Consider the following 72,089-nt stretch of genomic DNA (forward strand, 5'->3'; position numbering starts at 1 on the left):
AACGAACACGGAACAATCGTATCTCAGACGACAATCGTCATTCATGTCATATCTTATCAGCTTTGTCACATATTGTGGATCTAATAATTGGAAATATCAGATGGAAATATTATAAATTGTGTTCAGTACACGTCCTAGAGTCTTATACGCTTATACGCTATAATGGTTCAATTTATCGAATCAGAACGTGGATATATACTATTAGTATTAGACGATTTTAAATTTTCTAAAGTATTTGTAAAACGTTTTTCAAGCGAATGTTTCTTTACCTGTATTGTTATTATTATTATTTTTTTTTTTTTTTTTTTTTTGACAGAAATTACATATCCCTTATTTTACCTGTAGTTCATTCTGGGCGGAATTTACATGCATCCGCTTCAAAGACGGTCATCGACCGTTTCCCTGCACGTACGGCTATCGATCGAAATATCAAAAAAGATTGAGTAGAAAAAACGACATTATTAAAATAGATTTTGTTCATTTATTATTGATACGATAAAGATACATGGTAAGAATTTATATCAGACCAAGCACGTTGCTCGAATGTCATATTATTCTGGGATCAATGTTTTTGAGAAATACCCAAGTGGTCCTTTTAGTATAGGGACCTTACGGTATATTATACTCAGGGTCTCGCAAACGCTAACTAAGACGGCCCTGAGTAAACGTATATCTAACGATAATCTAGTATTGATTGAAATACAATTATTATAATTTTATTAGTTTACGCTCCTACATGCATGCGTTGTATACATACATTTCATATGGACATGTACCTAATTGAATGATCTCTATAGATGTATATATACATATCCTTATATGTATAAAATAACAGGTATTTTTTATATTCCAATTTTGTGACGACACTATTTAACGTTTTTCCAATTTTTTTCACAGAATTATTCCAAATATATTTTTGAGTGTCACACCACGTCGCCCGATTTTTAATTTTTTTGTTCGGAAGAAAGGTAGATGGGAAATTGGAAAAATGTTAAATGTTAAATTAAATGTTAATATCTACAAAAAATCGGAATATAAAAATAAAATCACCCTCTTCTTCCCCTCATAAGAAAAAAATTAAAAATCAGGTGACGTGGTGAAACTCAGAATAGTATTAAGCACAACTCTGTGAAAAAAGTTAAATAGTGTCATCAAAAAATAAAAATAAAAACGGCCGGTTCTTTTATATATATTGTATTATAGAATCATTTTTAATAATATTATGTGTATAAAATCATTAAAATAATTTGGAAATATTATCATTATTATTATTTTTTTTATAATTTATCATTCAGTTACTGCTACTACTTAGAACTTGATTAAATTAAATAAAATAAATTGTTTTCTTCTTTAAAAGACAATATGTGATGATTTAAGAATTTCATTTAGAGAAAGCAAAAAACTACACACGGGCAAAGCCGGGTAATTCAGCTGGTATTTATATATAAATACATATCAATTAATAAATATAAAAACACATTTTTATAATGCATCATTAGAAAAGTCAAATATCCAAACATGCCATGTACTCAAAATTTGGATAAATAACCAAAACAAAAATCGATTTTTTATCATATAATATAATAAAATTAATATCAAATATAAATTTGAATACCATTTAAATAATTAATGTATTCAATCAATAGTATCGACAGGACTCTGAAAATTTGAGTTTAGATGTGCAGTTTGTGTGGGTAAGGAAATAAAGCTAAAATGTAACTTTTATAGTATGCGTGTGAAATGTAATATAAAATATAAAATTGTTAGTTTCTTTTAACGCTTAGCGAAACGAGGATCGATTTGATTCCACGAAGATGTGAGTTATTACTTTTTTTCTTTTTCGAGCCTATCTAATCGGCCGTCACGCAGTGCCTTGTTCTCGGACTTATCGGCTTCGTTGTTGTCGCCGATACCGTAGCCAGTCGGTACGCAAAAAAAAAAAAAAAGGGCGGAAAGGACGAAATATAAAGAAATTGTCGATTCCGAGTATCACGATAAACAGCAAGAATAATGTGCATCTCGTACGACGTACATGACAATACAATATTATATTATTTATTTTTTTTTTTTGAACCTGTACAGAATCAAAAGGTATTTTCGAAAAAGGTTCAAAATACTGCGTAGTAAAAATATAATAGTAAGCATTAACAATAATACAACCATCGGTTTTTACGAGATACAGTACATGTCTAAAACGTGATCTTTGAATAGTTTCTTACGGTTCTGTAGAGATAACCATAAGAAAAATAATAATACTCTTACAATATGGGTGTCTAGAATGTGTGTGTGTGATCGTGTTTGTGTGTCTGTGATTGTATGTATAAAAAGGTTTTTATGATATTTTGAACCTTTATCTCTGGAGAACCGTACATTAACGGACCACTTAGTTTAAAAATATTTATTTTTTCGGAGGAAACAACAGATTCATTTTTGTATCCGCATATTTTTTCGGGCGGAATTTACATTACCTCCTTTGAAGCACTGTAAGGTATCTTATCCGCTCATACACACAAACTAAACACTATTCACAGACCACCTGTTATGCATGTGCTGTACCCTGGAAAAAAAAAGATAAATGTATTTTAAGTACGGCTTACTACTATTATATTTATTTTTCATACAATTATAAATATTTTTCTAAATCTCTTTCGGTCAAAATCAATTATAAGTTCAAAAGAAAAAATATAGGCTCGGTACACACGTAAAAATGAAAATCTTGCATTTAATGTTAAAAATTACAGCGGTCAATGTCGTGTGTTTTGTTTACAAAATCTTTTACATCTTTCACATTAATTAAAGCAATCATTGAAAAAAATATCAAATAAGCGAAATATTTTTAAATTAAAAATACATAGGGGCTTATTTTGAAGTTTCGCCTCGGCGCAATATTCGGTTGCTACGGCACTGTATATACCGGAGCCGGATTTAACCATTGTGCCGCTTTAAGCACTAAACAAATTGTCGCCTTTCAATATAAATATTTTTCTAGTCTAAAAAATGTTATTAAAGCATACTGTTAAAACACCACAACAGTTTGAATTTTCACGCTATAGCATGTTGTACATTGTGCCATGAACAGTGGCGTGCCGTATATAGGTATAAATGACGCCCAGGCATCAAGTTAAAAAGAGGTGGATGGTTGTTGGATAATAATATGTATATAATATACGTATAATAATAATATGAATTTAAATATGGGTGGGCGGGTGGTAAACTAGACTTTGCAATTGGCATCAAAAACATTTTTATCTCGGCACGCCACTGGCCATGAATGTCTCGAACTTACGATAATTTTCATGACACTCCCCTCCCCCCCCTCTGACATAGTTCTAATGACTGGTCTGCAACTCGGCCTTTGCGGTTTCTGTCTTTTACGTGCACTCGCCCGCAATACACTTTCTATCTCCACGTATTCTTCTCGCGTTGGTCGCCACGCGGAATATGTGTGTCGTTCGAGGTTTTCGCCGGCTATCGACCATATTTTCCTGGGACGGATCGTCATCGTCATCGTGGTGTAGCTGTGTGGTGTTGCGCCATTGTCCGCAAGGACGTGCGAGGGGGTGGGCAATAGGGGCAGTTGCCCAGGGCCCCGCGTCTTAAATTATAATTAATTCCCAGTGGTTCTGATTTAACTGAACTTTATAATATAAATAAATAAATATTTTATTAATATAAATTATAAGACCCAACATTTATTTTTCCCAGGGCATGGCAAACTAGCACAAAAAATATTGTATAATATAATATAATTAATTTTAAATATAAATTTGAATGCCATTTAAATAATTAATGTATTCAATTAATAGTATCGACAGCACTCTGAAAATTTGAGTTTAGATGTGCAGTTTGTGTGGGTAAGGAAATAAAGCTAAAATGTAACTTTTATAGTATGTGTGTGAAATGTAATATATAATTTAAAATTGTTATATTATTTTGACGCTAAGCGAAACGAGGGTCAAATTGATTCCACGAAGATGTGTGTTAGTATTTTTTTCTTTTTCTAGCCTGTCTAACCAGCCGGCATACAATGCCTTGTTCTCGGGCGTATCTGCTTCGTTGTTGCCACCGATTCCATAGCCGTTCGGTCCACAAAAAAAAATAAAAAGGGCGGAAAGGACGAAATATAAAGAAATTGTCGATTCAGCGTGTCATGATAAACAGCAAGAATAATGTGCATCTCGTACGACGTACATGACAATACAACATTTTATTATTTTTTTTCTTTTGAACCTGTACACAATCAAAAGGTATTTTCGAAAAAGGTTCAAAATACTGCGTAGTAAAAATATAATAGTTAGCAATAACAATAATACAACCGTCGGTTTTTACGGGATAAATTACATGTCTAAAACGTGCTCTTCGAATAGTTTCTTACGGTTCTGTAGAGATACCGACAGAATAAAAATAATCCTCTTACAATATGGGTGTCTAGTTTGTGTGTGTAAGAACGTGTTTGTGTGTCTGTGATTGTATGTGTAAAGAGGTTTTTATGATATTTTGAACCTTTTTGAAGCCCGATAGTATAAGATTAATTCGATATTTAGTTTATATTTATCGTCACGAAATGTATCGACAAAGCATCTGTTATTGTTAAAAATAATTTTTTATTGTTCCATTTTTACAAATTTGTTGATTACAAACGTGTTCGATTATAATTTATAATTATTAATTAGTCCCTGACCCATAGTAGTGAGAAGCTATTACTAACTCATCATTTTAATGTGCTCTAGACGTCTCCTATAATATCTTAACAGTTTCAGAAACAGTATGTAAATTATAGGTAGATGAAAAGGTACGAAGCAGTTATTTATCTTCTGTGAATTGCACACCTACTCACATATGTGTCATGCAAGACAAAGAGAATAGGCGGTACTAGACTCTATTGGTGGGGGGGGGGCAGGAAATACTTTAAGTAAAATATTAACACTATTTTGTCTAAATCTTTAAACTTGCAATACTATAAAAAAAGTATTTTATTGATAACTATTTTAACTTATTTCAAATAAGATTATTTTGTAAAATGAATAATACACTTACAAAAACCTAAATTTATATTATTTTATCTTATAAAATTTTAAAATAATAACTTACCGTAATTTACCTGTGATGGTTCTCATAGTCGGACCCAGAGTGATACATTTGAGTGTACCCTGTCATTTTTTGGTTATTTTTTCAAAATATGAAGGGAAGGTTATAAACACATACGTGTAGACCGTGTTATGATTTAAATTCTAAAAATAAAGGCTTCGTTAATGATGTAAAGTAACGATTGGTAAAATATACGAATAATTATTACGAGTATTTCAGACTTATTTCGAACACTTACAATATTACTTAAAAAAAACTATAATTTAATTATTGTGTATGCACATATATTCTCAACTGTAATTATTCAATTTTTTTATTCGCATTATTCACATTAGGGTGTGTCAAGCCACACCCGGCACACCTCGTAGAGCCGCCTATGATGGTTCTTGTATGAAAAACTCGTATAAAGTTTTTATTTTTTTTCTTTGGTTTGTGTTCATAATTTTTATTATAATTAATATTATCCAAAAAACTCAAGAACACTAAATAAAATACACACTTCAAATCAAAGTATAAAAATATAAAAAACGTTTGTGTTACAGACAATAATAAAGTAATAATAATGGTTCATGATTTGTCAATGATAAAAATAAATTATAATAATATTGAAAATGTTGACGCAAAAAATCTTGTCAGCATATTTATATGAATGGTTCCCACGGTTGTAGATAATAATATTATTACTTACAACCATGCAGTCTCTAAATAAGCATGTAATGTGAGAGATTACCAACCAATATTTGAAATGTATAGGGAGAGTAAGAACTAGCAGCGGGGACAGCTACCTACTTTGCTTCTCCCGTAGTACCGCCTATGACAAAGAGTATCACTTGATTTACGAGTTATTTGAAATATTCAATTATTTAATATTTAATCAACCATTTATTTAAATCAAGTCACACAGCTAAAGTAAATTTTATAACAAATTACCGGTAACAAATAATAACTGGAAAACCCTATCATTCTATGGTTAGTGTTTCGTTTACCATAAACTACAGGAGCAATATTTATAGTCTACTAAAATTGGATAAATCATTTGAAACATATTGTACTTTGAGTTCGCCGTGTTAGACGTTAGGATGTGCGAATGAACAACTGTTATGGTACATCGCTTGTGATCGACGTGGGTGAGGGACCATCTGTATAAACAATAATCGGCTACCTATCGTTGTTTAGCACGTTTAGAGCCGCGCTACACTGGAGCAGTTTTGACACGCGATGAAAACGCACACATGCAATGGATCGTGACAGATTAAATCGTTTTTGACGCGCGATACGGCGTGCCACCGTTTTATTCTACGTTTCTGCGTTTTCGATGCGTAGTGCTTACGCGTTTTCACCGCACAGCAAACCCGTTGAACTATTTCATGACCTTAAAAGTTATATAAGTTTTAAGGAAATTATGAGAGCGATTGTAATATTTACAAGGTATCTTGTTATTAAAAACATCTATACAATTGAGACATTTGACATTTATTTTTATAATTATATTATAATAAATAATAGTTAATATTACGTGATAATACTTTTTATATTTTTTATTTGCCCTGACCAAATAATAGTGTCTCGTTTCACCTATGTGTGTGTGTGTATAATATAATCATACATTTTTACTCGCAGCAAAGATGACATTGAACATTTTTACTGCGTTGTGTAAACTGATTGTTCATCGAAAATCCCAGGCGAAGCAGAGTTTAGAAAAAGTTGCCTATGTTCAAATAAATATTGTTTGAGTTTTTTTTTTTTAGATGTATTTCTTATTTTATTATATATTCATCGAATATTCTCGGTACATGTCCATGACTCATTGGAGACGCTGTCAAATTAACAGCTGAATATATTTTTTTAATAGCATCAAATCAATTCTCTTTCCAGGGGTTAATCGAATATAAAAATAATAGTGTCAAAAACTACTATCCATTTGTAAACCGTATCGTACATATATTTTTATATCGGTACACTTTTCCACTTAAATATTCGTCTGCCGTGATAATTAGACCAGACGAAGGTTACGACGCCACACATTATCTGTAGCTACCCGTACCTGTCACGGGTGTCTCGACTATTTAATGTGAGTTACGTGATTGGATAGGCATCTAAAGACGCCTGAATGGTCAACGATTTACGTAGGAATGTTTTCATCATAATCATTAGAGAAAATAATATGGTGCATTTAGGGATACAAAAAAAAAAAATCATATTGCACAGCATATTTTAATAGATTCATTAAATAACACCTACATAAAAAAAAAGCCTTTCGTATACTTCATGTAATATTTCATAAAAATGAATTCAAATATTTTAGAATAAATTACACTTAATCTGAGCAACATGAATCAAATTACGGACCCTTATTAAAATACTCTTACAAATAAATCGTAAAGCCCCGGTTACAATTATCGGGGAATGCCCAGGTACACCCGACATCCACCTTGTGTATATCTATGAATACTTTAATCATTGATTAAATATACAATATATTGTAAATACAATATATTATACAATGTATAATGATTATTAATTATTAATCAATGCTTTAATAGTATTATAATGCAACTGAGTATACTGGTAACTGGGTACATCCTCTTTAGAGAATGGCCCACAACAAAGAAAAAAGATTGGAAAAATTATTTTTATTGATGTCCAATGACTTATCCCACAAATTAGGTCGTTTTTCAATAATTGAAATAAAAAATTCTATTGATTCATTGAAATCGTCTTCCATTTTCCGTCTTCCAAATGACACGTCGAACACTCAACTACTAGCCTTTGAGAAAACATTGAAAACTTATTCTAGATACTGGAAAATTTTGTTCGAGTGAACGTCACAATGTAAAGGTAATTACTACTTTATTACGAGTTCGTTAAAATACATTCGATATTTATCGTATCGTAGTGACAAGTTCGTACGGTATTCGAGAAAAAAAATTCATGAATACAGTATTTTACCGCACGGACTTTGAGTGAACGTGCAAATTTAACACCCGTTGCCACTGCTATATTCGATTAAATCCTGTATACGATATACGAAAAAACTAATTTTATAATAGTTTGGACGATTTATTTAGTTAATTTTATTTTCCGAGACGGACGATAACAATAATAATAACAACGGCGAGTTATTTGATTTCAATTTAATTATTATTTATTACGTACCTATCAAAATCTAGTAAGTATTATTAGTACATGTATTTAATTAAGATAGAGGCTTATAAAAATCTAAAGACCTGTAAATACTAATAACAAAGTGTTATTACATTTTATAAATCAAAAGAGTTGTAGTTCTAATGCCATCTACGCGTAGAAGCGTCACGATATTTTCGCCGCGGCATCGCGATTGAACCTCCAAAATCACGAGTGTCGTTGAACGTGTTAAATAAAGCAAAGTTCTGTTACTAATCTATAAGTAACTACATAATATATTTATATCATACTTTAAACGTTTAAGGCGCGTACACGCGAGAGCAATTTGTGCATCCCACAGGGTGAGCATGCGTGAGCATTCGGATAAATGTTCGACGCATATTATGGATCGAACCAAATTTACCCATTTGCAATTATTTCAAACGTCCCAAATAGGTATATAAAATATAAGTACCTACATATCAGATAACAATAACAATTTTATACAAATGATAAAATATTTTTCGTAAGCGTTTGACGCACAACATAAAATAACAATAACTATCCACGCAGTGACTTGAATGCGCTCGGTTTTCGTCCGAGCGTGTACCGACAATGGGCGGCTCGAAATAAAACCTATTCGGCGAACGAAAGGATACGAATGCTTGCGAACACGCCTACACGATCGAACAATGAGTCAAACATGATCAAGCGCGAGCATTCGTCACTTTTGTTCGTTCGTGTACTTAAAACTGCTTAGTTAATATAATGAGTCATTCTTTTCAAAGTACAAAAAAAAAAAAAATACCCTTACAAATAATGAAAAAAAATAACCAAAATAAAGTTTAACTATTATTATATTTTATAATTTGGTGGGCGACGAACGGCGAGTCCAGAAAATATTACTAAAAACAAAATTAATAATTGTTTTATATAAATATATATAATATATTAATAACGGTTATAATTTAATACATAGTATTACTATTATTAAACTGATATAGAAAAGACCAAACAATTTTGAAACGAAATTACGAATAGCGGTATTAGTATCGTTAAGCCTTATCAAGTATGTACGGAAAGGAAATCTCATAATTTCATGAACATTTAATTTTTACTTTCTATATAATATCATCATGGAAATTTGATAAAATGTTTTAAATAGATATACAAGTTATGAAGTGGTGGTATAAGAAATATTTTTCGACGGATATTCATCGGATGCAGAGTAATAGTATTCGTCGTGGATAGTGCACGTATAATACATGCCCCCAGTGAAAATATTGGGGTGTTCTCCCGTCATTGTGTACGCTTCCCTCTTGGTGGTCTTTACCTTAAATATATAATATTTTATAACCTGACACATGGGCCGTGTGGCCAAATGGATAAGGCGTCGGACTTCGGATCCGAAGATTGCAGGTTCGATCCCTGTCACGGTCGTAGTTTACAATACATTTTTGTTTTTATTTGTAAAAATAAATATTAGGTATAGTTATTTTTACCGACATTATTTAATTTTTTCCCTACCAACAATCAAAGTTATATAGTTACTAATTTTTTTTTTATACTAGTTTAATAAATAATTATATATGTATATAATACTAAATAAAAAGTCTATTTGATCTATAAAATTAGTTTTATTGTGTGCAACATCACAGAATTTTGTATTCGTTCTAATTTGGAAGACCCGTCTATTTATTTATACATAATTATATTTTATGTGGAGTGTACGCCTCTTGTCAAAATTCTTACCAGGCACAACGTATTGCACTCGTTGAATTGGTTCAATGGTTTCATAATCTGTATCTGAATTCGATGTAAATTAATATACATTTTCTTTATTATTTCATCATCATGTATATCCAAAGTCAATAAAATCGTGACTTTTGAATTTTTTGACCAAATACGCGAGTGACCTGGCGATAAGACTCTCGGAGTTTTCGACATCGATGGCACAAAGAATAATACTAAACACGATTAATTGTCAGAAGTTTGTATTTTCTGGATATGGTGGACGTAACATAAAAGGACGTTTATGTCGTGGTCAAAACGTTCGACCACCAGCATCGCCGGAAATAAAGTACCTAAGAAGTACCCGAACAAAAAAAAATATCTGAGAAAAAAGTATTATATTATAAAAGTAAATATTAATAATAAAAATATAATCAAAAGTTTGTTTTATTAGTTTGATGTAACGACGAGCGATAAGCGCAAATAATAGGTTGATAATTTAGAATAGAGGTGCTATTAATTTATTAGCCAAAAACAGTTCATTTATTTTGATACTGACATAATGAATATTGACATAATGATATATCAAAACATATGAACAAACAATAAGTGTTCTACTACAACACTGTGTATTAAAATAAATAATTTTGATTTATTTTATTGTATACTTATAACAAAAAATATTATTATACTTATTACTAAATAGTGTTTGGATTTTTCTTCTTACATAATAAATATACAATAATGTTACGAGCAAGGCCGTATCTAGACATTTTTTTCGGGAGGAATCCAAAACATGTACATTTTAATATTATTGAATTTAGATTTTAACTTTTGATATTTGTTTAAACATATACAGAACAAGATTTAATCTTCTTTTATTAAAATTAATATCATATTTTCATATGATATTATGATATAAAATTATAAGCAGTCAATGATTAATTGTAATTTTTGACTGAAAATATTTATGTTGGTATTAAAAATATAGTATTTAAACATTCGTAAAACATTGAAGAAATTTCGGATGAGGGGGTCCAGGCACCCTGGAATCCCCTCCAGATACGACCTTGGTTACGAGTGTCATATGTGTATACAAATAATCGAATGGAGCCACCGATGACCGCTGACAATATCGGCGGTGTTAGCGCATGTGGATTTCGACCCGAGATTACGAAAAAAAAAAAAAAAAAAACACGGAACAGTCACGTGTTTGCCTACAACAGTTAACCACATGCGTCGTTGTTGATGACTGTAATACATTCTTTCCAAGATAATAAAGATTTGATGCACATTCCTATGATAATGGTATACATATCAAGTCAACTAATGTATTCGAAATATATTAGAGAAAGTTTTGTTCGTCTGCTTTGCAGTGAAACTACTTATTGAATTCTCATATTAATGAGTGTTTTCTTATATTCGATACCTATCTAAATGCATTAAAATAGTTTCATTTTATAAATATATATATATATATATATATATATATATATATATATATATCAAAATGTGAGTGCGATCATTAATGATTCATACTACTGAACGTTAAAATTTCGTAGTATTTCTTAATATAATAATTTATTTTTACGTACCAGGTACGAATCTTTGTAGAATGTGAAACGGCGTATTGCGCGTCAAAAATTCCCTAATCTATCACGATCCATGTGTGCGTTTTCATTGCGCGTCAAAACTGCTCCAGTACGGCGCGGCCCTAAACGTGCTAAACAACGATAGGTAGCCGATTGTTGTTTATCTGAGTCAGGTGGTCCCTCACCCATGCTGATCACAATTGATGATACCATTACGGTTATTCATTCGTACACCCTAACGTCTAACACGGTAAACTTAAAGTACAAAGTGTTTCAAAACGATTTATCCGATTTTGGTAGACTATTAATATTGTTCCTGCAGTTTGCGGTAAACGAAGCACGAACTATCGAATGATAGGGCTATCCAGTTTTTACTGTTTACCGGTAATTTTTATATAAAATGCACTTTAGCCGAGTGACGTAATTTAATTAATTGCTATCAAAATTTCGACCGAGTAACAAAAAATGTTTTGTGAAAGAAAGCTTGAGTTTTGTACAACTATTTTTGATAAGGGTGAAGAGATAAAAAAGTTTTTTTACAGCTTCGTTTTTATTTTAAATATTAGGCCTTAAACTTAATGATATAGACACATTGAATGTTTGTATATATGATACATAAAAATTAATTTAACTGACTAACTTGTAAAACTTGTACCCTTTTATAAGCTTATTACTAGTATTTAATTAAAATTTGCTTATATATATATTTTTATATTCATTTAAAGCAATGGTTCCCAAAAGTGGTGGACTTTAGATACTGAACGGGGGAATATAATTTTGATGATATAACGAGAATTTTATTTGTTCTGCGAGCATTAATCCCATTTGTATCGACGTATCTCTGTAAGTCAGGCTTTTCCACGCTTTTGCAAATTAAAAGGCAAGCAAAAAAAATCGTTTGGATATGGAAAATTATATGTGTTGACGTTATCAAATATATCCCCACGGATTATGGACTTAGTAAAAAAAAAAAAAAACAAATTCAAATTTCACATAGAATTAATTTTACCATCATATTTAATTATTATTTATAAAATTGTATTTAAAAATTTATTAGTTATAAAGTTGATTTGTATTTTATTTTTAAAATAATGATAAAAAAAATTTCATTAATCGTATAACATAATATTATAATATAAATATATATAGTTATTTTGCAAAATTTTCTTTGTGTGGCTTACTAAAAAAAGGTCATCTTATTTATAATTTAAGGGAAGAGGGCATGAGACTTTTGAAAATGTACAAGGGAAGAATGGAATAAAAAAGATTGGGAACCTCTGATTTAAAGTAATGAGATTACAGTGTTAATCGTGGTGGCGGAACAAATAATTCAAGCGAGTCGGTTTTGTGTTGTCAAAAGTCATGTTTCATAATAATTTTTTTCGTATTGTTACTTTGCGCTGAAAATAATTACGAGTAACGAGTAATTTAAATATTATTACTTGGCTTAGGGACTTATAGCTCTAAAAAATACACAAATATGCATGCAAATATGCTTTTGAAATCATTAAAATATGCTTCTAAAATCATTAAAATATGCATTTATATGCATTAAAAAAAAAAAAAAAAAAAAATGACCTCATAGTACACAAAATAAAACGTGTTCATCGGATGTAAAGGTATCTTTAAACTCCGAAACAAAACTTTGTGGTCGGCTACTCGTAGACTGTTGTACTTTCGGCATTACACAATATTATAAAATATACGCGTACGACGTTTTACGTATGATTCGACGTTGTGTGGTTGCGAAATGCAAAAACAACGACAAATAATAACAATGCCGTAGCAACCAAACATTGCGCCCGGGGCGAAACTTCAAAATGCGCCTTTACGTATTTTCAATTTGAAAATATTATGCTTATTAAATATTATTTTCGATGATTGTTTTGATTATAATATGATGGCTATTAAAGATTTTGTAAACAAAATATAAGAGATTGACCGTTGTAATTTTTAGCATTAAACGCAAGATTTTCATTTTTGCGTTCTCCCAGGAATTGCGCCCGGAGCGTAGGCACCTCTCGCCATCCCCTAGCTAACGGCCCTGGATAACAATCAACTGAAATGGACACTAAACAAATAATCTATTATTTTATATCAGCTATTATCTTTATCGACATCCGGTCGATATCTAGCGGATTATACGGTCCATAGAGGTTTATAGTATTATTTATACTTAAGTCCTCTTAAAATATTTTTTTTCGATAGCTTGAAATATGTATCCATAGTTTTTAATTTTAAATTTGTAAAATTTGTCAAAATATGCAAAATAAACATAAACATGCAAAATCTATCAAATATGCAAAAATATGCACATTTAAATTTTAAATCTGATATCATGGCACTGAGAAACGAATTTATTTCGCCCTCTGCTATATTTAACAATAATTAAAAAAAGTATGCAAATGCTAGAAGTCTCTAAGACTAATTATTACGTATTTATTGATCGTGCTATATTGTAATTTATAACATTATGAAGGCGGCCATAGTCATACACATTTGAAATTTAACATTTTAACAACAGTGGCGGCTTGTGAATTAATATTCTATGGAGACTAGAAATTTGAGTCTTAATCTAAGACGAAAAAATATGTATTTAACTATACATGTAACAAGAATTGTGCCAAATTTATTCAAATTAAATATGTATTAAAATTAAAAATTATTCCTGAAAATAGTATTTTTCGATCAATTGCCGTGCGGTAAATTGTAATTGTGATCAATTGGCTTGCGATCAATAATTTGCGGTTAATTGTCGCGCGGTAAATTGTTTACGATCAATTGACGTGTATCCAATATTAATACTATCAGTTAGGTAAATCACTGATTTCACAGCAATACGTACAAGAAACTAGTATGCGAACTTCAGTTGCCCGTAACACATTTTTATTGCCTTAAGATGTTATATTTGATGTATTCTAAGAAGTTCATCTTATTTATACTAAATTTAATATTTGAACAATTTTGTGTCGAAACAATTTATTTTGTGTGCGCATCCCCCATGGACAGGACGTGTTTCGGACAATATACGCTAAACAAGTCCGGAACACCTGCGTTTTTGGAGAAATCGCGCCATTTTGTTATCCCTACCCAAAGTATTTGTGTTCAAGAACCTTCTAGATACTTATATACAAGTACGGATTAGTTTAGTATACACTCGAACGCTGGCATCATCATTCTTTGAGTTGTCCTTTCAAGAATTTAATCGCTTCTAATTAGTTACAGAAGTATCCACTACAATAAAAAATGTAAGTTTATTTTAAAATTTGTTTACAATTTTTGTATCAATTATAGTTGTAATCAAGAATATATTTATATAAAGAAATAATTAATATATATGTGTATACAAATAAATAAATAAAACGCCAGGCTAAGCATTTATTTATTTATTTATATATTAATGTAAGGGTTTTAACAATTTACTAAGGTTTGTTTTATTTTATTACTATTTTATTATTAAACGTTTAAGTCTATAGAGTATTGAATTAAAAAATTATATTTTTTTAAGAATGAAGGTGATAAGAATAATATGGTATTATATTATACATTTGTGTAGTTCACCTACAAATACTAAATTGAAATATTTAACTATGAGACTAACGACAACCAAACCCCTCTATTTCCGGAAAATTTTCAAAAACTGCTTGATGCATTGCTATTTCAAAATCTAAAATAATTTTTTTAGGTATTATTTCAGCTATTTTTATTGTTTTCAATAATGCAATATATTTCTTTTTTTCTTTATTTGGCAATAAATAAAACATTGACGGAATGTATACTCCATTTTTAATGCCATGAACTGTGTATAATTGCGTGTAATATTTATCACTATAGTTAAAAGTACCATCCATGTACAAAACATCTAATTATTTTAAAAAAATTGTCAATACAAATATTGTATTCCATTGTATTACATGAAAAAATAATTATTTCATTTAGCACATCGTTGTCATATAAAAATAACTTACCTCTATTTGTTTTTATGTCTAATAAACTTAATGTTTGGTTTGTTCGGAAAACAATGCATCCCTGCATTATGAATATTTCTTGCTATGAGTTTTAAATCGGGTGAAATCAAATCTCCTTCGTTAGCATATTTAGATACTTCTTTTCGTATTATTTTTGATGGTTTTTCAACCTACGGTTTTTCTTTTGCAAGAATTACTAATTTTTTGCCGTTTTAAGGCGTTATCACTGGCATGACTGTGATCAAAACACGATTTATCTGGATTCAAACTTAATTTTCTAAGTCTTTATAATATTATTAATTTTAAATGGTATTCATTTAATTAACGTTTATTTTTCGAATCGTAGTAACATATCTAATCTAATTTTGGTTTGACGACCGATATAATAATCCATACATCATTTAACGACGTACTTATTAGAAGTCTGCACGGGCCAAAAATGTTAGACGTGGTCCGGTACGGATTTTCAGCTGACGTATAAGGCCTCTTTCACAGCCGCGCGTATCGTCCGCGATGTTTTCGAATCACACTATTTATGTTCATAAGCGCCAAACTGACGAGGGCCCATATGGGTATTTGCGATTAGCACGTATGAATTTAATATAAATTGAAGAACGCCGTGTATGAAAGTTCGGCTGTGAAACGGGTTTTAAGTCTTAAAAGTATTTTTCAAAGCCCAGCTCGGCCCTAATAAATGTTTAATGACTAAAATTAAAAAATTTGTACAAATTTCTTACATACTGAAAAAACCCGGCTCGGACGGTTATAGATTTGAAAATGTAAAAGCCTGGTTCGTGGTCCGTGTCTCGTTTAAAAAAATCCCGGCTTGGCCTGGATTCAAATATTTAAAGGCCTGGCCTATGCAGGTATCTAATACTTATATTGTGAGATAATACAGAAGTAATTAATTTTATTAGTGCTGCTTTTAAACTAATATGTGATGTAATAATAACAAGTTATATTAAATAATAAAAATTTGTTTTTGCATATTTTTGCATATCTTGGTGAATAAAATGCATATTATACAATTTTTTATTGTATATAAATTCAAGCTCTAATAATAATTCACCACAAATAACAATACATTTAATATATAATTCAGAATATGATGTGAATCGCTCATATACGAATTAAAATATTGGTAAAACAAAAGAAACTATAACAACTTGCCTTTATGGTTCACAATTATAAAACACTATGATTTTACTATTTAACTATTTGAGTAGTAAAAATTATTAGTTATAATCAGGGCTCATAACTTATAGCTCTAAAAAAGATAGTTATAAACACTGTAATATACTCATAAAAATATTCATATAAGCGCTTAAATATGCACTAAAAATACAAAAATATGCGGAAAAAATATATCATGAATAATAATTGTATTATTATTAATATTATCAATTATTATATAATTGTATAATTCCCCTCTTATTATTTTTACAAGCAGTTAGCGACTCAGCGATTAATAAAACTACTGTATGGTTTAAACGCTTCACGATTTTTATCGTTCGTAAATCCACGTGTACATACGAATTAATGAACGGTAACACCGTTCGTTGTTTGGATATTAAATTTCAAAACGATACAATCACAGACATGACTAGACTTCATATGCAGTGGCAGCCAAGTTAATGACCAGTACCACATTAATGAACCGTGTAAAAAGCTCCATATCCCATTTAAATTGTGAGGGGGTCGATTCCAATTAAATATTTATATAATTTCAAAAAAAGTCTGCATTATCTATTTACAATTAATAATGTACAGTATTTTCAATACCTTTAAATTTAACTCCATGAATGTTATTCATCTAGAATCCTGGATTACACATGTATTCATGATAAGAGTTGTATAGAATAACAACATTCTTTAAATAGTATGTTCATACCTATTGGGTTTAATAATAATAAGACTGAAAAACTCATTATATTTATATTTTATAACATTATAAGACGTATAAATAAGAACACAAGTCTAATTTTTGTAAGAATATTTTTAAAATATCAATCATACTTGCAACATCAATATTTCTCATAAACTTTTGTTCTTTAAGTACAAATAATAATACATTGAGGCTTTTTTGTGTCGTCGTGCTTCTTAATTTAGTTTTTACTATTGACATTTTTCAAAAACTTCTTTTACACCCACATCTGATCACTGATATAACCTAAAGATATAATGTGCGTGCTGTCGGTTACTCGACGGTGTTAATGTTTCATTAATGTTAAATACCTACTAAATGTTAAGGCTGGGACAAGTTCAATAAATATAAACAAAACTCGCTAAATAATGTTGTTAACTGTTATTGTAGTATGAAATATTAAAATAATATGTCTAACAAATTCATTAAAATTCTAAATAATAATACTAATACTGTAAAAATATCTTTTAAGACTAATAATAATTTGATCAAACATATAAATTATTGAACTAAGAACTTCTCAAAAAATCCCTCTTCTATTGAAAATTCTGGTATATTATAAACTTAAATGTAATTTTAATACATTATATTAGGTAAGACAAAAAAAATAATATTTTAAATAAAATAAAGAACACATTTCTAAAATACAATTAAAAAATACTGCCCCTAATTTAAATTTTTCTTAACATTTTTTATAAAATAACCATAATATATTCGTACATTTTGATATCAATACAGACTTAGAAATATTAAATACCCAAAATAAAATTTATATTAATTCAATTTTAGAAAAGTTACACATACACAATGAAATAAAGAAAAATAATTTTAATAATATTTTAAATGTACAAACCGATTTTAAAAATAATATCATATCAATAGATACATTTTATATACCTGTTAATAATAAATGATCACCACCAAGCTATTTATATATCTTAACATATCAATGTATAATAAGAACTGATATTAAATAAGCACTCCTATTAAAATAAACTATCTTAATGCAGAACCACCAATTTTTTTCAATTTATTCCTTCTTTTTTTTTTTCATACTCCATCGCGATTTTATTGATTGTCAGGAGCGTACCTAGAAATTTTTTATGGGGAGGGGTCCAAAATGTTTATTTTACCTGTTCTCTAATTATAATTTTAATTTAACTTAATACCAACAAATTACTGTTAATATACTATAGTATGGTTTATACATTATAGGCAGTGTTAGGAATAGATTATGCAACATTTATCTAGAAAAAGATGAAAGATAATATGTCAAAATTCATCTAGATAAAAAAAAAAGATATTCTCAAAAATTTTTATTTTTTGGTCAATATTTCATATTCTAATAATATCTACGACGACTTAATTATAATCATTATTATTTATAGGTATCTAGGTTTTAATGTTTATTGTAGTAATTTAGTGTACCATTAAGCAGTATTTATATATAATGTACAATATGATATGATAATTACAATATGATAGTTAATTACTAAAAAGTTACATAAAAAAAAAAAAAGAAAATGAAAATTGCTCTGTACGTATCAGGATGAATACAGAATAAATAAAAAATTATTTTAAGTTAACAATATTGGTTTCCTTTCCATATAATATTAATTTGATGATTTTTTATTATTATATAAGTAGTGACAACTTAACGGGTTCCAAGAGTGAAGTAATGTCTATTCAAAGTATGAGTTACATGTGTATACTAAAATCAAATAGCTACGATATTTGTAACTTTCATGGAAAAATAAAAAATTAAGTTTAAAAATATCAAAAATATTTTCCCGACATGAAAATACAAATAAAATGTCATATCAAGAAATAATAATTACTTATTAATAATACACGAATTATGATTATGAATACAAAATCTTTATGTATAAAAGAAAGTCAGGTTATTTACAGAATTTATAATTCAAGAACGGCTGGACCAATTTTGATGATCTCTGATTTATTGGATTCGTCTCCGTACAATAATAAAAATAACTCAAATCTTGGCAAGAATACAGATAATTATCTAGATAAGTAAAAATGTTATCTTAGATAAGTAATTAGATAAATCAACGTTATTTATCTAGATAAGATTAAAGATGACAAAAAATCTATCTAGATAAGTCCCAACACTGATTATAGGTATATTATATAATCTATAAACTTTGTGTATTGAAGATAATGGGAAATTAAAATACACCATATACTATTATTATACTATTTACTATTAAACCGTTGAGTATATAGGAATTTCAATGGGAGGGGACCGGACACGAAACCCCCCTTGGTCACGCCCTTGGACTTTGTATTTAACTGATGATGAATTTTTTATTCGAAACCGGTCGTAATAAAAAATATAAATGTTAAATACGAAATTAAATAATGGTAGTTATATGAATTTTGTTAAATGTATCTAATTATTTTTTGTTTCCATTTCTAGCACTATTCCACAACATACCACAATGGCATTGTCAATTAAGTAAGTAGTTGATACAAATAATATTAATTTTGTTGCATTTTAAATTAATTTAATATTTTACATATTTAATATGGATTATCTTATACATACGTACAGAATATTCGAGGTTAACCATTTTGAGTAAATAATGTTAATTTTTTTTTTAATTACGAGGTAAAGATGTCGGATAGTAGAAGATACATCATTATACGGACGTTTAAATCATTACTCATTAAAAATATATTAATTAGAGATCTCGTGTATATTTACTTAAATGTTAGTGAGACGTAAAAATAACACACTAATATAATTCATTATTATTATTTTTTTAACAATTTTAATCTGATTCTTTTTTATTTTAAGTTGTTTAATAAGTTTGGAATGTTGTACAGTTCGTATTTATTATTAATTATAAAATAATATTTATCTCATTTATTCATAACTGTTATGCATTTAAGGTTATTTTATATTACGCTGTTGTTTGTTAATATCAACGCCATGCCTACTGCTAACCCTCCGGTAACTCCATTTGTTCCGGATCCATCGGCTTTGGAGTTTATTGGTAAGAAAAAATGTATTAGCGTAAACACAATTTTATAGTATCTTAATATTAACTCCTGTATCGTTTGTATCTTTATAAAAAAACATCTTCCTTTTGGTATTTGAATAGATATATATGTCTTTTAATTTCTCTACTAATTTTACAAAAAAAATAACCAATTCATTTTTTCCAAATAGTTTTAAACTACAATTTAATCGGTGTTTATGGATAGCGAAATTTAACATTATTGATTAATGAATACCTATATTATTTATTAGGCTGGGAATCAGAGATAATCGTATGCGGAGTAGACTTCATCAATATGTTGGCCACTGTGTGCACCGCGTGCATTGACGGACAATGCGCCGTTGAAGAAAGTAAGTGAATAATTTTACCATATAGTTAGTAAGTGTTCGGGAGGACCTAAGTACAGATATATAGGTACTAAATTATCATGAACTGTGACGGAGGACCGTGATTAAGAAAAATACCTAATGTATAAAGTATGTAGAAACAACCAATTTTTACCAGGGCTCCAAAATTATTATTCATAATATAATTTTAACAAAGCGATAATATAAAACATTTTTTTTTTGTTTTAGGCAATATGAAAACTCAAAATGACTCCTTACAATTAGCGTCTCAATGTTGTTCTGACTCTTGTAAGCTTAACAGCATGAAACAGCTTTGTGGTTTTCAAAGGTATTCTTAAGCTTATTGTATCATATATAAATAACCATTATCTCAACGATTAGAAAATAAAATAATAATAACATAGCTTGGCCAAATAATGATGATAATGTCATGTGTCCAATCAGTGGCGGAATCAGAGGAGGGGCACAGGGGCACATGCCTCCCCTGTCAATTTTCTATCGACAATATTTTTATGTTACTACAAGTATCGTTTAATTGAAAAATACCTACAATAAATAAGAATGATACCTACTACCTATTAGTATAATGATTATTTAAATTTAAACTGAATAGATATGTTTGTCAAAAAACATAAATGAAGACTTCAATTCGACCTATAAAATTATAAAGTATGAAAATCTATGAAGATATTTTTATTTATTAGTGACTACATACATGGATAACTTGCCTATAAGTATAAATTATTATCTTGATGTGTGATATTATGTAATCCACATTATATTAAATATATTACGAATTTTGATTAAAAATAAGAGTATATACTATTAATTGTAATCAAAGATCATTATATAATTTATATGCCCCCTCTCCCCCTTATCAAAATATTCAAGATCCGCCTCTGTGTCATGTGTAATCATGTGATATACGAGTACCTATTATCACACGAGTGAGCACAAGGAATATAAATTATGAATTATATGACAATACAGATTCTAATTAATTTATAATTTACAAATCATTGTATAGGTATGTATATTTTTAATTGTTATTTCTAATTGTAAAGAAAGAGTTGTTCCACAATAGTAAATATATTATACTAAGGAGTATTATTTTTAGTATACACTGTATACATTTTTTAACATTATTTAGCATATAATTGTTTATGATAGCTATGTAACCATTACAAATACTATAAAAATTTACAGTTTCCTTGTTGAACACATAACAGCAGAACTAGCAGAAGTAAAATTTAATACTACAAAACGGGAGGAAATAATCACTGAAGAATATGATATTCCTCCAGTAGGTATGATTATACCATTTTTATTCAGATGTAAGTAACCCAAACATTACTATATAAATAATACCCATTACCATAACTCTCATATATCGTATTTATAATGTTTTTTTTTTTTGTAATACTTTCTGGCCATACGGCTCATTTATCGAGTGAATTTATATTTTACAATCTAAAATGTCTTGTGCAATACAAAATAACTCATTTATTTAACTTTCAAATGTTTTCTAAAATTGTCTTCCATGGTTGCATTTTCAGTTTCTTGTAAATACTTGATTACCTTTGTTTTGCTATAACAAAATAAACATATCTAATTCATGTACCTTGAATAACAATACCCCGGTGTATATATTCACTTCAGTATTCCATTCCAGTTAATAAAATAAAACATATTGTTTTAATGTAATTGGTTTAATGATCATTAATACTGTATTTAAATATTACAGTTACGATGAATCCATTTTTCTTCTGATGGATGAAGCTTAGATTCAAGTATTCAGAGAAGTGACAAGTACCTACAAAGATTTTTACAATCATATACATTTTGTTATATTTTAATCCGATTTTAAATAGTTAAGCATTTAATTTAATTATCATACGTAACATGTATTAAGAATAAACCAATATCATATAATTTATATAGTTATTTTTTAAATACTCATATCATAGAACAGGCCTCATCCCAGACCTTCATGCCTAGGAAGGCAAATTATAAAATTTCAGTTTTACATACTATATTTAAAATATGTCTTATTTTATTGCATATCACGTGAAAAGAATTTATAATTTTCAATAATTAATTTATCATGTTTTAGTAAAAATATGTATTTATATACAAATCCCAACCATAGATATAAATATTCAACATTAATTCCAGAAGAATTGATAAACATCCGACAGGGAAAACAAATAATTTGGCCTAGTTTAATACTACATTCAATCCTACTCAGTAATTGCTTAATGTTTAAATTAATAATTAATAGTTGCAATATTTTTTATGGTATCAGATCATCTGTGTCACTTATGCTACAATTTGCTTAATTATTCTTCACTAAAATATCTTCATCAAGATCAGAATAAGATATTTTACAAAATTGAATCTATTTATCTAGTGTTTATCTAATAAAATAATAATAATATAACATTTTAATATACTTTGATCTTCACATATTTATTAATTTATATTATTATTATTATGTTATTTATTAATACTCTTTATTCGTATTTAAAAAATACCTTTACTCATAATTTAAACTTTAACTGATAATATAATACTTTTAATATTTTTTGCTTCTTCTTGTTTTTCTGTGATTGAAAAAAGTTAAAATGGTAGTTTTTACATTATTTTTTTGAAGACATCTTATATTACATGTTAATTTTTGTTAGATACTGGATATATTAGTGTAATACAATAATTTACGAATAAGTAAGTTAAACAACAAAATAACACAAAAATCAATAGAACATTAAACTTTAATACTAATAACACACCATAATAATTTTCTTTCGATTATAATCAATCAAACACTTATTAAGTAAATTTAATTTTTTCAGTTTATCGAGATCTACAGCTAAAGAACAAACTTTTAAATATATATTTTGAATTAATATTTCTGTTATGATTTGGTAAAATTAAATATAAGCTAATAGTTTTTAATTTAGTTCCAGTTTTATAAAACTTAAAATCAATAAATATAAATTATATTGTTTAAATGAGTTGCAAGTAATATGCAATTATTATGAATATAAAATAAATAATTTTAGAAAAAAATTAAAATGAACAATGTAAGTATTATATATATATATTTAATTACAATTTTTAGGCGGAAATCAATTTTATTTTTATTTAAAAAAAAAAAATATGCTTATTATCAATTAAAATAATATTAATAATAACAAAATTATAATTAAAATAAAGTGAAATAATAAAAATATATAATAAGAAATACTAGTTCATATTTTTTTAGTTGTGGTGAATATTAAATTGATTCTTGTAAGTTGGAGAGGTGTTAGGTTTTAGGTATGTGAAAATCTGAAATAAAATATAATTAAGAACATGTTTTTAATATAAAATACAAATTAAATGTATATGCAACCAAGCTCCATAGTAATTGAAATTAACCTTATAATTTACCAAAAGAAGAGAGGGGATCTTTTTTTAATATACTTTTGATAAGTATAATTCATCTCCTGCTTTAATTGGCTGCGACAGAATGGGCATGTACTATGCTATAACAACAAAATAATATAAAATTTAATTAAGAAATGTTATTTGTTCATTATAATAGTGCAAGCGTTATAAGAAATATAATCAAAAATATAAAATTAATTTTGAAGAAACCTGAAGAATATGAAGAATCCTGTATTAAATAAATATTTATGTACTCAGTTATTTTTAAATTTTGATGTTTGTAATAATTCTTAATTAATCAATATTAAGACAAGAACAGTTACTACTTGTTTGTTTAAAAAAAATATATAATAGGAAAATTTTGTTTGTCATATGCAAATAATTAATAAAATATAAAAGAGGAATTTAATTATAAATGTGTTATCATTCGTTTTGTAAAAGTAGTGGTGGAAAAGTAATTGCTGAACAGTGATATACGAGTGATGAACGCTTCTCTGCATTATCTCTTAAGTGATGTTTGATATTTTAAGTGTGATCTGTTTCATAAATATGATGTGTTAAAATTAATTTGATTTTTTTTTGTTTTAGTCGATATAATTCAAATAAAGTTTATGAAAAATGTATGACTAATAATTTATTTAATTTACTTTGTCGAAAATTACAACTTATAACTTACTTGTAATTTTCATTAAAGAGAAAATTAATACTAAAAATCCAAATTCTAAAATTGATTTTATTCATAAGTTTGTCCATAATGAAACTAAATGCTTAGTTACAATAATAATAATAATAATAATAATAATAATAATAATAAAAATAAGTAGATTGCAAAGAATTTAAAAAAAATTATTACTTACTAATTTAATCCAAGGAGTGATACAATTTTCATGAAAAATATGACCACAGGTTAGCTCTTGTACATGAATACCAATAGTAAAATCAATCAAACACACAGAGCATTGACGTCGATCACCTAAAATACATCTTCGTTAGAAATTATATAGTTAAATAAAGGAATTAAGAACTCTAACTAAATAAAGATCAAAAAAAATTTTAAATGAGTAAACCTATTGGAAAAATGATTTAATATATATAAATGATAATAATTAAAAAGCATTAATTTGGATTATAATTTAATTTATAGCAAGCATATTTTCGCCAAGATCAATTAAAATTGATTACTAACAGAGGATTGGCATGATACTGAATACTAATTTTTATATTGGTTTAATTTTATAAATTAATTTAATTAATGTACTAATAGGTTAATTTGGCCTCCACACGAGTTTTTCTCAGTGAGGCCCAGTAAATTTGATATTAATTTAAAAAAATAGGTATCCTTATTTTTAGTTTTATAAATTAAAAGAAAATCATACAATCTAGAGTTGGAGCCATATTCAGTATAATTCACTGATATGAATTATAAAATAAAAAAAATTACTAAAATTAAAGCACATCACATATTTTTAACCAAGTTCATTATATAACTACAGATTTTATTAACGAAAAGTAAAAAAATATTTTTTGCTACGTAAAATATAAACCGTAATAACTTATATGATTTTCAGAAACAGTAGTTGACTTCAATATTGGTTCAGCTGGTAACATGTCGTTTATAATTAGAGGACCAGTATATTCACGATAATCTGAACCAGCGTAATATTCTCTTGTTATTCTAAATCCACACCTAAAATCATTAATAAATTTTAGTAATTAAATTTCTGAAAAAACTAGGTTTTTGAATAACACGCTATATATTTTACTGAATATAATTTCCCTTATTTGGGCCCAAAAGTAATAGCTTTAAAGAACCTTATATACACACTGAAAATACATTTTAGATCATCAACATAAGTGCGCAATTCATAGTGAACATGATTTGCATATAAACTAAAAAACAGAAAAAATTATAGCATAAGAAAACTCATGTTTATCAAAATATTGCAATATAATCGTACTGTGTAGGTCTGTAATCTCTATTTTATTAATTAGTATTAGTAATATTAATATTAGTATTTAGTTTTAATAATTTCGACTTTAATAACCAAACCACACATTTATGTGGGTAAGTTTTCAAACAATACAAAAATAGAAATTAATACTTAAAGAGATACTAATCTGTTTACACAAATGTGTGGCTTATTAGGAAGTATCAGTAAAATTAAATTTTGTTCTAGTACTAAAAATGATATATAATTTTACTATTTAAAATTTTTATTTTTACCATTCAGCATTTCTTGGATTCATTCTTTCCATAGTATTCTCTTCGTTATCCATTTAGTCTTGGAATCTAAAAAAGTATTATAGTTAAGACAATGTTTCAATATTTGACTAAAAATAAATAAAAATAATAATAATAATACTATAAATAAGATAAAACAATGAGTTTTTTCAATTTCTGATTAAAAATGTAAAAGAAAAAACCCAAATATATATATACGACGTAGCCACTTCGAGAAATCGATATTTTCATGAAAAAATGACCATGTCAAGAGATGGAAACAGATTTTTTACACTTCGTGAAATTCAAATAAATTCCACGAAATGGTCTCTCCAATTTAACATTGTGTAATTTTTTTTCACAATGTGACCATTCAGTTTGTGAACTGTAATACATTTATCGCACACGTCAAGTTTGATTAGACACATTAGATTCGTTCATCATTAGTTATTTCTAGTATTTATTTAATACTTATTTTTGACTTGTACAACTTATTCTATCCATTTACATTTAACTTAGTTTATTATGCATAGTAAAATAGTATATTTATATCATATTAACTTATTAACAATATTATAGTTATTTTTTATTTATTAGAGCAGGAAAATTAATTGGACAACGACTGTTATATTTTTAGTTACTTTTAAAACATTAACGTATTTTGATTTGACAAGCATTTTTACACGAACAACTTAAGAATCATTGACCCTGAACATACTATATTAGTATGCATAATAATTAAAGTTAAATGTAGATGGGTAGAATAAGCTGTAGATGTCATAAAAATAAATAAATAATTGATAAATTCAGTTTCGATAGACATCGACCGGCCTAATTATTATTTATTATTTATTTATATGAATGAATGGGCTAGGAGCCCAATAGTATAACACAATTTGTAGTAATGATAATGAATATTATAAAAATTAATAGATAAACGCCAAACAATACGGCGATTATATAAAAATAAAAATAAAAGCAAAAGTAAACAAGGTAAAAACAGTAGTAAGTAATAATAGATTAAGTACTATTAAGGGGGAAAAAAAAACTTTCTAAGAGAAGCATAGGTGCTCGTTACAAATGCGCATCATACGATGAATGGGATTATTTCTACCATAGTTGGTGCTGTGGAAAGGAACAACAAAAGGAGAATTAGACCTTATTAAGCGAGAGGGAACTTAAAAATAAATTAGAGAAAGGAGAGATGGAGCGTCCACACGTCCGTCAATCAGCTTATGCTAAAATACGAAGTATAATAAATAAATAAATGAATTATCATCGATAATTTATTTCTGCAAACGAAATCGAAAAACAATGCGGCGTATGCACATAAACGACATCCCTCGGTACTCGTGATGTGTTCCACCAAGGTCTGTTAAAAAAAAAAAAAAAAATAAAAAAGCTCCGGTACAAGTACGGTCGAAACGGAGAACCGTAACCGGGCTACGGCCGACGGATATTGCCGCGGCGCATCGCAAAGGATCGCACGGTACCTGCGAGTGATCGTTATGACGATGGATGTACGGCCGTCGCTCGAGGTGCGGTTAGGTTTCCCGACGATGCGTTTCGAAGCGTCCGACGACGGTTTCCGGCAACGGACAGCTGCGGAATGTTCGTGTCGCTGTCGGTCCCTGGCGTCCAGGTCGGACGCGCAGCGGACGGCGGGTCGAACGCGCAGATGGGCCGTCGTCCCGGCAACGCGTACACGTCAATACCTATGCGGAGGATGTAGGTTGTGTTCGGGTCGGTCCATCCGGGCCGGGGAAAGCAGTCGCGCGAGCACACCGCGTCACCCGCCGTCACTACGGTCGGCGCTTTAACGATCGCGTCGTATCCCCGGGTCGGGCCGCGGCACCGGCGCGCTGAGCGTCTTCTACGCCCGTGCGCAACACGCGCTTGCGGCAGTGCGCTGTGACCTTTTTTCGGTGGGCGGGACAGGGTTGGTGGTGGTAGGAGGCGAGCTCGATACGTGTACCCGGACCGGCCGCGCGCGTGCCTATCGATTTACGATTCACCTCACCGCTTTCGACAATACCTTCTACTCGACCGCTCCGTCGGTTCTACCGCGAGCCGCTTCCGCAACGCGCGTACGATTTTTTTTTTGAATTTTTCTCGATTTTTCGTCTTACCTGGTAATATTTTGACGTTTGAAGTCCAATTATTGGTCGTATTCGCGTTACATATATATATATATATATATATATATAATTTTATTATTTTAATCAAATACTAAGCTAATCACTTAGTCATCTCGTTTCATGGTAACAAATATGTACCTGAGTTTATTTTATTTCAATTAAAAATTATTGTTCCCAGATCACCCCATCTTCATTTAATCGTGATACATAAAATGCTATCGAAAATATCTGACAAATCATTTGGTTTTATTAATTTTACTTATAATTTTTTTTAATTGCCTAACTTTTTTTTTTTTTATTCATAATAATAAAATCTTATATAAACCTAAAACAATCCGTGATAAACTCAGCTATTTTATAAATAAAAACTAATCTAAAGTTATATTAGGATTATAAATATCGTTTATCGAAATTTATATTATATACAAATAATTTAAAAGCATTATGTGTTTTAAAATTATAATTTATGCCTAAAATAATTAAATTATTAAGCTATTATTATAAATTATTGACTATTTTTTATAAGGTAGCATTGAGGTCAATACTAAAGTATCGTATAGACCTCGGTGTAAGTAACAAATAACGGCTCAGAATCTAAAACCTAAAATTCTGTATTATTAGCTTTGAGATATAAGAAATATAGAAACTTGTGCTTATTTTGATACTATTGAGATACTATCGAAAAAATAATAATTCTTTTAGTTTGGTGCAAATTACAATTCCTATTTCTTACTACCTGAGGGTAGTGCAAATAACATATCCTTATGTTGGGTAAAATTACAATCGCGTATCAAACATTTTGATGCAAATAACTCATGGTGTGTATATTTTGGTTCAATTTTTGTGCAAATTGACTACAGCGGTAAGTAAATGTTTGAACCGGGTCTGGATATTATAATGATTTTACTTTCCGCCAGCCATCAGCGTCCCGATAAAACGGATGACGCATTAGCTATATCCACTCGCTCATTGCCATGGAAACAGCAACATTTTTACTGTTCACCCCCGTTTTCGACGAAATCGATTTTTCGTTTTCATGTTAACTTAAAAGGAGGGTAGGGAGAGGGAGGGATTATATTTTATGTGTTCCGATTTTGTTCCAATTTTGTGACAAGACTATTTAACAATTTTCCAATTTTTATTTCACAGAGTTGTTCCAAATACCTTACCAAATTTTACCACGTCCCCGACTATTCATTTTTTTTTGTTAGAGTGGAGGGAGAGAGAGGGAGGATTACGAAAATGTTAAATAATGTCGTCACAAAATCGGAATATAAAAATTTAATATGGATAAAGATTATGGAATAATTTTTATTAAAAATATGTGTATTGAATCATTAGAATAATATGTAAATATTATTATTATTTTTTTATTATTTATAAATCAGCTACTACCACTATTTAGCATTTGAATAAATTAAGTAAAATCATTTTTCTTTTTCTTTAAAACACATAAATTTTAATTTCATTTAGAGAAAGCAAAAACTACACACAGGTTTGATTACGATGCGAGAATTTTAAGGGGATTTAATACAAGAAACGATAAAACTACTAGTGCAATAAAAAATCTGAAAATATTTAAATTCGTTATGAAGTTTAATTGAGATCGGTCAGAGCGTTTTTTTTAAATTTTGTCTTTTATACTCCACTTAAGTATGATTTTAAAACTAACAATTTTAGAATTATTAAACAGTGAATATATTGTATCTGACATCAAAAAATCCAAAAAGAGGGGTGACCGATCTCAAAAAACTTCATAGCCAATTCAAATCTGTTTTCAGATTTCTTATTGCATTAGTAGAGATTTTGCGATTCGCACGTTGTTCATGTTAATTCTATTAATTTGTTTATGGTTATGATTGTAAATACGTATGAAAAAATATAATGTATACATAGTACATTACACTAAAGTTGAAACTAAACATTTCAATAATATACTACTACAACAAAAAAAAAAAATTATGACGAAACTGAACATTATTATTTTTTTTTTTTTTTTTTTATTAAAAATAAGGCTTCGACATCGGCGGTCATTAGCCTGAGAGGGTTTACAATGGTTGATTAAAGATTAGAAATATTGATACAGTCTTATGTACATAATAACATACAAATTAAACAAAATAAGTAGATAAATAAAATAAAATAGTAATGTTAAATAAATAGGTAAAACAGTAGTATTTGCGGATTTTTTATAATAGGTTGGATACTTCGATGGCGCTAAAAAAGTTGAAGATGGCATCTGTGTTGGTTTATCCGAGTGCTTCTTCGATGTTGGATGGAAAGTTTAAGATGCTTCGTTCATTGTTGTACTTGGTGCAGCTGAGTGTGAGATGTTCAATTGTCAGTGGTAAGTCATATAGATGGCAGTTTGGATGTTCTTCATGAACATTATTATTTAACAACTAAAATAAAATTACAATATATTATTTACATGGGAAGTATGTAATTCAATTTTGAATAGTTTGATTCATAACTCATATTATTATTGTATTATAGTGATTTGATATGATATATTGATAACAGCCCATAGAGTACTTTATGTAACAGTCTAACATTATGATTGTGTTGAATAAATTACGCACATGCACAAAATGCTTAAGGTGCATTTTTGTGTTTAGACGCTCCTCATATTGACTATCCATTATCAGTAGTCGATACCTATTTATAATAAGGTGCAGGTTATTGGGATATTCTGCACGCACGCGCCGCCGATGCGCACATGTCAATAGCACAAACTGACAGAAAAATGTTAGTTTGATTTTTATTCTAAAATATGCCTTAGAGGAAAAACTCTCATGGCTCATAGAGTGATTGTAGAGTGATTTCAATATTTTTTTAAAAGTTTTAATATTACTAAAACTTTTAATGTGACGCTTTAACATATAATTTTGAAAATTGAAGTCCAATGCACCCTGTAAAAAGTTTTTCTCTTTCTAACAAAAAAAAAAAATATTGAAATCTGATCACTCTACGAGCCGTCAGTTTTTCCTGTTTTACAAAAAAAATATAGAGCACGAGCAGGCCCCTTAATAAATGGCGCCTGCGTAGCAGCCGTGACCGACGCAGCACCGATTAGTGAAAAAGGGACGTTCTACACGCGTGCGTACGCAAAAATCAATACTCACCAGGACCGTAGCAAGAGGGTGCCAACGCCCCAGATGCAATTCCTGAGGGCACACAAAAATGAAAATCTTGCATTTAATGTTGAAAATTATAACGGTAAATGTCGTATATTTTTTTTATAAAATCTTTAACATCTTTCATATTATGTTATTAGAATATTCCACACGCACGCGTTGTCGATGCGCACAAATGTCAATGGCACAAACGGACAGAAAAATGTTAGTTTGATTTTTGTTCTAAAACATGCCTAAGTGGAAAAACTCTCATGGCTCGTAGAGTGATTGTAGAGTGATTTCAATAATTTTTTTTTTTGTTTTTGTTTCAAAGAGTAATACTTCTTACAGGGCGCATTAAACTTTGTTTTTTAAATTTTTTTCTAAAAACTACAAAAAAGGTTTTAAAACAAGTAAAAATGTATCATATTAAAATGTTTAATGTGACACTTTAACAAATAAATTTGAAAATTGAAGTCCAATGCGCTCTGTAAGAAGTTTTTCTCTTTCTAACAAAAAAAAAATGGCGCCGGTTTAGCAGCCGCGACGGACGCGGCACCGATTAGAGGAAGAGGGACGTTCCACATGCTCGCGCATACAATAATCAATACTCACTAGGACCGTAGCAAGGGGGTGCCAACGCCCCGGATGCAAATCCTGGCACAGTGCAAAAATGAAAATCTTGCATTTAATGTTGAAAATTACAACGGTCAATGTAGTATATTTTGTTTATAAAATCTTTAATATCCTTCATATTAATTAAAGCAATCATTGAAAATAATATGTAATAAACATAATAATATTAAATTAAAAATACATAAGGGCGCATTTTGAAGTTTCGTCCCGGGCGCAATGTTTGGTTGCTACAGCACTAATACTCACTAACACGCGAGGAACATTATTTAGTTATAGTTTTTTGACGAAAATTGGACCCCACCCAGGTCACGCGTTAAGGATGTAATATTTTATATTTTATATATACTTTTTCTTGTAACTAAAATTCTATGCTATGTTATTATTGTTAGTTTAAGAATTACATTATAAGACTAAGTAATAAATTAGTACAATAATTTAGTAATAAATAAACATATTTTGTCTTTATTTATTATTAGATAATGTAAAAGGATCCCCAACCCTAAAAAAATAAAAAATCCACCACTGCATAAAAATTCGCATTCTAGTCATGAAGTTTACTTGAAATTCGATCATTTGGTAAATCAGTACAATTTACAAAATATATTTTGATATTTTGGTATATTTTGATAGAAAAATTAGCTTGGGTCCAGTAATTTGTAAAAATTATTATTTTTATTTACTACAATGTAATTAAAACCAAGTTTCTGGACTTACATTATTAAAGAACATTATATAGTCAATTTCTAAATATCTGTTGTAGTTGTATTAGTAATTGTGTCTATTTGGCCATTAGTGTTAGAAAATTAATTTAGATGGTTTCGTACAATGGATGACGTGACGACCTCAAAAACAAGATGTAACAAATATATAATTTATTACCGATTGGAACATAATTGTTGGAATCGTCAAACATTATTACGCCGTTTAATATGACAGGTTGTTGTTTTGGTGGTCTGATTATCATAATATTGCTTGACACTAAAAAACAACGATTATCCAATTGTATTTATTTTTAACTAATATAACACTACATATTAATAAATTTAATTAATTTAATATACTTGTAATAAATGAATAATTTCATATTGTATAGAGTACTCTTTTTTTGTCCAATACGCAAATAATATTTGTCCAATATTATTCCAAAACGGATAAAAAATTTTCTTTGTAGCCAATAGACAACTATATTACCGGAAATGATTCAGCGACAGTTCGTCGCTTATAAATTTAACGCAACCGATCATCGCCGAAGTTTTATCGAATGTTGTCGCGCGATATTTTATCGCAACTATTTCGTCGCGGCATGATTTTATAACAGACAGATATGGTCCACGGTATAGGCGACTTCAGCCGGGTCTACACTTGCAACGTTCACTCGTAACACAACACCGTATCGTAACTCTGTACTGTTACGTGTTACGCGCCGTTGTTGTGTCGGTGTTGCGTAGTCATACTCGTAGCGTTCCATCAGTTACCGAGCTGAGTACTATCACGGAGAACGACACTTACCCATGGTTCTCCGCAGTGGTTATAGATTTTTTCTTAATTTAATTCTTTTACTAAATATTGCCGATAGATAGCGTTGGATTTATGAACAAATACAAATGAAGCTCAACGCACAGGGCGGTCGATGTATTATGATTAAAGACCAGATATAATTGCATTAAAAATATCTTAATATTGCATTAAGAAGATGCCAAAATTGCAATGAAAATGTATAAAAATTGCAGTGTAAATATGTTAAAATTGCAATTAAATATACATTAAAATTACATAGTAAAATCATATAAAATATATAATCATTAATTACTTAAATAATATTATGGACATATATAAATAAACATTTTTATTTCCTGTCATAATCTCAGAGTAAGTTTTAATAGTTTTATATCCTTCATTTTTTTCTAAGACATATTTTAATTTATCTTTAACTATTTTTACATTAGGACCAAGAATATTTATAGAAATATTTTCAATTTCACTAAATATGTTTAAACTATTAAGTAATTGACTATTTGATTCTTCTAAACTTTCGAGTTTTGTGGATAAGTATAATTTTAAAAATCCTAAACTATATTTAACTACATGTAAAATTTTACGTCGTAGTTATATTTTTTTTATAAAATCACTTTGAAAATAATAATTTGTATATTTTATCACGTGAAGTTAAAAATTTGCAATAATTGCAAAATATGCACAATCGTTGAAAATTGTAAAAAATTGCATTTTTAAATTAAATAGGAAGAATGTAATTAATCTAATTTGTATACATACTCGTATTTTATCAGATTTGATTTACCGTGTGTCAATAAAAAGTTGCAATATCAATTAAATCCGGTTTTTAATTATGAGTATGAATTGTATCAAACAATCGACCGTCATGTTCGTAATCGGTATTTATGTCATTGGCAAATAGTCAAATCAGGCATTTTATTATATGCTTAGGAATATAGTCAAAGAATTTAATGTTTATGAAATTTCATAACCCGCCTATAGACATTTAGTTAAATGGTTATTTCATGTCAGTCAAATAATAAAAAAAACATTTTGTAATATTTTAAAAATTTACTAATGTAGATTTCCGATTAAAACAAGCAGTTTTAGTTAAAATTATTAATAAGCCACTACCAGAAAATCAAAAAAATATATATAAGAACAAGCATGAAATACTAATGAATGTATAAGAATAAAAACCCAGATATTATAAAATAACAATATTTATTTAAATATATTAATAAAATCACAAAATCTTATAATAATATTATTTATTAAAATAAATAATTAATAAATGTCATCATGATAATAAAAATATAACATAATAACTAGAGATGGGAGCTCAGTAAATTTACCCGGTAAAATTTACTTTTTTTTCCCCCCCAGTTTCTAAAACTAGGACCGAAATAATCAACGTAGTCTATACGACAATAAAATGCAGGCACTGTATTCAGTATTTCAGTTTATAATCAGTGATGTATTGCTAAAATAAATCATGGGTATACGCCTTATTCCATGTAGTAACTATCATATGGTAGGAACCAAAAAAACTCACTCATGAACTACACATCTTTAATTATGACTGTTTGATAACAGAAACTTGTTGTTAAATGATAACAAATTTGAATTTTTCATTAAAAAAAATAATAATAATAATAATAATAATAATATATCCGATACCGAAGCACGTCATAAATATAACCACAAGTTAGGTTAATCAAGGTATTATGTAGTTATTTATTAAATTACAAGCTATACGCTATATACGGCTGTATACCCGCGTATCATCAATTTCTTATAAGCTATACGCCATGGATAAAAATAGCGTATAGGCAGCGGCGGATCTAGAATATTTTGACAGGAGGGGCACAATAATCATTCTTGTACAATTTACTTTTAAATCATAACAATCGGAAAAAAAGCAATAACACCTGCAGTCCGACGCATGGTGATATGCTGGGAGTTCCGGAGTCCGACAACAGAAAAATACCGTATTAAAAGTAACTAGTAAAGACCGTATAGTTATACTAAGATATTTACTAATGTCGAATTCAAATTATTTAAATTATAGTGTACATAAAAAAAATTATTCAAATAAAACATTTATGAAAGTTATAAAAATATAAAAATTTTCCCCGTCATTTTTTTTAGATCCCACTTGACAGGAGGGGCATGTGCCCCTGTGCCCCCCCCTGGATCCGCTACTGCGTATAGGGTATATGCTGTATAACTCTGTATACCCTCCAATAAACTACTGTATATTATAATCTATATATACATTAATTTAAAAGTAAACACTGATAATATTTTACATTTTCGTTCTGTCGTTACTTGTTCTGTGTGACTATGTTATAGTGTGTTACACTTACATATGTTAGATAGGTTGGTAGGTAAAAAGAAAAAAAACATTCATCCTACATTTTAAAACTTCGTAAAAAATATTGAAGAAGGTAAGAAATTTAGTATATAAGCTGTATTTAAAAATTCAATAAGAATTAAAATAAAATTTTTTTTTTCAAAATTTACCAATTTACTGAATTTTACATAAATTTACGTACATTTTACCGGTAAATTTACCAAAAATTTTTTACTGGTAAATTCCACATCTCTAATAATAACAAATATAAGGCAATGAATTATGAAATTAAGTAAGATTTCAAATTTTCAATATGGACATTTTAGCTAGTTGTGATGTATTAAAAATTGTTTGAGTTACTTTTAAATATTTAGATTAAAAATTTTTCAATGATGAATAGTTTACGTTCTTTACAATCAATTGCAGGTCAAGGGATATGGTCAAAAAAACTATACCAGTTATTAATAAAAATGCGCTAGTTTAAACTTTTGATTTTTGAAATTGATCTACGAAAGTTATTCACCTATACTCAACTTTAACTGTCTCACTATATTAAAATAATAGGAAAAAAAATATTAATATAAAATATTTGTGAACAAATGCAATTTATATGGAAAAATAATGAAATCATTTAGAAAATGTGACTAACGTTAAAGAAGAATTCGGAATACTGTGTTTAGAATACTAGTAATAAAAATTCACTATAAGTACTGTACTAAAAAAAAAAAATATTTGGAAAACTTAAAAACTATTTGGAATACTATTCAAGTTTGGGAATATCTATATAATAATATTTTTTTAGAATTAGTATCATCTTATATACAATATACATTTTTTGGTAAAAAAGGCATATCATTGAAGGAAAACGTAGAAAAACGATAATAATCAATATTCCTGAACTACTTAGTATTGCAGTTTTCAAGTTTCTGAATTAAAAAAACTAAGAGATTAAGTACGAAATAATTTAAAAAAATGTATTGTGTTAATACAACTCATTTTTAATGAATTGTATAAAAAAAATAATGTGATTTACTTTTTAAAACAAATAAAATGTTGATATATTTATCATATTTTTTCTCTGTAACTATTATCGATTTTTCTCGTAGCCTTTCAACTATAAGAATTAAGCCCAAGATATTCAACACATTTTTTAACAATAGATTTGTTACAAAGTAATATTTTAATGTCGTGTATTCGAAAAACTAAATCATTAATCAAATTTAATATGTAATTTTGGTACATTTAAATTTATCATATACCCATTTTAAGAAAACTGAATGGTGAGATTCGTAAAAAATAAAATAAAATAAAAATGTATAAAAATTGTAAATAACATTTTTTTTATTAAGATCGCGATACCAGAAAAATATGTTGAATTTCCTGGACAACCATATTTATTTAGTACTATTTTGTTTTGATTAGTTAAAATAAAAAATTATTTATCACACAAAATTTTTGATAGTTACTGTTTGGTTTACAATTATTTGCATCGATAAAGTTCTGTTTCGCTCAGCTTTGTTTCAAAATGGTAAGTGTTTATATTAAATTATTTAGAAATATTAATCAATTCGAAAATACTAATTTAGAGAGATCATTTATGGTTTTAAAGTGTAATCGCCATTATTGACATGGTCGAACCTCGGACATAATGTTGCTAATTATTTTATATTGGTAATTATAGCGTGAATGTATTTCCTTACACATCGGCCAGGCTGGAGTCCAAATAGGCAACGCGTGTTGGGAACTTTATTGCTTGGAGCATGGCATTCAACCGGACGGACAGATGCCTTCCGACAAGTCAGTGGGTTGCGGAGATGATAGCTTCAACACGTTCTTTAGCGAAACTGGTGCCGGGAAACATGTACCTAGGGCCGTGTTCGTCGATCTTGAACCAACTGTCGTGGGTAAGTATTTTCTTAATTTTCCATCAAGATCAATGCGTGTATTCAAGACCCAAAAGGTTTGGTTAGAATACATTAATATTACTTTTTAGCTCACACGATTATGTGTCGTTAAAATACTACGATAATTTATTTTACTTCAAATTTAAAACCCTAAAAAAAATAACGCGATAAAAATTCAAAAACTTACTCGTAGTATAACTGCATAAACGAGTATAATATACAATATACATAGGTATAAATAAGCCGTCACAAGGGGGATTTAGGAATTTAACCCTCTTCCTCCCCTCAACTCAGATAAATGATTAAATATGATTTTATATGCGAGTAAAATGGTTTATAGGTTATAGAAATATAAAAATGTACAACCTAAACTCCACCTCGGAAATATTTTATTTTGTGTTTGGATATAAATATAATTATAACTTATAATAATGATAAAAATGATAATTTTTTAATAACATTATAATAGTTCAATAAAAATATTCGGAATTTTAGAAAGCGAGAATTTTAATTTTAAAAAATTAACATATCCTTGAACTGGTACTCAGTACAAGCGAAAAAAAAACTATGGTGTTTGTACGTTTTAAAAACGATATTTTATCATGCTCCCGTTATGTATTTACAATTTACAACGTAAAAAACTTATATGGGAAATTAAAAGCTATCAGTCAAGTCCTGCGTTAAAGCTCTCGGCCGGTGGATTATTTCATGGACGTTATTTCCGAACGCACTGCACTCTGCGATAAAAATGTTGAGGAAAACGTGACAGAAAAACCAAGGCTTTGCACCCGAATAATTTTTTCGGGTTTCGGGTTTCGGGTGTTGAATATATTGGGGTGTTCAAACACCGCAATACAACATTTAAACAAACGTTTGGGTGTTAATACTAACCGTTATCATTCGGGTTAATATTGGTTAATACGGATATTAAGTAATCAAGGAAAAATATTATTTTTCATTGGTGGAGGGTGGTTGAGAGGCTGAGCCTTCCCTCCTATAATGAAATATTTATATTTTTTGTTACCTGCCTATGAAATAAAATATCAATTTCTTATACAACTGTGCAACAGTTTTTTAAATTAAACTATCCTTATGTTAATTTCAATTAATGGTGTAACTACGATTAATTTTCAAGGAAGAGGGATTTATTTAATATATGTATGAAGCTTATAAATTACAATATTTATTAAAATTAAAAATACTAACACTACTCCTAGTTAGTGAGGGCATGCCGCATGCGACAAAAAACAAACTATTTTGTATTCTGCGTTTGTGTTTGTGTCATAGGCGGAAATCGGGGGAGGGGAGATTGAGAAGACTAAGTCTCCCCCCAAAAATATAAAGTACAGGTCTTAGCCCCTCTAGCCCTAAAAATTGTTAAGTGACTAAAATACAATAATTATTATAATTGTAAAATACATTTTTAATAGCTGAATTAAAAAAAAATATTCTGTGATAAAAATTAAATCAAATTCGTAAAATTTTACAAACTTCTTGTCATGACTCGGAACGATCTCATTGTAATATTAATAATATGTAATAGTACCCGTATAAGTTGTTTAATTTAATTAATTAATAATTTTTGTTTAGAATATCTACTCCAAAAATGTTTAAGATAAGGCACCTAATTGTTTTTTTGTTTAAATTTTTGATTAAAAATGTTAAACTGTCAAACTTCGTAAATTGCCTTGTTGAAATAAATAATTGTGCACAGTAGTATCTATAGGTGTAATAAGTAAATAATGCTCAGCCCCCATCCCAACAAATTTCACCAAATTTCCGTTTATGGTTTGTGGTGCGTGCACACACTAAAAACGCTCTAGCTAGGACATAGCGTAATACAAAAATAATAACAATTTGTACTTATGAATGTTACGATGAAATTATTACACCAACAAAAATTGACAATTCATGCCATAGACATACTATACGTCATACACCGAACAAATACAAATAACGCGAACAACAATTTAGGTAATCATACGCAAGACATCAATTCTATTTCAGACTTACAGCATTGCAATAAATAACGACTCGGTGATTCGTAGAAGACCTATTATCTATAAAATTATAATACGATGTATCCACTTGGGATAATTTTAAAAATAGTATCCCAGTTGTTTACACTTGAACATTCAACATATCATACCATTCATGCACACCTGTCAATATGATATATTGCTATTGTCTTTGTTTAAATAAATTTAGATTAATTAACAATTTTTTATATTATTAATGAAATTATTCCTGTGAATAGTAATGTTACTATTAAACAACTAATGACAAAATTGAAATAACCACAAAAAATACATATAAAATGATATGTCATATAAAGATTGTAAAATAAAAAAATTATTCGGGTTTAGGGTTAAAACCAATATTTTATTCGGGTTTTGATTAATTCGGGTGCAAACCGATAGCAAAATTATAAGTGGGTGTGGCACCTGTTGCAGACGAAGTGCGGACTGGCACGTACAGACAACTGTTTCACCCGGAGCAACTGATCACGGGCAAAGAGGACGCGGCCAACAACTACGCACGTGGTCATTACACCGTTGGCAAGGAGATCGTCGACCTGGTTCTGGACAGGACCAGGAAGCTGGCGGACCAGTGCACCGGGCTCCAGGGTTTCCTGATATTCCACTCGTTCGGCGGTGGCACTGGTTCCGGATTCGCCTCGCTGCTAATGGAACGGCTGACCGCGGACTACGGAAAGAAGAGCAGGCTGCAGTTCGCCGTTTATCCGGCGCCCCAGGTGAGTGCTTTTCCTTGCCCAGCAAGTTCGTCGAATAGCGTTCGACTAGAGTGCGACCGTTGTCTCTCCCATTGTTTTTTTTGGGCGCTTCACGTACTTTGCAATTCGCAGATTCGGTTTATCGCTCGTAATTGAAATAATAATTACATTAACTTATAACTTTTGTGTCCACTAATTGTTGATCACTTTCCCTTAGTTGTTTTTCGCACGTTTGTCTCTCGAAGACCAATTGTCGATCGTCGTATAACGCATTAGGGCGCATCGTTTGTTAAAAGAACTGTTGCTTTTTATAACACGATAGCAACAGAAGCGCGGCAAAATTAAATTGTAAAAAAAAAAACCGTGTCCTGGTCCCGCGAACAGGTGTCCACGGCGGTGGTGGAGCCGTATAATGCGATCCTGACCACGCACACAACGTTGGAGAACTCGGACTGCGCGTTTATGGTGGACAACGAGGCGATCTACGACATATGCCGCCGAAACCTGGACATCGAGCGGCCTACGTATACGAACCTGAATCGGCTGATGGCGCAGATCGTGTCATCCATCACGGCGTCACTGCGGTTCGACGGCGCGCTGAACGTGGACCTGACCGAGTTCCAGACGAACCTGGTGCCGTTCCCGCGCATCCACTTCCCGCTGGCCACGTACGCGCCGGTCATATCCGCGGAGAAAGCGTACCACGAGCAGCTGTCCGTGGCCGAGATCACCAACTCGTGCTTCGAGCCGGCCAACCAGATGGTCAAGTGCGACCCGCGGCACGGCAAGTACATGGCGTGCTGCATGCTGTACCGCGGCGACGTGGTGCCGAAGGACGTGAACGCCGCGATCGCCACCATCAAGACGAAGCGTACCATCGTATTCGTCGACTGGTGCCCGACCGGGTTTAAGGTGGGCATCAACTATCAGCCGCCCACCGTGGTGCCGGGCGGTGACCTAGCCAAGGTGCAGCGGGCCGTGTGCATGCTATCAAATACGACGGCCATAGCCGAGGCGTGGGCCCGGCTCGATCACAAGTTCGACCTGATGTACTCGAAACGCGCATTCGTCCACTGGTACGTGGGTGAGGGCATGGAGGAGGGCGAGTTCTCGGAGGCGCGCGAGGACCTGGCCGCGCTGGAGAAGGACTACGAGGAGGTGGGCGTGGAATTAAACCTTATGGAGGGCGAAGGCGAGGGCGAAGCATGATCGCGTGCCTGTTATATCGTCCTGTCGCAAATCCTTTATTCAAACCTAACGCACTTCAAGCTCATTAAAATTGTACACCGTTGAGTTCCAATATTATGTACACATGAAAATACAATACACTTATACGTATCAAATCACTTTGAGTATTTTTATTTTTGCCGTCACATGAGCAAGGGCGTATTTGAGGGGGGGCGAAGGAAGCATTCGCCCCCCCAAGGCTCGTATTTCTTTTGAATATAATACATTGATTTATTTAAAAAATGTAATGTATAAATAATTAGGAGTATAAATTATTAGGCTATCATTATAATATGATAATAAATTCAATAATATATCAATTAGGTCATGAATATCAACTTTTGTTTATCTTCTTATATCATAACATTTTTGGTTGTGGAACGAATAGTAGTATTATCTTCCACGGATATTCCTACGGTTATAGATATTTACATCTATAACCGAGGTATTTATCAGATAATATAAAGTAGAGCCGGGTTTACACCATAGAGCAGGGTGGTTTAACCCGTGGCTCTCGATGCCTTTTTTTGCCCCCCCCCCCCAGTTAAATTAATTATTTTTTTTTATTAATTAATAATAAAAAATAAATAGCTTGAGATTTGAAATTTTCTTTCAAAACGTTCCCATTAGGTTTTTCATAATTTCATGAAAATAATTTCAAGGTTACTTAGCAATAAATTAAATAGCCCAATAAAATTATGCAAATGCAACACCTTCCGAACCCTTTGTTATTATGAATAATTTTATCATAGAATATTAAAATATTACCATTAAAATCGGTAACCATACGATCAAAAGTTGGATAAAATCAACTTCACGGTATCTTATGGTTAGTGAGGTAACTTGTGATACTGTGTACCTTGATATAAAACAACAAATAAACATAGGCGGTACTACGGGAGGGGCAAGGTAGTTGACTGCCCCCCCTGCGAGTTCTTACTCTCCCAATACATTTCAAATATTGGTTGATGACCCCTCATATTACATGCTTATTTAAAATCTGCATGGCTGTAAGTAATAATATTATTATCTACAACCGTGGGAGTCATTCTTGTAAATAAGCTGATAAGATTTTTTGCATCAACATTTTCAATATTATTATAATTTATTTTTATCATTGACAAATCATGAATCAATATTATTACTTTATTATTATCTGTATCATAAATGTTTTGTATGATTTTATACTTTGATTTGAAGTGTGTATTTTATTTAGTATTCTTGAGTTTTTTGGATAATATTAATTATAATAAAAATTATGAACACAAACCAAAGTAAAAAAATAAAAACTTTATATGACTTTTTCATACAAGAACCATCATAAGTGACTCTACGAGGTGTGCCAGGTGTGCCTTGGCACACCCAAATTGAATAATGCGAATAAAAAAATTGAATAGTTACAATTGAGAATATATGAGCGTACACATTAATTAAATTTTAGTTTTTTGTAAGTAATATTGCAAGTGTTCAGAATAAGGCTGAAATAATAATTACGTGTAACTAACTATTTGTGTTGTTATTATTAATACTTATTTTGTATGCAGTAAGTTTTAAATATATTAATTAAATAAATATTTAATTCATTTGGTACTTGTATTTTTATTTATTCACTCGAATGAACAACAGGAACATGAGCTTTTGATAATGAACTAGGGGCGTATGCAGGAGTTTTTACGGGTGGGGGGTCCAACATTTTTATTTTATCTGTTTTCTAATTATAATTATAGTTACCAACAAATTACTGTTAATAACTATAGCAATAGTCACAACAGTTATACACACATTACACATATTTTTCACAAAGGTTTACTATAATAGATAGGTACTATAATTTGAAATTAATTTTTATTTGGTAGTAAAATGTTATAAAAAAATACATTATTTAATTAACAATAATAAATAATATTAAAAAAAACAGTATAAATTAAACATGGTTTATACATTATATGGTATATTATTTAATCTATAAACTTTGTATATTGAAGATAATGGGAAATTAAAATACACTATGTACTATTTACTATTAAACCATTTGGTGTATAGAAATTTCAACCGAACCCGAACCCCTCCCCTTGGATACGCCCCTATAGTGAACTATAAATTATTTTTAATTTTGTATTGAAGAAAAATTAGTGTCAACCCCCCCCCCCCCCCCCCCCCCCATGGCCACAACTTAAATACGTCCTTGCGCATGAGTGCGACGAAAAGTTCTCCTCGTGAGCGCCAAGTGCGTTTTCGCATTGTGCTATTATTACCCTACGGTTTGTTTATCCGTTTTCGAGTTTTTTTTAGTATAAAATTATGTTCATTGGGTTATGGCACATGTCACTCGTGATCTGTATTACCTACGCGCCATGAAATAAAAAATAGATCTAAACGTCCGTCCAAAGTTCAATGGGCCAAGACCTTGTATTATATAGTAATCCGTACAATATATACATTATGTACATTATATAGTAACGTATTCACACGTGAAATAAACATCTGAAAATATAAAATCGTGTACTTAAAACATGCATGTACACGTGCAATTATTCACGTTTATATATATATTTATGAATTCACGTATTCATAAAATAATATATTATAATTCATTATAATAGTAATAACCCGTGTGAAATGATTCCGTTTAGACGTACCATGTACGCAACACAAACCTTTTTTTTTTTTTATTTAAAAAGAATAAGACAATTTATATAAATAATTTGTACAATAAGTCATTGTGAAAACAATAATATATAATATGAAATAGTATAATAATAAATATAATATTTTTTTTATAAAAACTCGAATCTATCGCTGATAAACTGCGAATACAATCCGGACTTGTCAGTAATAAAATGCGCACGCAATTCGGTCGAAATAAATTTTTTTTCACATGCAATGCAGCCGTTTCATTATAGCTTATAAACAAACCAGGATTAAAACCTTCAGGGATCCAGGGGGCAATACATAGTTCTGAAACCCACCCAATAAAAGTAATTCTATAAAATAATAAAAATAAATAATAAAACATATTTAATCATTTTTTAATTAAGTATAATAAAAACATTAAAAATATAATATTTTTTATTATAATACCTACATATATCTACAAATAAAATTAAATATTTTATGTAAAAATTTTTTTTTTTTAGAGTTAATGTTTCTAAAGTCTTATTTTAAATTCACTAAATATATATATATATATTAATTAATATATACTCACAAAATATATCTCTATTTCTCATATACACAAATCGGGTTATGTGGTCCCACTTAACATGCTTATGGTGTTAAGCCGTGAATACTTATGGACCCTATACAAACGTAAGCCTCGGGAACGTGATCTCCTTTAATCCAGACTTGCCCATAAGTTCATACTTAATTTTACCAACCGAAAATAGTATTTATGAAAAATAAACATTACACATTTTTTAAGTACAATTTTTGTTCATGGATAACAAATAAATTACTATATACATATATAAATCCAATGTAAATATTGTTATATAAATAAAATATCAATAAAAAAATGTGTACACTGAATTATCGTTGGGTGTTGATAATCAACTGTGCTCCTGGTATCTTTTGTCCATTGTTGAGTTTATTTTACACTATTAATCAAGCCCGGATAATAATAATTTAGGGACCGGAGTCAAAAAATTTTAGGGAACCATAACCATAATCAAAATATTGGTGAACCATACATAAATATATTTCAGAGACAAAATAAAGTTATATTCTAATTTATAAATGTATTTTTTATTTTTTTAAATACAAAAATAAAAATGTATTAAAAATGTATTAATGTAATATAATAACTATTTAAATTTTTTTGAGAACTGCTAGTTCTATACTTGTTTTATACGAATTAAAAAAACGAAATAAACGTAATTCGCCAGAGGTCCACTGTTGTTTGATATTCGTTGTGGGTCCGGGGCAATAGCCCCCTCTACCTCCCTTAATCTGGGCTTGCTATTAATTATGCAATTTAGCCTGACAACTAAAACTAGGTTCACCAGATATTTAAGAAATGCAAAGATATTAAACGTATTTTTCATTTAGCTAAAACAGTTTGTGAACTAGTTAATATTACATCAAACAGTAGTAAATACTAATATAGCTTATAAGTCGTATTTATGAAATGGAATACTTCTGTACTGATTCGCAATATAAGTACTATCTAGTACTACACATGTATAGGCCAGGCACTAAAATATAAATCCCGGCTGAGCCGGACTTTTTTTAAACGAGGCACCAATCTCGTGTCAGGTTTTTTCAAAATGTAAGAAACTTTTAAAAAAATTTTAGTGATACAACATTCATTAGTGCCAAGCTAGGATTTGAAAAAAAGTAGCTTTTAGCCTTTAGGCCCGTTTCACAGTCGAACGTTCAAATGTGGCGTTTTTCAACCTACATTGTTTAAGCCGATCGTAAAAACCCATAAGTGCCCTCGTCAGTTTGGCGTGTATTAATTTAAATAATGTAATTCGAAAACGTCGCGGACGATACGCGCGGTGCTGTGAAACAGGTCTGCAAAAAATTCGTACCAGACCGTGCCTAACAATTTTGGCCCGAGCAAATAATAAGTACGTCTTTAAATAATGCGTGGATAATTATATCGGTCGTCCAATCAAAATAAGATTAGATATATAACGACGATTCAAAAAATAAACGTTAATTAATAAATATCATTTAAAATTAACTATATTATAAAAATTTTAAAATTTAAGTTTAAAAATTAACAAAATTATCAAGATTCTCAAAAATCTATAAATATGCAATTATATGTAATATGTTCAAAATATGCAAAAATATGCAAAAACAAATGTTCTATTTAGTAAGTCAAATCGTGAACATACTGGCAACCAATCAATTTGGATTTAAGAAAAAAAAACATTCAAATGCAAATGAATCTTAGCTTTAATTATTATTATATATTTTACGGGCAATATGGAATACCGGGCAATGTAGTTAATATTCGGGCAATTTGGTCTTGCCCGAGCAATTTGAACCTCGAATATAAATAAATAATTGTTAAATTTATAATGATATACTGTAAAATATTTTACTTATAATTTTATATAATTGTATTATAATATAGAATAAAGAATAAAATATTTGTATAATATTTTTTATCCGCTACTTATTTTATTCTATGTTGCAAAGCTATTAAAACACTTGGATTCATAATACATATATTATATATGAGCATGTATTATTAATTATGATTAAAGAATAATTATACAATTTATATGTGCCTCCCCCCACTATCAAATTATCTAAGATTCGCCCCTGCTCTCGACCGGCAGCGTCATCGGGCAGATATTTAAACAGACCTAGGCAGCTTTATTATGACTAATTAAAAACAGAACCCATGTAATTCAGTGAAAACCTGCACACTGATAATTCATAGTCAAAACAAAACATTTTTGCTCTTCAATAAATTCTAGTCATGACCAATCGTGTTTTATCAAAATAGAACATGTTCTATTCCGTCAGCCAAGACAAAACAATTAGTCAAAACTAGTAGAATACAGTAGTCGTTACAAAACGTCGTACATAACATATATAATTATTATATTTTAATACTGTTTTATATATTATATTACATTTAAATATACTATATATTTTTTTCATGTATTACACATTTTGTGTACCTATATTAAATAAATCTTCATCATGTGTGTACATATTATATATCAACATAATATATGAACAAATAATAAACATATGTATTATTTTAAATTTTTCTACACGGACTTTATTATGATCGCTGAAAATATAGACCTGGAAACATTTATAACACTTGTCCAACAAAGATCAACCATCTATAATTATTATAAAGATTATTAAATTAAATTAAATTATTTGTAGTACGTTTTTTATTTAAAGGATGAGCCCATATTATTTTTTTGTTTTTCACTCTTCGATATCTAACTACAAAGAATACAAAATAGGGACGATAACTTTTTCTTCGTCGGAAGACATGTTGGTGACTAAATACGATACTAAATACTATAAATACGATTTCAACCTAACGATGACTAACACAGTTTTGCTCTTTTGGTGTGCGGCCGGCCTAACGGACTCCTGTCAATCAGTGGCGTAGCTATACAGGGAAGGGTCCCGGTGCCGTATGGCTCTCAAAACGATATTATACTTACATGAAAATTCAAGGTATACACATTATATTGTTTTTTTTTTTTTTTTTGTGAGAAATTATTTATTACGAAATGATAAATAAAATTAATTGCCAGATAATTAACAGATGTGCAGAGTAAAAAGAAAATGCCGTTTATAAGGAGGTACCTATTATAAAAAACAAACAAATATTGTGTGCATTATTATTTTTCTGCTTCAATACTAAGTGTTATTGGAACCACTACGTACGATAAGGAAAGGTCAATACCATCAACATTGTTAATTATTTTAGGGAAGTATAGTTTCAGAAATGTTCAAGGTGCCCCTGTGCTCCGGGGCCCCAGGGCACTACCCGCTTCACCCCATGATAGCTACGCCACTGCTGTCAATTAGAACGTATTCAGAGAAGATTCTTATCTTGTGCAGGTTATATATTAAATAAAAAGTATCCTCTGTCTTATCTCACTAGCAGACAGGAGAGTTAATGCTAACATAGAATTTATGAATAAACTGATAGACGATCGTATTGATGCTCCGTCACTCCTATCGTCAGTTAATATCAAAGTTCCTTCTCACATTACTAGACACCATATACTTTTTGTAGTAACTGTACACACTAAAAATTATAGGAGAAATAATCCTTTACACAATATGATGAGGTTGGTCAATGCGAGCGCCATTTATCAAGACTAGTAAAATTAGGTGTACTACTAAATACTTACCATCATACTTAAATAATTATTGTATTACTATGTCGTCTAAACTTATGTGTGTTATTTGTATTAATTATTTAAGCTGTAAATTGTATACTGTGAAACTCTTGTTTAGGGCTCCGCCCGTAAATAAATAAATATAAATATATTGTTTTCCCATATCACATTGATAATAGTAATAGTGATGTCGATATAATGATACAACAATATACAAACAAGAATTTATATTTATGATCAAGCATTCAAGTTTTCGTACCTTTGAGATCACTTTGTATTTTGTAATTATTTATTTATATTCTAGGTTTAAATAGTTCGGGTAGGACTAAATTGCCCGAGCAATGTGTACATTGTTCGATATTCCACATTCCCGTAATTTATCCTCGTATATATATATTGTAGGTATGTAATATTTTTTTTCGATATCTAAATCCATTAAAATAGTAATAATGTACTTTAAATATGCGTTTGAACATTAATGAGTTATAGTATTGAATATTAAAACTTCATTAAAATAAAATCATTCGTTTTTTTGGTATCGAACATGTATCTCACGTCAGACGGACATTAACATAATCTGTTTTACCCAAAGTGTTTTAATTTTTGGAACGTCAAGGCAAATATCTTGATAAATACAAATGTAAAATATGTAAATTATTTGGTTTATTAAAAAGCCAAAAAATGTAATGAAAGTTCATTTCTATAACTTTAATGTTTAAATAATACATTTTGACAAAACGATAAAAATAATGAAAATCCGTTACATTTTTTTAGTCAAATTTTGTAATTACTTAAAATTTGAAAATTGAATACAAGATTTTTTATTTAATTTTCTTTGTGATAAAAAAAAAATTGCTGAAAACCATTAAAATGATTTATATCCGTTACAAAATAGAATTTTGAAGAAATCGGATATTTCAACGAATTTCCATTAAACGATATTAATTATTTAGCTGAAGACATTTCACAATTTCTAAATATTTTAAATGTTTATAGAATTTGTTTAGAGTTTTCCTACTATTTAATTATTAACTAGTCGCATTATCGATTCACAAAAAAATAGAAATACTCAATAAGATAAGAAGTATTGACTAAAGTAAAAATATGTATCTTCATCAAATTGAAGTATCATTGTTAAAAAAAAATATAGCCCTTTCATTTTTTAAAAATGTTCAAAATCGTATGTACAATAAGTTTAATACTATTAATAACACAACTTTTTACCAGAATATTGCACATGTTTAATATATGTTCTCTGAATGGTTTCTTATGACAGTGGTGCACATAGGATTTTTTTTTTTTGGGGGGGTCAAGGTAAAAATATAACACATTTTACAATTAACAAAATTATGCAAATCCTTAATATATTTTGACTTAAATAATAGCATTGATAATAGAATAGACTATTCTATTATCAATGATACTAGGTATTCAATACTAGCTCTTCATATTTTAAACTTGCAAAATTTATAAATTTTAACTTAGACATCGGAGAAAATTTCGGGGGGATTACAACCCCTTCCCCCCGCGTGCGCTACTGTCTTATGATACTTTGGAGACACCTTTGGCAAAAAGTATAGGGGTGTATTGTTTGTTCGTGAATATGTGTTTGTGTGTTAGTAAGGCTGTATTTACCCGTCCTTCTTCCCTAAAATGCAAAACTGAAAACAAGAGTCTTCAATTATTCAATAAAAAGCCGCTCGCTACACTTGTAATTAATTTTCCCCATTTTAATACGCTATCATAAAATATTAGTAATTTATATAAAATCCAAATCCAAAATAGTAACTGATTTTTAATTAACTAATTAATGTTATAGAAAATTATCATTTATAAGATTGATTGGTGTTACCCTTCCGTCAGAATGCCCCATTCTTATACAAGTTAAAATTAAACTCATACCTATATTTCAATAATATGCCATGTACATAAAATACTCATAAATATATATAAATTGTATGCATTACTAAATAATATAAATTATTTTTCAATATTACATTTATATTTAATATAATTTTATTTATTAATCGTTTATAATTAATTTTCCATTGAGAATGCAAAAATACGATTTGTTTTATTCTATATTTAGAATCACCGAAAAATCTTGCCACTTTATTTAATGTATCAGGAGTCTATTGTCTTCTCAAGCCACCATTTAGATATGGCCCTGTATACAGTACAATATGAGTTACTATTTTACTAATAGGGATTATAACTATGTAGGTTTACTACCTACCTATTTTAAATTTTTATAAAATAATTCAAACATAATTATTTTTTTTAAACAACTTACATTTAATAATTTTATCTCCACACAAAAGTGATGACCCGGTTAACGATCTAGGCACCCCCTTAAATCTAGTGCTTAGGACAAATTCCCCATTCACCTCCCTCGATGCGCCTTTGTGTGTGTGTTTGTGTGTGTATGTGGTTAGTTAGTATGTTATTGTATTTTAAGTATTTTCAAAGTCTCGTTTTATATAAAGCCTTTAGACATTTTTTAAAAATATTCATCGTCTCAAAAAGTATTGATCTGCATTTTATTATTTATAAGTCCAGAAATTTAAGTAATACTTACAGTACATTTATCGTGTATATTTATATACCAGTTATTTGAGATTGTCATGAACGACGTTTAAAATTGTTAGATAGAAAATATCACGGATTCGTAGATGAGGCGATGACAAATAATTGCATCATATGACTCACACTCGGAAAAAATGTATATTTCAGTTAACAATTTTTTATTAGAATACGTACATATAAGTCTAGGAATGGCTAGCCTTCAAAAAAATTGTCAAAAAAATGCGATGAAAAAAATTTTATATTTGATCAGGAAAACCTAATCGCAAAATAAAAAATAGAGCTAAATTAATAAAATATTATATGAAATAAAATAAAATGTTACATCAAAATATATCATTATCTATTGCTATATATATATTTATATAAGTAAACAAGTAGAATAGTTAGTTTAACGTAAGAATAATTAATGTAGGATGCATTTTTCTTGTTTTATGTTGTTTATAAATGTTATAAATGCTTTTATCACAATTTGCTATAAACGGTATATTTTCGAATGTTGAAAAAAAAAAATTCACATAAAAGTATAAGCCTTAAACTTTGTTCTAAATAATTTGATAATAAGTTAAGATTATGATCTCATATGTAATGCAAATTTAAGAAATTATTAAACTTTTTGAGTTCCGAGATCAATACTTTAAGAATCAGTTTTATTCACTACGAAGGAAAAATTATGAAAAAAAAAATTGAAAGTTCTACGAATAATTAATTACAAGAAGTTGTAGATTTCTTGGTTTCTACAAACTTTTGTCAACATTTAAAATACAATCATGTATAAAAGAAATCGTGGCTTTATATGTTCAATATATTTCCATTAAGGTCTTGTACGACGTATATTATTAATAAGAACTGAATAAATGGTTGACGTTTGAACAATGAACGCACGAAATATGGTCGTAACAGTACAACGGATTTCAGACGTAATAAATAGAAATACGGTTGTCGCGGTAATGGCAGGTGTTCAGTACAGACCAGTTCAGCAGTGGTACCCGGCAGACGTCGTCGTGTTCAGCCCGCATTCCCGCCCTGTCGTGTAAGGGTGAACAGGTTGCCTCTTCGATGTGGTATTGTGCTTGTCGAGGGTACAGAGCCACGCCGACGACGGACATTTATTTGTGACAATGCGCTATGCAATTTTTATTTTATTTTTTAATCATCATATTACATTATATTTATTTATGAAAATGCCCTACGTGATATTTATTATATTTTTAAATCATCATATATTTACGAGTATGTTTGAAAATTCATATATACTTTTTCCGCCGTGTAGGAACTTACATATGTACTTTTTTCTATCGTGTAGGAACTAATGTATGTATTTTTTTCACCTGCTACTCTCGTGTAGGAATATACATTCGCCCTTTGATATAGAGGTGCCGCTCGGATCCACATTGTATTCACGTCGCCTCACTATAGATGGAAATCGGGGGGGAAGGCTTGGGGAAATTAGCCTCCCCCAGCAATGTAAATTACAGGTCTTCGCCCCTCTAGCCCTAAAAATTGTTAAATGACTAAAAACACAATAATTATTATAATTGTAAAAGGCATTTTTAATAACTGAATAACAAAAATAAATATTCTGTGATAAAAATTAAATCAAATTCGTAACATTTTACAAACTTATTGTATATTTCAAAAATGTTTAAGATAAGGTGAAGTAGCAGAAAGAGCAATTTTAGCAGCAAAAAATGTGGACGTCAACGAATTGAATTTTAAGATACAACATTTGTTACCAGGACACTTAGTGTCATAAAAATCTATTGAAACAGTTTGTGATGTTACTGAAGCTGTAAATTATCCAACAGAGTTTTCAACAGGCACGTCGTCAAGGGGGGGGGGGGTCTTAGGGGGTCTGGCACTCTAAGAAAAATCATTGGCCCTGAACTGACCCCCTTGATTTTGATTTTTAAATATTATGGTGTTTAGTTGTCTCAAACCGGTTAAATCCTGAATGTATATTTCATATGGGCGATTGTAAACTCCTCTAGAGTATCGGTTAAAATAAAATGATAGTAAAAGATCTAGTGTAAGCTCCGCCAATTTTTTTTTCTTACCTGTAATGGGTGTATGTAAACTCCTCCATTTTTTTTTTTTTTTTTGTTTACCTGCTCAGTGCTCATATTTCCACGTGCCTTCTCACATTAAATAGGTTAACATCTTTTGTGATTTTGTAGGTCAAAATTGATAAAACTATTAATGGTTCTATTCATTTCATGGTGGATATATATCCACATTGATTCATTTATTAATAATTTTATCTTCATAATATCTGAAATTAGTATTTCCAATGATGATGTCGGCAGTAGGTAAGGTATACGTAAAGTATTCATTGCCGAACATAATAATTCGTAAGCTGCGGGTCTCCGTGTATATTTTATATTGAACGAAATATGTCTGAACGAAATATTTTGCAACAAAGTAATAATATAAAATTAATTACTGGTCAACGAGGAAATTTATTGGTTTTATTTAACAACTATAAATATAATCAAAATATAAAATATGCGTCTGGTGAAATAAAATGGAGGTATGATATTATATAATATTATAATAATAATACTCACTTATTATTACTTATTACGTATTATTTTTAATAATATATCATATAAATTTTATACTACTACTCGATTTTTTTCACTGGCGGAGTTTACATGTATTCAATTTTACCTGTTTTTTTTTAGTGGTGGAGCTTACATGAACCCAATTTTACCTGTTTTATTTTTCTGGTGGAGTTAACAGTAAAAAAAAGGTACTTGTGGCGGAGTTTACATGCGCTCATTCCTAGTGGTCGACTTGGCAAAATTAAAGAAAGGGGACTCTGTTTGCTTAAAAAAAATTGCGTCCCCAAACTTGTTAAGCGTTATAGTTATAATATCATAATAGTAGGGGGACGCTCAAATTTCTAAAAATTAGAAGGGGTACGCCGTCCCCCTGCGTCCTCCCACAAGTCGAGCACTGCCTATTCTATATAATTAAAGATCGAATAACAAAAATTAAATTCTGAAATTTTATTTTATAAATATTCGTCACTTGACAATTTGAGATAAGACATTAGTACGTGTATTAATAGATTGAAAACTAGGATTTCCAAATACGGATATCGAACGCACATTTGATAAACATAACTACAGAAAGGGGCCAAAAAATGTTGGCCCCCTTAATAGAAATATTTTTGGTTACGTGCCTGGTTGTTAAGCTCATTGGATTTATCAGGCATGCCACTGCATAATTTACAACTGAAGGTTGGATCTCCGGTTATTATACTTCGTAATTTGATGTGCCAATACAATTTCAACGCCTTCAATTTCCAATAAGAATGGCTTTTGCAATAACCATCAATAAGTCTCAAGACCAAACGATGTCTGTCTGTGGCTTAGATTTAAGCACATCATATTTTTCACACTGATAATTATACGTGGCGTCCTCTCGAACCATTCAGTTTGTGTTGGCGAAAGATGGGATAACAAAAAATATTGTACACTCTGTTGCATAAAGGGATTGATATTACTTTTTACTAATATTGTCATAATTAGCGTTGTATATAATTTTAAAGGATCAATTTCAATAAATTATTAAAAAAATAAATGTGAGATGGTTTTTCATTTTTATATTCCGTCACCGTTCACAGCACTCCATATCTTTTCCACTTATATATCACATCCTTACGCACTTATATTAAATTAGTTATTTTTTTCTAACCAAATATTCTCTAGAAATAATGTATATGACAAAAAAAAGTTTGTTGGGTCAGTTAGTATATATATAATAACATAAAATATTAATGTAAAACATATCCATGGTATTCCGTAGCCCGAAACATTACGAGAACTATACGTTATATACAGATTATTATAATACATTCATATATAAACATCTAAAAACATAGCACATGATGCGATTTGGGAATACGACGGCAAGAATAACAAATGGAGTCTTATGACCGACACATTTTAATGGTTAACCTTTGCCAGACGATTAGTACTGAGATTAACTGTTTCCGTTCGGCTATAGGTTTAAATAAAAATTAAAAAATATGTTGTCTTCGACATAAATCAATGCACGCGCACGCGCCCGTAGAATGTTTTAGGTAATAGAAAACTCAAAAAATAAATAAGTGAAATACAATAACCATGTTAGATGCGCATTTCGGTTTTATAGGAGTACAATAAAACATACGAGATCCGTAAATCGATTTTGAAAAATGTTTAATCTTCGTAAACAGTTGTGTCCGTTATGAGGGTCGCGACGAATCACAGTGAAAAAAAAAAAAAAATGAAAAAAATCGCCGTCCGACACATATGACCCTCGGCACAGTGGGAGTAAATATACCCTCGCTCCTACTCCCTGGCGCTCCGGGGGGCGTGCATGAGTCAATCGTATGCCTTTATTATTCTTGTAGCCAGTGAAGGTGGAATTACTCGGAACAAGGGAACGTGTACAAGACTCGGGGCGCGAAAACGTCGAGCATAGTGCACGCATCTCCGGAAGCTGGGGTTGTGGGGGGGGGGGGGGGGGGGGGGGGACAGGTGCGGGGGGTGGGGGGCGGGCGCGGGGGGGGGGGGGGGGGGGGGGGGGGGGGGTAGAGTGAAGGAATACATTTGTGAAACACGGATCGCAACCGTGGCGGCGGTCGGCGGTGGCGGGAAGGGCAGGTACTGCTATCGAACCGGACATCACGCGCCGCCCGGACCGTTCATTACCTCAGCGACCACCAACGTTCGCGTTCGTACGTGCAAGAGTTGCACCGATCGATTCTCAGCGACTCAAACGCGCGCGCCCGTAGCGACCGGGATCTGAGACGTATACAGCGTGTACGTATACGTGTTTCGTAACACGCGATAACAAAATGATCGACCAGCAGCAGACGGCGTTGGACCCATTGACCATTGTCAAGATGTTGGCGGTGATCGTGCTGGGCCTGGGCTCGTTCGTGCTGGGCCTGGTGCCATTGAAACTGGTTCAGATGTGGGACCGGGACCAAGAAATCGCGGCCAGCATCCGGCCCCGCGCCACGGCCAACCTTCGCGCCAATGCCACGGCCACGCGCACGGCAAGGCAAGTGCACGAGAGCGTCTCACCCGCTGTCTCCAAGCTGCTGTGCTTCGGCGGCGGCGTGCTGCTGTTCACCACGCTGCTCCATCTGCAGCCCGAGGTGCGCGACCATGTGGTGCAGCTGCAGCATGCGGGCCGGCTGCCAGAGGGCCCGGTCATCGAGAACTTGGGCGACCTGATATTCTGTGCGGGTTTCTTTGCCGTGTTCGCTGTGGACGAGTTGGTGCACTGGGCGCTGGACCGGTTCGCGGACAGCCACGAGCGCTCGGGTACGGGCCGCAGGGTGCGTGCGCTGCACCGGTCCATGAGCCTGAGACGTCGCGGCCGGGCCGTGCAGGCCGAGGGCTCGGACGACCCGAAGGCGGCCGGCACCGCGGGCAAGGCCGATGAGGCACATAACGACACCGAGGACAGTTGGTCTAACGCGGCTACCGTGCAGGACGCGGCCGTGATCGTGATCGAGCCACCGGCACGCGAGAGGCGCGACGGCGAGCGCAGCATCACGCTGACCACCGCGGAGAACGCTAACAGCGGCCCGTCGTTCCGGCACCTGTTCGCCGTGTTGGCGCTGTCGTTCCACGAGGTAATCGAGGGCCTGTCCATTGGGATGATGCAGAACGTCGACGACACGTGGTACCTGTTCGTGGCCGTGGCCGTGCACAAGCTGGTCATCGCGTTCTGCATCGGCCAAGAGCTGGCCTGGTCCCGCGTCGGCAAGCGGGTGACCGTCACGTACGTGGCGACGTTCGCGTTCATCACGCCATTCGGCATCTCCATCGGCATGGCGCTCTCTTACTTCGACACCAACGATGATTCCCCGGGGCCGCTGTCCGTCGTCTTGCAAGGGGTGGCCTCCGGCACCCTGCTATACGTCGTGTTCTTCGAGGTGCTGGCCAGGCACAGGAAACCGGGCCAATGGCACTTGCTGTCCATAATTCTCGGGTTCGGCATCATGTTTACGCTGCAGATGGCCAGTAAGTACACGCTTTGTAGAACACTGCTGCACGTGAGAATCGCGTAGCTTCAACTTGTAGACATCACGATTTGATTTGATTAATATCCAACATGTTACACGTGCGGCCATCTCGCGTTTTTACCGTGTTATAATATAAAAATATCTCATTGTCTCGCCGTCTACAGTTTACTGTTGCGCCATTCTCAGTGCCGGATTACCTATTAGGCGGAGTTGGCGCCCGCCTTAGGGCTTCACTCATTTAAGGGGCCCTGTGAAAACGGAAAACTATATATTTTTTTATTTAATAATGCATGTATTTTATTTACGAATTTACGGGATAAAAATCATTATGACATACAATATATATATATATTAAGTTGTAGGCGTTATAGATAGTAATAATGATTTTGAAAATAATAGAAATAATACGAGTATAATAATTTATTGATTTTTCTTGCTAATAAAAAAAATTCAATAAATTCGATTTTGTTTATAAATAATAGTTGATTATTATTAAAGCTATTTATTTTAATTATTAGATAGTAATGTTAAAAATGTATGTAAAAAATTATTTTATAGGGACCAACATTTGAATTGCCTAAGGGCCCACAAATGTTTAATCCGGCGCTGGCCATTTCCCAGTTACTTCCGGTCGTTTAATCTTTTTCCATTTCGGCTTACGATAACCGTAATCGTTCTGCACAAATTGGTTTTTTTCCTCCTGTTTATAATCGCCGCTGACAAAACAAACGTCTAAAAGTAGGATAAATATTGTGATACAGTAACGATCGAATTCTCGATAAACGTTGACGTCATAAAAAAAAAAAATATATATATTAACCGTTGCTAGATGTCTACAACGAGTTGGGGAATTCATCATAAAAACTATACGTAACAGTTGTGTAAAGTAAAAATATTACATTTGTTTATGTATAATTCGATGTATAAAAATAGACATTTTGAATAACAGGAATGTATAATTTTTAAAAGTATTGTTACGTGCACTATTTGTTTAATCCGTATTAAAAAAACACCCATTTTGATTCTAAATTAGTTATAAAAAATTGTATATTTTAAAATTTGATTGGTATCTGAACAAAAAATTAGTGTTTCCTGAGTCCATAGTTGTTAGGTATTTATATTTTTTCACAAATAGACATACATAATTTAGTAACAGAATTCATATTTTAAAATACATAAAAAAAAAAATTTTAGTATGAGTGTTTGATTTAAAATATCGTTTGATATGCTTTGGTATAACAAAAACCTTTAAAATATGCAAAACAAAATGATATAATTCTACTCTTCGTAGTCTAAAACGCGTTTGCATATCATTAGAATGGGTTTTAGTGTATTAGGTTTTATAAATCGTTTACGCTGTTCGGATAAATGTGTACCGTAATTCAATTCATCCACGTTATATAAGTTTTCATTCGAATAACACAAATAAATACTTAGTCTCACGTGCAGGTATTATTTTCAAAAACAATTGCCTAGGATATAACCATTTTTATTTTCTTAGTAATAACGATTAAAAGTAAGCGAGCTATTATAAATGTTAACTCGCACACCATAAATAGGTAATATAATTAGATTAAACGGCTACAGAAAAAATACGTCTAATTAAATAAATTATGCTTCGAGTTTGTCTTTTTATCTTATACTATATTTTACCTTAAACAAATGATATTCTAATATAATTTACAGTACCTATACGATTATAATATTTACGAGTGTATTTTAATAATTTAACAAATAATTATCCATATTATATTTTATCTTTTTGACCATGACTATTTAGAAATTGGTATAACTAAACTAATTATTCACAAATACTTTATCTTACTCTATAAGCGTTAAATATTATGTATGGCGTTCGAGTAGTAAACCAAGTTTTGACGTAGATATTTTTATTATTGGCACATTGTTACATAGAGCATAGAACACATTTTGTGGATATTTAAATAAATACTCGATAGACAAGGGAAAAATGGTTATTTTAATATTTTTCAATTAATTCTGCGTTGCAATATTTCTTCACGTAATGTATTGAGGATTTCATACAAGAACTTTGGTGTACAATTTTCAAATTTATAAAATATTTCTCTACTGTTATACTTGTATAAAAAATTCATTTTTGTTCAACACTCTATCATTTTAGTGTACACGAGTATACAATTCATGCACGCACATGTACACGCACACGCACACGCATACACAAGCACACGCACATCGTGTTGTACAATAATACATAGCAATATATTGTCGCCGCCCAAAATCTGTAATTATGTAATGACGCAAACAGGATCTTAGATAAATCTGCCCCTTCTACACACACACACACACACACACGCGCGTATTTTAACGTTTTTTTTTGTGCGTGCGTACGTATGTGCGCGCACGTGTATAATAATTTGAAACGTTTTTTTTTTCTTCGTCTTACCTCAATTACTAATACACGTATTTCACTTTTGATTTTTAAAATTGACGTAGAATTAAAAGGAAAGGAAGATCGAGAAAGAGATAGTTTAATGGAATTTAGGGGGACTGGTGTATTTGAGACCGGTCTAAGTGGCGGTGGCGGACGAAGGTGGCCTACCCCATGTAGTCGGGGAAGAATGCAAGCGTACTATAAAAAAAAATATATATAAATGTGTTGTATTAATACTATTCATCTTTTAGTGTACAGGTTAGCCGACTATTTGATTATATAGCATACAATATGGTTGAATGTTTTAACGAAAACATTGTAGGTGCTCCTCTTTGTACTTATATATATTTACGAAGTATCAATAGTTTAACTAGCGCAATAAAATACATTTAAAAAAGTAATTATTTTTTGTTAGCATACATTAACATTTTCATTAACCTTTGGTGATCGTGTTATTGAAGAGTAAATAATATTTCCATTATAGTTAATAAAACTGCTTGGTATTAATTTATCATGAAATAGGTACCAAGCATATTATTAAACTAATCGAAAACATAATTTTTTATAGATCATCTACACCATTTAAGTACTAAAGACCAACGTATTGACGGTTAATAGTCACAAATATTAAGTTTTCTTCTTGATTTTAATTTTTAATTCGTATTGAAATATACTTTTATAACAACACAATTCAGCAAATCAATAAATATTGTATTACTGTTGATCCGATAAATTATTTTTAACAATTCTCTTCTGTTATTTTAAAGAAATAACGATAATAGGGAAATGAGGTTTTATTTTTTCATTTGCTTTTAGCCCGTACAATTTTTAATGAATATACTAAATTGTAGTATTTATATTGTTTTGGTATTTGATAATTATAATACATTGATTGGATGTTTTTTAACAAAACGTGCAGGTCATTGCAGGAAGCTACAAATCGAAACATGTTCTATGTTTCTACGCATCTATATATTCGTGTATTCTTAATTAATGTTGATCGATTTGGTAAAAAAAAAATACATATGTATACACAAACATATTATAGTTCTCCTAATTAGTTTTTAAAACAATAATCATTATATTATAACATATAAATATTGTTGAATATTATCGTTAACCAGCATAATAATATACCAAAAAAATAATATAATAAATAAATATAATATAATAAATAATATAACAATATAAAATAAATGGTAAAATAATATATTGGGCAGTATGGAATTGTATATACACACTATAGTATAAACAAAAACGCAATTAAAGAAAATAAAAATTAATAAAAACAGGTGTCGTGCGTTCAGTAGTTGTGTCGTTTAATTAAAATTGCTTACCTTATTTATATAATTTATACTAAAGAGTAAATAAACATTAGTTATATATTCGTTTATATGTTATCAAACTTTTAAATTAACCTGCAGCATCAAAAATCTCATATAATAAATCATTAGATCGCAATTCAGATCAATATGGTAATTACAGAAATATTATATTACACCTTATTCGACCAAGAATTATTTTCGACTTAACATTGCTTTCAGATTTACATAAAAAAAGAGTCAAACCAAGCATTAAATATTATAAAATTATCTTTATCGTATAACATAGTCTTCAAAATAATTTAATCATATGTAACAGCATATACTTATAATAATGAACCGATTCTTAAATAATTTTACCCAGACGCTCGATTTTTTTTTTTTTGTGAGTTTTACAATAATATACGATCAAAGATCTGTTGGATTTACAATTTATATATTTTTGTTACCATATTTGGTCATTTGTTTAATTCATATTAATTATTCTGTATAAGTAGGACTATCGAACACCCTGCGGCTACAGACATATAACCCGCATACCAATCAACCATACATACATGTACCTACATTCGTTCAATAAAACGCGACAGTCCAACGAATTATCTTCAAATAGTGTTTACCAAACACCGTGAAAAATGGATTGTTATAGAAACCCCGCCAACGGTGTCGACCACTTTTGCTATACCGAATCCTTAGCCACTCATAATCTAAATTATTTTGTGAATTGAGACTTACAGGTTTACATAAGAATGTTCTTGAGAAAATACGGTAAAACATTTTTCCTGTTTCTTAGAATATAATGTTTAAATATATTTTCTAAATGTCACCTCGGTGGTCCGATTCATTTGTGCATACGTTTACTTCAACATACACACACACACACACACACACACACACATATATGTTAACGACAATGTGTAGGACAGGCATCGTTTGCGCATCAAAATAATATCAAGTTGGTAGGTAGTTACAAGCAAGTATTTGAATTACGTGAGTTTTTATTTAAAGGTAAATTAATAAAATATAGAAATAAAATAAAATTCAATAATGAAACTAAAATAATATTAAAACTTAACTAAGATTAACTATTAATCAATAGGCATATTTTAATAACCTATTAATTTTTACAAAATCAAATTGAAATTTAATTATTTTACCTGTGACATACCTAAGTCAATGTTCTTTAATGTGACATAGTTTTCGACGTTTACGAGCCCGTTATAAATCATAGAATAATGGATACTGCTAGAAAGAAAATTGATTTTTATGTATGTTTTTATTCGATGTTTCGAGCCATGCGCAAATGTCTTATAAAAAAGGTCTAAATGGCCAATAGCAATGCGCAAACGACTCTTACGGTCTTAATAATGACATTTTTTAATAATGATAAGGAATTATATGTAATACTAATCATATTAGACAATTTATGAAATTACTTAAATGACCTAGGCTTTATATGATAGGTATGTCCAATAATGTATAGGTAATGTGCTAAATGCATATTATCAACATTGATAATACTTAATATCGAAGTTATGATGGGTTATCATTAGTAAAAGGTAACATCGACAACTATTTACAGCTGTACTCGTACACTCTTTATTTGTGATTTTCACATTTCCGTCTTCCATAAAATGTCGTACGTGAATAATCGAGTGCGTGATATGAAACGTTTCAATACTGAGTTATTAAAATGAAAATGTGATACAAAAAATTGTATATTCTTTACTGATGAACGATATCATTAATTAATAGAAGATGTGACTATAGTCACTTTAGTGCTAAATTGAAAAAAAAAAAGAGAAAAAAGAAAAAAAAGAGCCTCGTGACTTGATTTATTAATTTTTATGTATGCATATTATCTTTAATAATTGGTATTTCTTAATAGATATGTTTTCATACTAATAAAATAATTGTCCTTGCTTTAGTTGTTTAATATTATTATAATAAACATAAATAGATTTTCCTATTCTATTTTTTTCGTAATTTTATAAAGTTTCTAGTTATAGTATTATTTAAAATACCCAGGAAATGTATGTAAAAAAATGAATATTACATACTTCTTTAAAAATGGCTAGATATTCCGTAAAATTTCTAATCATTATATATAATGCCATTATTACAAAAATTAATCATGATACACATTGCCGCTAACATATATATATATATACTTGTATATATGGTTATTGTATAACAAATTCATATCCGTTCAACACTCCATTATTTTACAGTACTGGAGTGTACAATTAACGGGTCGCTGTAAATTGCGCCCCATTTTTAATTTTTTATGTATATTGCGGCCCGGACATATTTTGTACATACGTAAACTGTGGCCTGGGTATATTTTATACATACGTAAATTGCGGACTAGATATAATTTTTATTACCTATCCAAATATTTTTTATTTATTAGTAATAATTACGTTTAATCAACTTTATGTCTTGAGTTGTTAAAGATTCGACATTAAATTTTTTAATTCAGAATGAATAATTTTAGATGGCCTAGTAAACATATCATCGACGGCTTTTCTTTTAAACTGTTGTTAAGTTTCTGCCGATTTATTGTTTATTCCAAAATTTTAAAATGACTTGTGTGATCTTTAAAACTATCTGAATAAATATTATTATCGTTAAATTTCAAAAAACACTTATACGTTTTAACTGTGCAACACCAGCGATGAATATCATTTTTTAGCATTTTGTGAAAACGAAATTTGTAACCATCAACTACTTTTAACGTTTCATTCCTTTCGCTTTTCATAACGTCCATTTTTATTAAATTGAAAAAAAAATGTTAATTTTGACTGCATATCATAGGCGGACATTTAGTTGAATTTTTAGGGGGTTATAATAATTCATTGTAAAATAACCCGCAGGTGTTTCGCCTCCACACCCCCTATTTCCATTTGCAAGTAAAACTTATTACTGTTAAAATTTAATTCATTAATTAACGTTTAAATTGTATTAAAAAAAAAACACTAAATAACGTATAATTAAAAATAATTAGTATTTTATTTTAATGACAAATATCTATTTATATCTATTTACTATATTACTTGTAAAAGGGCTAAGGCCGTATATTCTATAATAATAATATCAGCAAAGATATTAAAAATATCATAGCTTTTTATATTTTTCAATATATAGTATTGAAAGATCGCTGAACCTATTTTGAACAAACCATGTCCTTAGCCAAGTTTTTATTTTTTTCATTGCACTGAAACTTTTGTTGCAAGTAGCCGAACTAATTGGTATTGTTAATGATATTATAAATAGTTTTTTATTATTTTTTATTTTACGATTTTCAAAAAAACAAATGATTAAAAAAACAACGAATAACATTTCTAACAAAGTTTCAATTTTGGAGGGGATATTAAAGAATTTGGGGGGGGGTTAAGCCTATGTCCGCCTAAGCTGCATGTAGACGGTAAAGCAACGTAAAACCTCGTGCGTAAGGTCTTCGATCAAATGCACACTGGTTGCTAGTAATATATTATATTAGTGAACATATTATTATTATCTACATTGATCAGAGATTATACTTATCTCTAAATTGTACAGCCGACCGGAAATCTGAATAACTTAGGCCGCAATTTACGTACATTTCAAATATACCCGGGACGCAATTTACGTAAGTTTTAAAAGTACAAGGGCCGCAATTTACGTAGTATATAACTATGACCTTTTTTGGGGGGAGCAATTTACCTACTCCGCAATTGACACACACTCACAAACATACCATATATATGCAGTGCATATTGCACAATGTACAAAAATATATTTTCGCCGCCGAAAATGTGCAATAATCAGTGACGGTGCTAGAATTTGCGAGGCCCTGGGCAAAATAAATGTTGGATCTTATAATTTATATTAATAAAATATTTTAAGTTCAGTTAAATCAGAACAGCGGGGCCTTAATTATAATTTAAGGCGCGGGGCCTTGGGCAACTGCCCCTATTGCCCACTCCCTCACGCCGTCCCTGGCAATAATAATAATAATAATAAAAATAATGGTGATGACGCTAATAGAGTTTTAGATGATTCTCTCCTTCTATTTTTAACACACGCACAACAAACTTAAATTTTGGATACGCGTCAATTGGTCGTAAACAATTTACCGCGCGAAAATTAACCGCAAATTATTGATCGCAAGCCAATTGATCACAATTACAATTTACCGCACGGCAATTGATCGAAAAATACTATTTTCAGGAATAATTTTTAATTTTAATACATATTTAATTTAATTACCATAATTCTTGTTACATGTATAGTTAAATACATATTTTTTCGTCTTAGATTAAAAATGTTTAAAAAATGTTGTTAGGTATATAAAAATGAAACAAATTAAACTATAGCATGTAATATTTTTTATATAAACCGATAATATTGGTACATTTAATTAAATATAAAAAAAAAAAAATAATCAAGGCAGGTATATAATAATGAAAAACGCTAAAAATTAAAGTTGCAATTGAAAATTGTATGCAATGCCACGAAGAAAATCTTCAATATTTAACATATATTATTGTTATATTATTGTTATAATTGGTACATATTTTTTTTTATTTTAGCTGCTCTATCTATTTTTTTTTTTTTGGAGGGCTCGTTGCCCCCTACATATTGTTCGATTTTTAATCTGTTAATGCTCTTTTCTTTTTTTAATGTATCTATAAATCGCCAAATTGAAGGATGCATACCATTTATAAGTGATGTGAAACAATTGTGCCACCCTTCTATAGCATTATTTGTGGTAGCTAAATCTTGGATTACTCTCGAAAAACAGTTCCAAAATGTGATTGCATACTTTGGCGGCTTTCTTTTTACTGTTCTCCTATCTAATTTTCCTACCAATGTATTTTCAAAATAATCCAATAGCGGCGCCAGTAGATCTTCATTGTCTGTGTAATAACTTGTAACTAGTAATGCATTATAACATTTTATTACATCTGATTCTGGAACAAAATCTAATGCTGGTAGCATTCGAACTCGTAATGGAAACTCCGGATCATTTCGATAAGTTGTCTGTAGGCCCAATTCTTGGACATGACGCCAAAATACATTGTAACATATGAAAGAAACAAACTTTTACCTCAGTATTCAAAACTCCGTTTCGATGACATTTAAAGCTGCTCTTTCATAATCTATCATAATACTTTTTGGATTTAAATTTGACTTCAGTGATTTTAAAATTTCAAACATGTGACGGTAAGTTTTTTATTTTTAATGTGGCAGTAATATGTAAACACTAGGAATAACGTTAGAATAACACACCCCGTGTATGGTATATAACTGAGTAAAAATGGGGGATGCGACTGAAAATGTTCCGTAACAAAACCAATTATCACATTCATTCATAAAATCTAAATTTTGTCGAGTTGTAAATATTAAAATACGTGATTCAGTAAGACCACTATCGAATTTTAAAAAAAATTCGCCATTGGAGTTATATCTATATTGATCTGGTATAACAAATTCAAAATTACTTGGATTAGCTGGTGCAACTTCCTTCTTTTGGCGTACACGTTGAATTGTCCTTTTCAATATTGTTGGGAACAGATTAAGCTGCACAATAAAGCCTTTGCGCGTCCGTGCCCGTGAATGTAATAACGATTCTGTCGAGACAGCGCGCCGCTCCGTTGCCAACCGGTTTTTTCACGGGAAATGATCGACGACTACCAGCGTCATCGCCTGTCTTCGTTTGCAGTGCGTTTTCTGTTGGCTTTCGGTGCGTTTTTGCAGGCGTCCGTCGCGATACCCACCTAGCCCAGATATATTTCGACCGACATTTTTGCGTCTGTCAACGACCCTATGCTCCACTCGCATGGGAATCCTCGTGAGTTTTTATCTCGCTACGCGTGAATGCGAACCAGGCCTTTGCGCCTCCATCACGCCAACCGGTATCGGTGTGTTTTCCGCCTCTTGATTCCCAGGTTCATACGCACAAGGGCGTCAACCACTCGTTCGCCGTCTGTCTTCCGGCTATCACTCTCCGATGTAAATTCTTTTGTTGCGTTTCGACCACGATTGTTTTGTCACCACCACCATACTGCAACTTGCCGTCCGGCCAGTTCCAAACTTCAACGGTCACCATCAACAGCGTCATTCCGGTTCCAGGAGGGTCGGGTCACGTTCGTCTTTTTCTTTTTATTGTTATTATTTATTTGATTTTGATCACACTAATTATTTATTACATGTTAATATACGTCAAATAATACAATTTTATTTAGTTTGAATTGTTAATGGTCACACAAGGTTACTTATACATATATATCTCATTCTTATTCCTTATGCAGTCCACTGTCTTGTGATCTTTCCTATATATATATATATTAATTTTTCTCTCTTCGGCAAAAGTTAACAGTAATACGACCAGCGAAATGCGCCGAGTAAAATTATTTATTTATTCGATTTTATGGTCCTAGTCGACAAATATATTAACACTCGAAATTTCTATGGAAACTGCATTTGTTACTTAAATTAGTTTAATTTGAATAATTATTTATGTTTTCCATTTCTATGTAACTAAAATATGAATTACCTACATAATTGCGTTTCCTAAAACTGAATGTGTGCTGAGAGTTGTTTGTGATGCATTTTTCTTTAAAGTTGAAATAATTTTTTTCGCTTCGATTTTTGCTGCATTTGGAACGTGATTGTTATATTCAATATATTTAGTGACTTTGACGTCTAATATGTGTACACGATCTTTACAGTGAATTTTTTTATATTCAAATTTAATAAAGAAAAATATTTTGAATAATATTTTAAATGTGCAAACCTATTTTAAAAATAATATCTTATATCAATACATTTTAGAAAATAATAAATAATAATAACCGAAGTATTAATATTTCTTAACATTATATATATATGTATATCTAACCATAAACCACTAGTAATTTCGATATTACTTCCAATTATATCTAATTGAATTTTTTGTTAACATCAATATAACTTTTCTGTTATACGAGTATATATTAAATGTTAGATATATTAGTTAACGTATCTTCAGTTAATACCATTCATAATTTTTAGTTATAAACAATATTTCATTACACGGTTTTAGTTAGAAGTGTCATACTATTTATGATATATCAATAATAAGCAAGAATATAAAATTACTTATAATATTTTAGCATGATTCTGATAAGCACTTAATGAATAATTTTATTTATTTTTTAGCTCATCATCACCATCAACACCACGGTGCAGATGAAGACTCTCATAATTCTATCCATAATCATTTTTACGAACATGATTATTCTCACAAAAATTCATCATTAATTACATCAATTAGATCAACATTAAACATTTGAACTGTCAAAAATACCAAGATAAAATTAATAATCATATTCATATTTTTTATTCATTAGATTAAGTTAAATACATTTAAATATCCTTTATTTGGTATAATAATTTACAATTTTCATGGAAATTTAATTCAATATTTGTAATACAATTTAATAAATAAATACAAATTTAATTTTAATTCAAATTTAATTTTTTTAAATCTAAATGCCTATTATTAACTGAAAATTATTTATTTAAATGATTACAAAGGAAAACATAATAAATACTTGTAGTATCAAAAATAGAATTATGATGCATTTAAAAAATATATAAATTAAAATATACATTGATACAATTTCAAAATTTGAGTAAAATAAAAGGAACTATTAATATGATTTAATTGTTAATTGTATCACACGAGTTTGTAGAATAACACAATAACACAATATTTTACTCATATAAGCATACTAATAATAATTTATAGTTATGTAAATATCACACAACGTAAGCATATTTTGTTTAGCTTGCATTTAAAAATTATAAGGAGTAGGTAAAGATTGAATTTAAATTAAAATCATACATTTGGAACAAGGTGAGAACTAATGATATTAGATTTTAATTAACAACATTATATTTGGTAACGCAAAGACACACAAATAATAATGTTCAAATAATAAATGCACCTCAAGCATATTAAAAGGATTTAAAGGCATATTTAAATGACTTAGAAAATAGAAAAGACACACGTAACACCTAACATTCGTGATACAGAAAGACACGAAAAAAAAAACATTTTTAAATAAAAATCGTCTCGTACTGCAATGATTGACAACACGACGATTAATTCAAAACAAAATCGGAATACGTATATCAGCGGTCAGGTGTGCACAGAATATCAAAAGCCGTACCCGTCCCACGAACCAGTGGCTGCCAAGAAGACGATGGCGCGGTTGACGACGGATGTTTGGACGACGGGTACCGCCCGTGCGGATTCGCGCCAATCTGGAAATGTGCGGCTGCGCGAGACTAGTCGAATGGCGAATTCGATGTGTATTAACACTACTTCGGTGTGTTGGAACCAGGATTGATAAGGTATTGTCCTAAGGCAGGGGTGGCGAACCTATGGCACGCGTGCCAAAGATGGCACGAGCGAAAAATTGAAATTATTAAAAATTGTACAAAAAAAAATAAAAAAATATACTATTTATAAAATGTAGGTTATAAAAAATTCAAAGAAACGAATTATATATTTTTATTATTTTTTACTTTATTTATATTATTATTTATATTTTATGTATTTTAAAAATGACAATATTCCTTATGGTTTCATATTTTTCGTCAACTTATGTTTGTGAAAGCCATAAAGAATTAAATTGAATCAAAGGAAATACATTGTTTGGCCAATGAAACGATTGCTGATTGCATTTCACTATGATTGACTAAAATGTAATAAAGATAATATAATAAATCTGTAATTTTATTTTTATTCTTAGAAAATATCATTTTCTTTGGGCATGTGAATGATTTTCAAATCCTTAATTGGGAAAATTTGGCACTTGAACCAAAAAAGGTTCGCCATTCCTGTTCTAGGGGATAAAATGAATAGACAAAATTGGATAAGATATGTCCTGGTCATAATTAAATAGTACAGTTATTTGGACATATTGGACAAAATCATAATTTTTATTATAGATAAATAAAGAAAATGAATAATTTGATATAGTTTTCATTCTATTACCTTTTTTTTGTAAGATTTTTTACCTTACTTTTAAATTCTATAGGTATAACAACTTTAAATGTCTAACTTGACTTATTAACAAACATAAAATAAAAAATACCAAAACAGTTTTAAACTGACATATTATATTTTAATGTTAAAATTTACTGTAATAATTTAGACTTAATTAGATAGAAAATACTGAATAATACTATAAATTGATCAAACTTACCCAATAGATGCTTTGTTTACAGTTGGCACATTACTGTTAAATGTAGATCTGCTAGTAAAATATCAACTGACCACTAGTAACCAATGACGATTGGTGAAATTAAATTACACTTATCCTTTTTTCATTTAGACAAACCCAAACTGTCTCATTTTAATTTTGTCTGTATTTTCTGAATTGATTAATATTAAAAATTGCTAAAGGCTTACTTTTTGTTATTTCGATTATTTCTATTTCTTGGCCAACTAAATCTGTGCTGAAATCCATTTCTAACTTGGTTGTGTTTCCTAATATGTTTTGTCTAAAACTGATACGACTAACACATACGTATATCGAAAAATATAATTTGTCCGTCATAATCGCAATGGAATATAATTATTATTATCATCACATTGACATCGATAACGTTGCACCAATTTGTATATAAAAATAACATAAAAAAAGGAAAGTTTGATTTTTTATATAGTATAGGTTTAATTTTATTATTATTATCATACCAGTATTGTAAAACCAGTTCGTATGCGTAAATAAAATAGCGACCGCAAGTGCCACTAAAAAGGTATTGACCATAACTGTGGTGATACCAAACTGACGAGGCTGAACTAGCTGATTCGGAATTATACGCCGTGGTTAGGCTGTAATCCAAATCCAACGTGCACCGTGGCCCTCGAGATATATCATGACGTGTCGGGTGCGACCCGGTGTAAATATTGCAAAGGGTAAAGCACGATTGTGGACGGACTTTATCAGCTGTATCTTTTTTAATAACAGGATCAAGAAAGTTTGTATTACCTGCTAACTATTATGCAACGTTGCCGCATTGATCAAAATTACAAAATTGTACACCTAGAAATTAAATCTTAATACAATGCTAATTAATTAAGGATTAATTATAAAAATTAGTAATAAAGGGACAATTTTCTTTTACCATTTTTCTTTCGACTTTTTCATTATTATTACTTGTATAATTAATATGTACACCATTTGATGCATTAAAAGATTTTTCAATTTCCGTTAATACACTGTTACTAACATTTTTATTGGAACATTTCTATATCATCAATCCGTCTTTGCGTTGTTTTCCAAATTAATATTTATAATACATTAAATAGCAAATAGTTTATGTATAGAAATAAATAAATAAATAAATGCTTAGCCTAGAATATTATTTTATTTGTAAAATACGACCGGTTTCGAATTAAAAATCTATCTTCAGGTTTATAGAAAGTCAATAAAATCGCGTCTAAGAGTATTGTATAGTACTATATATATATATATATATATATATATATATATATATTACTATTGTATTTACTAGTTATTCAGTTCAACATATTATATGTAATTAAGACTCTTCCGTAGTCCTCTCGATAAGCAACCGTTTTGAAATAATAATCAAATGACTGAACCTAGTCACGCAAGTGTCAAGTGTTTGAAAACGTTAAGGATGAATGTAAAAAATAAAGAATGCACCATCTGCTAACAATGTATGCGCACGCCTATGGTTATTGGAAATATACTGAGACAAAATCCTTACGGTAGTATTGTGCTGATCGTTTATCGAACACACTCATGAATCGCGTAACATTGTAGCATAATACTAAGTAACAATCTACA

At 30.2% G+C, this 72,089-nt stretch overlaps 3 protein-coding genes and 1 non-coding gene across 5 annotated transcripts; 3 read left to right on the forward strand and 1 right to left on the reverse strand.

Moving 5' to 3' along the window:
* Nucleotides 1-9,578: 9,578 nt before the first annotated feature.
* On the forward strand, nt 9,579-9,651 carry Trnar-ucg. The gene has a single exon. It is a non-coding gene; the product is annotated as a tRNA-Arg (tRNA).
* Nucleotides 9,652-24,017: 14,366 nt separating this feature from the next.
* LOC112679911 (E3 ubiquitin-protein ligase RNF126-A-like) lies at nt 24,018-28,241 on the reverse strand. Of its 2 annotated transcripts, none has more exons than XM_025549856.1 (6): nt 27,940-28,241; nt 26,450-26,515; nt 25,779-25,912; nt 25,083-25,198; nt 24,229-24,323; nt 24,018-24,126 (listed from the first exon to the last, which is right to left on the reverse strand). In XM_025549856.1, coding segments are annotated over exons 2-6 (399 nt in total). In that variant the 5' UTR covers nt 26,503-26,515; nt 27,940-28,241; the 3' UTR covers nt 24,018-24,125. The 2 variants fall into 2 exon arrangements, with proteins under 2 accessions (XP_025405641.1, XP_025405640.1); XM_025549855.1 differs by having other exon boundaries at nt 24,019-24,126; nt 24,217-24,323.
* Nucleotides 28,242-37,954: 9,713 nt separating this feature from the next.
* LOC112679929 (tubulin alpha-2/alpha-4 chain-like) lies at nt 37,955-42,033 on the forward strand. Its single transcript, XM_025549880.1, has 3 exons — nt 37,955-38,090; nt 40,544-40,845; nt 41,209-42,033. The coding sequence occupies exons 1-3, from the start codon at nt 37,970-37,972 to the stop codon at nt 42,031-42,033; spliced, it is 1,248 nt and encodes a 415-aa protein (XP_025405665.1). The 5' UTR covers nt 37,955-37,969.
* A 14,286-nt stretch (nt 42,034-56,319) lies between these two features.
* LOC112679920 (zinc transporter ZIP3-like) lies at nt 56,320-57,546 on the forward strand. The gene has a single exon (XM_025549868.1). The coding sequence runs from the start codon at nt 56,320-56,322 to the stop codon at nt 57,544-57,546; it is 1,227 nt and encodes a 408-aa protein (XP_025405653.1).
* The last annotated feature ends 14,543 nt before the right edge of the window (nt 57,547-72,089 follow it).

Source organism: Sipha flava, unplaced genomic scaffold, assembly GCF_003268045.1.
Source record: "Sipha flava isolate LNK unplaced genomic scaffold, YSA_version1 170_pilon_pilon, whole genome shotgun sequence".
In the NCBI taxonomy this organism is placed as follows: Eukaryota; Metazoa; Arthropoda; class Insecta; order Hemiptera; family Aphididae; genus Sipha; species Sipha flava.

What these genes read in the sequence shown, in the direction of transcription:
- LOC112679911 (XM_025549855.1), bottom strand. Translation starts at nt 26,502, where the DNA reads ATGGATAACGAAGAGAATACTATGGAAAGAATGAATCCAAGAAATGCT. An exon ending in AATCCAAGAAATGCTGAATG is followed by an intron (nt 25,913 to 26,449) that starts GTAAAAATAAAA and finishes TAATGATTTTAG; the next exon opens with GTGTGGATTTAGAATAACAA. An exon ending in TCACTCCTTGGATTAAATTA is followed by an intron (nt 24,324 to 25,082) that starts GTAAGTAATAAT and finishes TTGTTGTTATAG; the next exon opens with CATAGTACATGCCCATTCTG.
- LOC112679929 (XM_025549880.1), top strand. Translation starts at nt 37,970, where the DNA reads ATGCCTTCCGACAAGTCAGTGGGTTGCGGAGATGATAGCTTCAACACG. An exon ending in TCTTGAACCAACTGTCGTGG is followed by an intron (nt 38,091 to 40,543) that starts GTAAGTATTTTC and finishes CACCTGTTGCAG; the next exon opens with ACGAAGTGCGGACTGGCACG. An exon ending in CCGTTTATCCGGCGCCCCAG is followed by an intron (nt 40,846 to 41,208) that starts GTGAGTGCTTTT and finishes TCCCGCGAACAG; the next exon opens with GTGTCCACGGCGGTGGTGGA.
- LOC112679920 (XM_025549868.1), top strand. Translation starts at nt 56,320, where the DNA reads ATGATCGACCAGCAGCAGACGGCGTTGGACCCATTGACCATTGTCAAG.